General features: G+C 47.9%; 1 protein-coding gene across 1 annotated transcript; it reads left to right on the forward strand.

The window, feature by feature from the left end:
* The first annotated feature begins 24,441 nt into the window (after positions 1-24,441).
* Positions 24,442-27,006, forward strand: LOC125512577 (protein ORANGE-LIKE, chloroplastic-like). The gene is made up of 8 exons (XM_048677668.1): positions 24,442-24,785; positions 25,522-25,636; positions 25,723-25,836; positions 25,930-26,016; positions 26,132-26,208; positions 26,297-26,424; positions 26,525-26,631; positions 26,770-27,006. The coding sequence occupies exons 1-8, from the start codon at positions 24,574-24,576 to the stop codon at positions 26,845-26,847; spliced, it is 918 nt and encodes a 305-aa protein (XP_048533625.1). The 5' UTR covers positions 24,442-24,573; the 3' UTR covers positions 26,848-27,006.
* The last annotated feature ends 45,083 nt before the right edge of the window (positions 27,007-72,089 follow it).

Raw genomic sequence — 72,089 nt, forward strand, 5'->3', positions numbered from 1 at the left:
ATTTTGTGTGGTGAAGATGGAGCATAGCCAGACTATATGATTTTGTAGGGATAACTTTCTTTGGCCATGTTATTTTTGAAAAGACATGATTGCTTTATTAGTAGGCTTGAATTATTATTGTTTTTATGTCAAATAATAGACTATTGCTTTGAATCACTCGTGTCTTAATATTCATGCCATGATTAGATATGTGATCAAGATTATGCTAGGTAGCATTCCACATCAAAAATTATCTTTTTTATCATTTACCTACTCGAGGACGAGCAGGAATTAAGCTTGGGGATGCTGATACATCTCCGTCGTATCTATAATTTTTGATTGTTCCATGCCAATATTCTACAACTTTCATATACTTTTGGCAACTTTTTATACTATTTTTGGGACTAACATATTGATCCAGTTCCCAGTGCCAGTTCCTGTTTGTTGCATCTTTTTTGTTTCGGAGAATATCCATATCAACGGAGTCCAAACGGAATAAAAACTGACGGAGATTTTTTTTTGAATATATATGATTTTTGGGAAGAAAAATCCACGCGAGACGATGCTCGAGGGGCCCACGAGGTAGGGGACGCGCCCCAGGGGGGCAGGCGCGCCCCTGACCCTCGTGGCCACCCCGTAAGGCAGTTTATGCCCTTCTTTCGCCACAAGAAAGCTAATATCCGGATAGAGATCGTACTAAAATTTCAGCCCAATCGGAGTTACAGATCTCTGGGAATATAAGAAACGGTGAAAGGGAAGAATCTGGGAACGCGGAAACAGAGAGAGACAGAGAGACAGATCCAATCTCGGAGGGGCTCTCGCCCCTCCCATGCCATGGAGGCCATGGACCAGAGGGGAAACCCTTCTCCCATCTAGGGAGGAGGTCAAGGAAGAAGAAGAAGGAAGGGGGCTCTCTCCCCCTCGCTTCCGGTGGCACCGGAGTGCCACCAGGGGCCATCATCATCACCGCGATCTACACCAACACCTCTGCCATCTTCACCAACATCTCCATCACCTTCCCTCCTCTATCTACAGTGGTCCACTCTCCCGCAACCCGCTGTACCCTCTACTTGAACATGGTGCTTTATGCTTCATATTATTATCCAATGATGTGTTGCCATCCTATGATGTCTGAGTAGATTTTCGTTGTCCTATCGGTGGTTGATGAATTGCTATGATTGATTTAATTTGCTTGTGGTTATGTTGCTGTCCTTTGGTGCCCATCATATGATTGCGCGCGTGGATCACACCATAGGGTTAGTTGTATGTTGATAGGACTATGTATTGGAGGGCAAGAGTGACAGAAGCTTCAACCTAGCATAGAAATTGATGCATACGGGATTGAAGAGGGACCAATATATCTTAATGCTATGGTTGGGTTTTACCTTGATGAACATTAGTAGTTGCGAATGCTTGCTAATAGTTCCAATCATAAGTGCATAGAATTCCAAGTCAGGGATGACATGCTAGCAGTGGCCTCTCCCACATAATACTTGCTATCGGTCTAGTAAAGTAGTCAATTGCTTAGGGGCAATTTCGCAACTCCTACCACCACTTTTCCACACTCGCTATATTTACTTTATTGTTTCTTTATCTAAACAACCCCTACTTTTTATTTACGTACTCTTTATTATCTTGCAAACCTATCCAACAACACCTACAAAGTACTTCTAGTTTCATACTTGTTCTAGGTAAAGCGAACGTCAAGTGTGCATAGAGTTGTATCGGTGGTCGATAGAACTTGAGGGAATATTTGTTCTACCTTTAGCTCCTCGTTGGGTTCGACACTCTTACTTATCGAAAACTGTTGCGATCCCCTATACTTGTGGGTTATCAACAGTCACCCGGGTGGGTTTCTGTGAGACGCCATACTCGTTTAAAGAGTGCAGTGTCATCCTCCCCACATGATTCTCAAGAAACAGCAAGGCTAAATGAAGATAGTCAACGTAGCTCTCTAGTTGATCACCGCAATTCCCCCACACCACCATCGCAGGTGCTTGCTCTTACTTGGCAGTGTGATATGTAGTGTCGTCTTACATGAAAGTAGTGTTCGTCAGTATCATGCATCATTGAGTTCTGAAGAGAAAATTTTATTCCTTTTTCTTGTGGGTTTGACTTGACAAGGCAAAATCAAGAAAGAGGAAGGAAAAGAGTAAGGAAGGCGATGATGGTGGTCCTCTGCAGCAACGTAAATGGAGCATCTGTACCGATTCTCCTTGTACTGATAGTGCATTACAAGGTCCAAGTCTCCGCTCCCCTACTCCACCATCCAAGGTGCTTCCTCTAACTTGGCAGTGTGATATCTTGTTGCATGTTGCATATGGTGTCTAGCTCGTATTGCTCCTAATTAGTGTAAGCTGCATCTGCTTAGCTTACACATGATACATGTGAATATGACACGCTTTCCTGTTTTTGGTACATACTATATCTTATGATAAGGCACTTTTCTTGTGTATCCCTCATCAATGCTCCTAATTTGTTAAATTTCATCTCCTTAGCTTACACATTATACATGTGAATATGACACGCCTTCCTGTTTTTGGTACATACTACATCCACCTATCACACCATGTTCTTACATCAAACTACTGTTCTTGTGTATCCTGCGTCTATCGCTTATGATGAGACAGTCACGCGCGTGGGTTAATATGAGATGCAATACTCTTATAAATAATGCAATTTCATCCTCTCCACATGATTCTCAAGAAACAACAAGCCTAAATGAAGATATTGAACGTAGCTCTGTACCTGAAGACCGCACTTCCCCTACACCACCATCACAGGTGCTTGATCTAATTTCGCAGTGTGATATGTGGTTGCATGTTGCATACGGTGTCTAGCTTGTAATGCTTCTAATTAGGGTAAATTGCATCTACTTAGTTTACACACTATACTTGTGAATATGACATGCCTTCCTATTTTTGGTACACACTACATCTATGTGTTAACCTTGTTCTTACATGAAACTACCTCTCTTCTGTATCCTGCATCAATCACTTACGATGAGTCACCTTTATTTGTTGCATATTGCATATTATTTCTAGCCTGTTGCCATGTATTGCTTCTAATTTGGTCAAATACATTTGTTAGGGCACCCTTTTAATTTGGCAGAGTGATATTGGTTTCATCTTTCATATGGTTTCTAGGTTGCATCGATTCTAACAAGTTCAAGCACCTTGTGCTTAGTTTACACTTTATACATCATACATGTCAATATGTCACGCCGTCCTGTTTTTCATATATATTCCATCCTCCTATCATGCGGCTGCCTTACATGAAAGTAGTGTTCGTCAGTATCATGCATCAATGAGTTCTGAAGAGCAAATTTTATTCTTTTTTCTTATGGGTTTGACTTGACAAGGCAAAATCAAGAAAGAGGAAGGAAAAGAGTAAGGAAGGCGATGATGGTGGTCCTCTGCAGCAACGTAAACGGAGCATCTGTACCGATTCTCCTTGTACTGATAGTGCATTACAAGGTCCAAGTCTCCGCTCCCCTACTCCACCATCCAAGGTGCTTGCTCTAACTTGGCAGTGTGATATCTGGTTGCATGTTGCATATGGTGTCTAGCTCGTATTGCTCCTAATTAGTGTAAACTGCATCTGCTTAGCTTACACATGATACATGTGAATATGACATGCTTTCCTGTTTTTGGTACATATTATATCTGTCTATCACACCATGTTCTTACATGAAACTACTCTTCTTGTGTATCCTGCATCAGTCACTTATGATGGGACACCTTTAAGTTGGCAGTGTGATATTGCTTTGCATCTTGAATATGATTTCTAGCATGTAGTGCTTCTAGTTTGATGAACGCCACCTATGACGAGACAGTTTTGACTTGGCAGAGTGATATTGATTGCACCTTCCATATGGTGTCTTGCAGTGTTTCTAATTTGTTGAAGTGCCTTCTTCTTAGTTACCACATCATAGGTGTGAATATGTCAAGCCGTCCATTTTTTCGTACATATTCCATCCTCATATCATGACTTTGCCTTTCATCAGAGTAGTGTTCGTCAGTATCATGCATGAATGAGTTCTGAAGAGCTAATGATATTCCTTTTTCTTGTCGGTATGACCTCACAATGCAAAATCAATAAAGCTGAAGGAAATTGGCAAGGCATTGGATGATGGTGGTCCTTCCGAGCAACTGAAACGGAGGTTCTCTACAGATTCTACTCCGCCATCCTCCCAACAAGATTCGTAAGACAACGCAAGGCTAGACAGTCAACGTAGCTGTGTAGATGATGAGCACATCTCCCCTACTCCACCATCACAGGTGCTTGCTCTAACTTGGCACTATTATATGTGGTTGCATGTTGCGTATGATGTCTAGCTTGTATTGCTTCTAACTTTGTTGAATTGCATCTGCTTACTTTACACATAATGCCTGTGAATATGACATGTGTTCCTGTTTCTACATCAGACTACTATTCTTGCATATCCCGCATCAGTCACTTATGATAAGGCACCTTTAAGTCGCCAATGTGATATTGGTTGTGTCTTGCATATGATTTGTAGCATGTACTGCTTCTAATTTGTTGAAACGCCATACAGTTTGAACTTGGCAGAGTGATATTGGTTGCATCTTTCATATGGCGTCTAGCTTGCAGTGCTTCTAATTTGTTGAACTGCCTTCTACTTAGTTACCACATCATAGGTGTGAATATGTCACACCATCCTGTTTTTCATACATATTCCATCCTCGTATGATGTGTTTGCCTTTCATCCGAGTAGTGTTCGTCAGTATCATGCATGAATGAGTTATGAAGAGCGAATTTTATTCCTTTTTCTTAACAGTTTGACTTCACAATGCAAAATCATTACAACTGAAGGAAATTAGTCCGGCAGTGGATGATGGTGGTCCTTCGAAGCAACTCAAACAGGGGGTCTCTACAGATTCTACTCCGCCATCCTCCCAACAAGATTCGCAAGACAACACAAGGCTGGACAGTCAACGTAGCTGTGTAGATGATGAGCACATCTCCCCTACTCCACCATCACAGGTGCTTGCTCTAACTTGACACTATTATATGTGGTTGCATGTTGCGTATGATGTCTAGCTTGTATTGCTTCTAACTTGAATTGCATATGCTTACTTTACACATAATGCCTGTGAATATGACACGTGTTCCTGTTTCTAGAACATACGTGTACATGATGAGCACATCTCCCCTACTCCACCATCACAGGTGCTTGCTCTTACTTGGAACTGTTATACGTGGTTGCATTTTCCGTATGATGTCTAGTTTGTATTGCTTCTGATTATGTTGAATTGCATCTGCGTAGCTTACAACTTATACCTACAACGATCTTTACCCATAAGACACATTTAACTTGGGACTGTGATGTAGGTTGCATCTTGCATTGTCTTCTAGCTTGTACTGCTTCTAATTTCTTGAAATGGCTCTTACGACGAGACACTTTTTACCTGATAGAGTGATATTGGTTGCATGTTCATATGGTGCCTAGCTTTCATTTCTTCTAATTTTTTTGAAATGCCTTCTGCTTACTATTTTTTCATACATATTCCATCCTCCTATCATACATGTGAATATGAAACACTGTCTTTTTTTGTATATATTCCATCCTCCTATCCTGCGCTTGCCTTACATCAAAGTAGTGTTCGTCTGTATCATGCATCAACCAGTTATGCAGAGCTAATTTTATTCATCTTCTTGTGGTTTTGACTTCATAAGGCAATATCAGAAAATAGGAAGTAAAAGAGTAAGTTAGAGGATGTTGGTGGTCCTCCGCACCGACGCAAACAGAGACTCTATAGATTTTCCACTGCTACTGCTAATGAAGTTGAAGTCCCAAGTCTACAAGATGAGTTCATCTCCCGTACTCCACCTCGCAGGTGCTTGCTCTAAGTTGACAGTGTGATAATTGGTTTCATGTTGCATATGTTGTCTAGCCTGTATTTCTTCTATTTTGATTAAATTGCACCTGCTGAGTTTATACGTTATACATGTGCATATGACATGGCTTTCTGTGTCTAGAATACACTGCATCTATCTATCATACCATGTTCTTACATCAAAGTACTGCTGTTGTGTATCCTGCATCAGTCACTCATGATTGGACGCTTTTAACATGGCAGCTTGATAGTGGTTGCATCTTGCATTGATTTCTACGTTGTACTGCTTCTAATTTTTCGAATTGCCACTTATGACAAGACACTTTTAACTTGGCAGAGTAATATTGGTTGCATCTTTCATATGGTGTCTAGCTTGCATTACTTCTATTTTCTTGAAAATCCTTCTACTTTGTTTGCACATCGTATCTATGAATATGTCATGCCGTCCTATTTTTCTTACATATTCCATCCTCATACGGTTGTCTTACATCAAAGTATTGCTTGTCTGTATCATGCATCAATGAGTTCTGAAGAGTGATTTTATTCTTTTGTGTTGTGGGTACAACTTGACATGGCAAAGTCAAAAAAGAGTAAGGAAAATAATATAGTAGGGAGTGTTGTTACTCGTCGGGTGAAACGGAAAAGGTTTTGCCGTCGAGATTCTGCTGGTATTTATAGTGCAGTAGAAGGTCCAAGTCCACCAGCTAAATCTACAAACACAGTATCACCTGCTCCACCAGCTGCAGCATCCGCTTCAACTGTACCGGCATCTCAACCAGTTACTCGTTCGTTTGCTCCGGAACTGGCCAGTTCCCAAGCTGCCTTCACACCTAACACTACTTCCGAAGCACTACTGACACAACAGGACTTGGCAAGATCAGATGAACCTCATGGGAATCAACACCAAGACGATACCTGACCGAGTCAAGTTGCAGTTGCATGCTCCTTTATATGTACTCTCACAGTTTGATGTACACTAACACTTTCCATATTCGTTGTTGAACTAGCACCACGGTGCAAGCGGAAACAGACATCAGGGATAATGCTTGACAGATTAACAAAATCTAAAGGAGGAAGAATGGAGATCCATTTTGAGGCAGGTTTAAAAAGGCCACATGATGCTACAGAGTCAGCCAAGTTAGTATCAGAGGCAGCCGTTGCCGTTAGGTGTCATGCACGTATCCTCCCAACGTGGATCCAGTACAGGAATGAGAAAGACAATACCCAGTTTAACACCTTCCTTGACCATTTATCCGTAAGTAATGTTATTCATCGCAATTAGTAATATTGTCTTGCTCTATCCCATACTTTCTAGCTTCCTCCTAATAAGACTCACATTCTTTTTTCAACAGATGAGGTTCAAGTTGGATCCGAAAGACGATGCAACTAGACAAGCATGCACTCATGTTTTTCAGTCTACTCTGCGACAATATCGGTACCACCTTATAAAATCTCACTTTGAAGGCAAGGCTAACAATGCAATCGCCCAAACATCTCCAGTGGAATATATTACAGATGAAGACTGGACAACCCTCGTTAAACACTGGTCTGATCCAAAGTATCAGGTATGCTATATGTATTTGATCAGACCACATATTGAACTTGTATTTATGTATGTGCCTTACAAGTGTATCTTCTTCTAGGCTAACTGTTTGAAGAACAAAACCAACCGTTCTAAAGTGAAATTCCAACAGACCACAGGATCTCGTAGCTATATTGCACACTGTGAGGCTCTTGTAAATAGCTGCTACTTCCTTCTTTTTTTGTGCCATATTATCGTATCTATATTGACTTGTTCCAAATATAGAGGAAATCCCATGCGGACCAAAAAGAACCTGAACCGAATGCAGTACAAATCTTCAAGGATTGCCACACTAGCAAGATGAAGGGCATGAGCACACCAGTTCAAGCCGCTGTTGTAAGTCCTTACTCCTCCTGCCTTGAACTGATTGGTACTGTGATGTGTTCATTTAACTACTTGGTTTGCAGCCAATGTCAGTTACTCTGTTCACTTTTATTCACAGTTGTCTTAACATATCATTTCACCTTACATGGTTTAAAAGAGATGAAGGATATTCTTTTGGTCTTGATCTGTAATCTAGTTGTTATGTTCATGTGCGCACACAATGATAAAATAGTCTGTTTGTTTTATATTTGTTTGCCCATGATATGAATGATGTCATACTATGTTCATCCTACTTTAAACCATGTCTCTTTATCCTTAGATGTCAACGAATGTGAGGAAATAGACAATACAGTAGGCATGCTACATGGACATATGTTCCGAAAGTGATTTTATTATGTAGTTGGCACTACAATACATGCTAATGTATTACAGTAGTTCACCAAAATAAGTTATGTATAAACGTTTAACCTATTTTGTTTATTTTTGTCTCATTAGTAACTTATCTGGTACACTAATCTACAAGTTCAAACTTTCAGGAAGCTATGGAACAAATGATTGAACAGCCACAACCACCTGAAGGTGACGAGGCTACTACAGGCACAATGTCACCTCTTGCTGCAGTGAGTCAGTATCTCTCCACTAACAGTGCAAAAAGCACCTTCCTGCGTAATTTTGGGTTGGTTGTCAAGGTAACCTCGTCCAAATCGCCTACTGAACAAAATCTTCCTGCTAGACAGAGTGATATATCTGTGCTCCAGACACAAGTCCAATCCCTAATGGACGTTGTTTTGGAAACAAGAATAGTGGTTGAGAAATGTCGTCAAGATATGAATGGTTTTGAAACCAGACTATCAGACATTCGCTTCGTTGTTCAAGAGCAATGGCGGAAAAAAGGTGGAGATCGTGTTGTTCCATCAGATTCTACAGCCTGAAACATTAGCACTCAGGTCAAATGATATGTGCTTCTATACATCTGATGGTGCTTTTATCTGGAAGGACTGTAAACTTTATGCCAACAGGCCTTTTGTTGTATGGTTGGAATTTATTTTGTTGTGATACAACATTTATGATGCTGCCTCAGGCTGCAGTAATTACGACGCTATTTTTGTATAGTGTAGGTTTATCTTAGTAATGTATTCGGCCGAAACCTTCGTAGGAGCCCAATATGCCAACATTCGTCGGGCCCATTCCAATTGGGCTAAAAACGATTACGGGCCAAAATTGGCATGTAGCCCACTAAAAATATCTGGGCCTAAATCAGCATAAGCTTTCATATTTTTCTGGTAGGCATGTGCCCATAGTGGGCCTTTAACAGGCCTAAACATAATTTGGGCCTTCAGTAAAAATAGGCCGTTTACAGGTGTAAATATCTCGAGCCCATAAAATACATGGGCCTTTAATAGACCGAAAGTGAGATTGGGCCCTGATTGTGCCAAATAACCCACTGGACTTTAACAGGCCAAAATTTGGATAGGCCGTAAATGCGCCGACCTAATACACGGGCCTTTAACAGGCCGGAACTTTGGTCAGGCTAGATTATCGTCATTTTTATATGGGCCGTTAATGGGCTCGATATGACGTTGGGCCACATATGGCCCATGGTTTACGTCTGGCGCTAACAGGCCGAAAATGACAATAGGCCGAAAGTGGCCCAAAGCTATAGTGGGCCTCTAACAGGCCTAATCTCAGACATGGCCGAATATGACCCAAATCCTTCACGGTCATTTATGGGCTGAAAGTTTTGATGGCCTGTAAATGAGCCCAAATGAAGCCGGACCTTTAACAGGCCGGAAATACACCAGGCTGTAATTCGGCCCAATTACTTAGCGGACTGTTAACGGGCCAGAAGTGACCATGGGCCGCGTTGATGACAAGTTTAGGACAGGCCGTTGACAGGCCGATTTGATAGAGAATGTTGGGCCTTTAGCTGGGCCGGCCCATTGTGGTCCGCAAAATCTTGTGGGCCTTTAGCTGGGTCGGCCCATTATGGTCTGCAAAATCATGTGGGCCTTTAGCTGGGCCGGCCCATTATGGTCCGCTAAATTTTGTGGGCCTTTAGCTTGGATGGCCCATTATGGTCCGCTAAATCTTATGGGCCTTCGGTTGGGCCGGCCCATTTAATCTTTGTGGGCCACTTTTGGGCCGGTCCACGTGTCAACATATCATAGGCCCATCTCGACCATTGGATGAGTGACACCTGTGCCAACGCGGAGCTGACGCGTGGACCCGTCAGCCAATGAGAATTTTACACGTGGAAAATCGGCATTGGTCGTGGCTGTTAACGGGTTATCGGATCCAAAATCTGACCCGATAGCTTAACGGCGTTCCGTTACGGTGGATGCCACGTGTCGGTCACCCTTGACAAAAGCACTTCTGTGACGCGCGATTTATCGTCATGGAAGTGGACACTTCCATCATGATAATTTTGGCAATGTCATGGAACACTTCTACGACAGCACAGGTATGACTATCTTGATTCTGTCATAAATTTGTCATGGATGTACATGCATGACAGAAAACGCGACCTACTGTGACAAACACGTACCATCACGGAAGTGTATTTTTTTTGTAGTGCAGTGGTTTGACCCTATCTCTAGGCCTAAAAATTGTAGTGTCTCCTGGGGAAGCTAAGTCTGATAGCTCTGTAGTTGGAGGTCCTCTCCCACTGAATCTTGTAGAACTTCTAGCCCCTCTGGTCAGCCCAGATCAACACCCAGAAATTCAGGAAAATTTTGATCTTAACCTGCCAATACCAGAGCTAGTTGGAGTTCCAGAGGCTCATGTTCTGGAACAGACTTCTTTACAGCCCCACAATAACAACTTGTTGCAGTTCAATAGGAAGATGCCACTGCAGAAATGCTGCAAGTAGACCAGGATGTTCCTCAACTACCTATTCTTCTAGTGGATGTCAACCTTGCCACTGCTGATGATACAACTGTGGAGGTCAATCAAAATATTGATAGTGCACCACCAAAGCGCCTCAGAAGGTTTACAGTTAGACAACAGTTTCAGTATTCCACCTTTAATGTCTGAGAACAACACTATGGCACAGGGAGGCACAGCTGCTGCTGATTTTATTCCACAGAATGCACACACTGCTACTGACAGCTTTGAAGGTACCAGTCTTGGGGCCCCTCCTGATTCCCTTTCCCTATTTTCAATCTTGCAACTACTTCTACTAATGTGCAAAAACCAGAGCAGTTGGATCCTCAACTCAGAGATTTAATAGCAGGTCCCTCTATGTTAGATGCAGGGGATGATTTTATGTCTAAGGAAGGTCTAGAGTTGTGGAAAAACCACTTTAAGCCTACTGATGGAATGAACATAGTGGTTGAGGTACCTTGTGAATGGTTTAAGTTTGTCACTGTTGCCCTCTTAACACCTGCAAATTTTGACTAGGCTAAATCTCTGTTATCTTCTCAACTCTAGAATTATATCATTGAAGGATCTGTTAACAAGAAGCTCATTCCTTTTGCTTTACCTGACTCATGCATCTCTGGTCATATACCTACATGTCAACAGATAAGTCTAGAGCAGGAAGTTTCTTCAGCCCAAGAAGCTTTAACCCCTACGCACAACATTGGTGGGGAAGATCAAGGAGTACGCTCCGCAAGCACCTCTATTGTTTATGCTAGAAAGAAAAGGAAGGATGAGGCACCCATCTGTGAAACTGAGGTAAGGAGAAGCTACAGATTGCAGGAAGCTAACAAAGGTTTTAGAGGGAAAGTCTGTAAAGATAAAAATTGTCTCCCTTGCAGTATTGATCCACCTGCTTTAGCCTCAAGAGTTATTAAAAATCTCTCTATTTCCTTTTGCAAGGCCAACGCTAAGTATTGCACAGAGGAGATGCTTCAGCAGCCCAAGAAGAAGAAGGAGACAAAGGGTGCGCCTAAGGGGGTGCGGAAGAAGCCTGCCATCTTCAGGCCTTAGTGAAATATAGTTCCAGTTCTACTACCATATAATGATGCTAGACCTGATTATTAGCACTTTTGACAGTGGGATGCTTGCTTTATATTGGAACCTTGCACTATGGGCTTCATTTTGTTCAGTTATTGTAGGAACTATGTCACAAGATATGGCTGGAAGCTTGTCCTATCTCAGTCCTATTAAATCCTTGTTTTGGGGAGTTATTTGGTGCACCTGTGTTATTTGGAGCGGAATGTGTGTTGTGCATAATTGTTATTTGGTTATCTCTCATGAATTGAGAATTTCTTTGAAAGTGATGGATCAGTTAGGGATTGGTTTTTTCTATTGCTAGACTCTATGGGTTTTTGACAGTTGTCTGGACCAATGTGCTGGTTATAGTTTGTTGAATTTTACAGTTAAAAGGCATAATCACAGACTTTACAACTCTACTTCCTCATGACACAAATGAACAAAAACTGGAACATATTGAATTGGAATATTAGGGGCATTAATGATTCTAATAAATGGCTAGCTCTGAAGAATAAAATTGTTGAGTCCAATCCTGACATCATCTGCATTCAAGAAACCAAGAGAGAATTATTTGATGCTAGATATCTCAAGAATTTTTGTCCCATAAGGATTAATCAATTTGAGTTTCTCCCCTTAGTAGGTGCTTCGAGAGGACTACTAATTTCTTGGAATGGCTCTCTGTTTGCAGGGGAAAATCTTTTCCATAATGATTTTTTCTTGTCTGTTCATTTTACATATGCTCTGTCTGGAGAGTCTTTCATTCTCTCAAATATTTATGTGCCCAGTCAAGGACCAGACTCAATTTCTAGATTGGTTCAAGGATATCCAAATGCCAGTAGATACCAAATGGATTATCATGGGTGGTTTCAACTATGTCAGATTTCCAAGTGATAGAAACAGGGCAGGAGGCAACTTCACAGATATATTACAATTTAATGAGGCTATTGCCCTAGCTTTGGTTGAAATCCCACTGAAGGGAAGAAATTAAACTTGGAGTAATATGCAAGATACCCCTCTTTTAGAGAAGTTGGATTGGGTTTTTACTTCAGAATCTTGGACCAATGAATTCCTCAATACTTTGGCCTTACCTCTTGCCAAACCAATCTCTGATCACACCCCATGTTTGATCCAAATTAGTACACACATTCCTAAGTCCAAAATTTCCAGGTTTGTAAACTTTTGGATGAAAGTGCAAGGTTTTAAAGAGGTGGTGAAGCAAACCTAGGAACAGGATACCCACATCACAGATTCTGCTAGGAGAATTTCAGCTAAGGAATAGAAAGACAGAAGGGATGGCTTGCGCTGGCTCTAGTGACGCGCCCCGCCCGTGGTTTCGTCCGTGACGTCTGGCGCGCCCGGTGCCCAAACCTGCCCCGGCGTGCCCTCGGCCCCTCCGTCGCACCCATTTTCGCCGATCTCCCCTCCCCTGTCCCCGTCACGCCCCCCCTCCTCCCCGGCGCGGCTCTATTGGGATGATCTCGCCGAGGATGACAACGATTCCCCCCTTCCCATTCCCTCTGCCACTCGTATGTGCCGCTCCTCCCCGGCCCCTCGGCGAGCTGCGCCATCCTACGTGGCCGGCAGCTCAGCCTCCCCCGTGCGAGGTTCTGCCGCCGGCTCGCGGCGGCTGCTGTGCTCTGCTCCGGTGCCAGGCCGCAAGGCTCGTCCTTGGGAGGTGTTGGTTCCCGTCGCCGCCGGCCACGCTCCTGGGGAGTCGTCGGCCGCTCGGAGGTGGGTAGGCCTCGGGTGTCGTGGCGCCGGTCCCCGGCCGCCCCCTCGTCCTCGCCGGCGCCGCCCCTGCCGTTGGCTCGCCACGCCGATGATTGCGCCGCGCCCATTGCGCGCTCCTCCCCCTTCCGCCCCTTCATTGCAGCCTTCGAATCTTCTACTCTCCGTTTCTGGTCGCCTGTACACCTCAGCCGCCCGTGGCTGGCCCTCTCCTGCAACGATGCTTCGACGATGGCGGTGGCGGCGGCGGTAGCCCGTGGAGGGGAAACCCTTCGGGCAGCCACCCCGCGCCCCTCGTTGGGCCCTGCCGTTCGGGGTCGTGGCCTGCTGGGCCTAGGCCCGTCCCCCCTGCGCCTGCTGGGCCATTCCCCTGTGGCTTGGGCCGGCCCAACCCGGCTGGGCCTCCCAGGTGCCCTAGGCCCACCCATGCCGCTGCAGGAATATGGCCTCCCTCTCGCCTTGACTCCCCTCCCCGCTGCCTCCAGCTCGCTGGTCGCTGCTCCCCTCTGCGCTCCACTCGCCGCCTCGCCTCTGTCGCCTGTGCCGCCTCCCTGCTCCCCGTCACCCGCGTCCCCGCCCCTCCTCCCTCCCTTGTTCCCTCGGTGCAGCTGGCCATGCCGCGGGAATGGGATGACAGGGAGGCTCGGCACAAAAGGCACTATGACGATCGGCCCCACCCCTCCTCGGACGCAGTCCGCTGTGAGGAGGAACTCCGGCGGGAGCTCCGCGAGCTTCGTGATGGCCGTCGGGAGGACCGCCGCTCCCCGGGTCGCACCGACCGTCGCGGCCGCTCTCGCTCTCCGGCCGGTGCCGCGGCCGACTGGCGCGACCGTTGCCGCTCGCTCTCCCCGGCCCCTCGCCGCGGCTGCTCCCCCTCTCCCTTGCGGCCCCCTCGCCTCCCGTCACCCCGTCCCCAACCTCCTCAGCCGCCTGCCGCGGCCCGGAATTACACCACCCCCCCAGACGCTACCGCCGCGGCTCCTTCGGCTTCGATGGCGGTGGCGGGTGGTGCTCCGGCCCACGGCCGCCAAGGCCAGAACAAGAAGAAGAAACGGTGGGGTCTGGGCCGTGGCATCTTAGCCACCGCCGCTATGCTTGCCCCGGGCTCTTCGTATGCCCCGGAGCCGGTGTCCGGTCTCCCCGTCCTCCGTGCTTCAATTGCGGTGTGGCGGGTCACTCCCAACTCCATTTTGTCAACCCCCACTATTGCTACATATGCAAGGACCCGGGCCACCCCGCCCTTCTGTGCCCGGATCGCCCCGTTCCTACTAAGCTCATAATGTACGGCCACGACATCGAGGGGTTGGGGTTCTTCCACCTCGAGGTCCCCAACATTCTGCCACCCACCCCCTCGCTCCAGGCGATCGTCACGGTGGTGGATGGGGTGGCTTCCCCGGAGATAATCGAGGCCGAGCTCAACCACCTCTACCAGCGCCAGTGGGACTGGGTGGTCACTCTTTCCGCCGGCAACGTCTTCATCGTGATCTTCCCCGACGCCATCAGTTACGGCTATGCCACCCGCAGTGGTCAGATCACTCTCACCCTCCACCAGCTCGTCGTCAACATCACTGAGCCGGTCCTCGACCCGAAGGCGGTAGCTGTCCTGGATATGGCTTGGATCCTTGTGGGTGGCCTCCCAGACATTGCTCGGTCTGAGGTTGTCATCCGCCAGATGTCCCAGATCCTGGGCAAGGTGGTGGTGGTGGACGAGCTCTCCCTCCGCAAAGAGGAGGAGGTTCGAGTCAAGGTCAAGTGCCTCGACTCCTCCAAGCTGCGTGCCACCATCCGGGTGTTCTTCAACGACCAGGCCTTTGACCTCCGGATCGCTCCCGAGCCTCCCAACCACGTGGGCCGCCCTCGCTTCTCCAATGATGGGCCTCCCGGTGGCAATCCCGGGGCCGACGGAGACTACCACGGCCATCACCACCACCGCTCCCACTGCTTTGACGATGATGTGGCCTCCGACGACTCGCGCTCCCGCTCTCCTTTGCCCTCACCTCCTCCACCTGCTGCTGGGACACAGGGCCGCCAGGCTGCACTTGCCCCCCTCCCCGACCCTCCGCAGCCTCGGGACAACTCCCCGGCCCCGGACTGCTAGACCATGGAGGGGAGCGACGCGTCGAGTGTAGGCCTGGTGGTCTTCCCGGTGTCCTCGCCACGCTCCCTACCGGCTTCTCCGTCGCCGAGCCGGCCTTGGGAGAGGCTCCGCTCCCTCCGTTGGCTGGCTTGGGACCCTCCGCCGTCGATCGCGCCCTAGCCTTGGGGGGTGTGGACAGCGCTGTGGAGCTGGGGGCTGACTTCTCTCCCGTCGGCCTCCCCCTCCTCGGCCCCTGCTCCACTATCGAGCCAGGACCGCTGGCTCCTCCGATCTGCCTGCTCGCTTCACTGGGTCGGTCCGAGCCAGCCCCCTCCCCCCACTTGACTCCGGTGTCGTCACCCCAGCCCCCTGCACTATTCTTCTACCCCGACCCGCACCTCCGACAGCTCCTCCCTCGACTCCCTCGCTCCTCGACTACTCTACGCCAGCCCTCCGGCTCATCCCCGCGGCGGCCCCTGACGCGGACGGGGAGACCCGGGTGACCACTCCCGTGGCCTCCCAGCCTCCCCCTCCGCGGTCCGCCGCCTACTCCCGCCGTGGCAGGTCTGCCTCCTCCCCGGTGATGGCCTCCCGCCGGAGCGCTCGGCTCGACGCTGCCCGTCCCGATGGCGGCCCGGCTCTGCCCATCCCCGCTCGGGCAAAGCTCCGGGCAAAGCTCAGAACCTGGAGCCAGGTACCACTAATGCCCCCCCCGCCTCTACCTCTACTTGCTCATTTTCTGCTCTCGAGTTGGTTCCGCTGGGTCACCTTGTGAAAGTTGCGACAGATTATGCGATCATTTTTAGGGGGAGGCTGCTCCCCTCTTAATCCAGATCGAGGCCATCAAGGCCCATGAGATTCTCGGCGGTCGACTAGCGGAAGCCCGAGCGGCTCTGCTCTCTCCCCCTGCTCCCCCGCCCTCCGAGGTGGACGCCACCCCCGCGCTGCCTAGGCGGACCGGGGGCCTTCTCCCTCTCGCCGCGGCCGACCTCCGTGGTCGCACGCGGTCTCGTACCGCCGCCCTTCGCGCCCACAGCGCATCTCGCGTCCTAGGGTCAAGCATCCCCCCAATGGCCCCTTAATGTGTGCCCTCTTCTGGAACATCCGCGGCTTTGGTCATGATGGCCGTCGCCGCCAACTCATCGAGTACAGGCGTGATGAACACATTGACATTGTCACCATCCAAGAAACCATGCGCACGGAATTCTCTCTTCCGGAGCTCGATCGTCTGAGCTCTCACCTCTTTGCTTGGCATTGGCTCCCTTCTAGTGGGAGCACCGGTCAATCGGGTGGCATCCTTTTAGGCGTGAAGGATGCCACCTTCGAGGTGGGTATTATGGACCGGGGCCAGTTCTTTGTTAGCATGGAACTCTACGAACGGGCGCTTAATTTCAAATGGGAGATCATTATCGTCTATGGCCCGGCAGACCATAGTAGGTCTGCCGCCTTCCTCGAGGAGCTCCATTGGAAGATCTATGCCGCCTCTCTTCTGGTGGTGGTGGGAGGCGATTTTAACCTCCTCCGATTCACTGAATACAAGAGCAATGCGAATGTAAACTTTGCACGGATGCAAATGTTTAACGACTGCATTGCTGACCTTGGTCTCCGTGAGTTACATAGGATTGGTGCCAGGTTCACCTGGACCAATCGGCACTCGTCCCCGACCCAGTCCGTCCTGGACAGGGTCCTAGTCTCCCTGGAATGGGACCTCCGTTGCCCCCTAGCCTCCCTTCGGGGCATCACCCGGATTGGCTCCGACCACGTGCCCCTCCTCCTGTCCTCCGCTGATGAGCGACCGGCGATCCCCCCCCCCCGATTCCGGTTTGAGACATTCTGGTTGTCCTAGACCGGGTTTGTGGAGGTTGTTGGCGCTCTCTGGGTGGAGGCCCGTGCGCACCCCCATCCTCGCCCCCCCTCGGCCATCGACAAGTGGCAATTCTGTGCCAAGTATAGCCGACAATTCATGAAGGGATGGGGGGCCAACCTGGAGCGGGACCTCCGCGAGCGCAAGAAGGCTCTGTTGACCGCCATCCAGGCTCTAGATCTGCGTGCGGACGCGACCAGCCTCTTCCCCTATGAGTGGCTCTCTCGATACGACTTAGAAGACCAACTCTCCGTCATCTACACCGATGAGGAGGCCTACTGGCATCTTCATGGTGCCCAAAAATGGGTGCTGAAGGGAGACGCAAACACGGCTTACTTTCAGGCCATCGCCAATGGCCGATGTAGACGTAACACCACCCCCCTCCTCTGGGATGGCGCAACCCTCCTGTAGACCCCCCATGACATTTGGATCCATGTCGATGGGTTCTATAGGTCCTTGTTCTCGGCCGCTCCTAGGAGTGGCATTTCTCTCGCCCATGATTGTTGGACTGGCCCCAGCTGGTCTCCGCTTCGGAGAACGTGGCCCTTACAGCCCCCTTCTTCGAGGGCGAGGTATGGACAGCCATTAGCGGCATGAACCCTACCTCGGCCCCGGGTCCTGATGGTCTCCCGGTTAAATTCTTCCAGACTTTCTGGAACGTGATTAAGCCTGAGATCATGGCCATCTTCGACGAATTCTTCGTCGGAGTGATTGACCTTGGGCGCCTTAACTATGGGATCATCTCGCTCATCCCCAACGTTCTTGGGGCCTCCGACATCTGCCAATTCGGCCCCATCACTATCATCAATGTGATTTTCCGGATTCTGGCAAAAGGGTACGCCAATAGGGTGACCCTCCTTGCGGACCACATTACTCACCCTAACCAATCCTCCTTCATCCAAGGGCGGTATATTCTGGATGGGGTGCTTGTTCTTCATGAAGTTCTCCATGAGGTCCGATCTAAACACCTCAAGGCGGTTTTCCTCAAGATTGATTTTCATAAGGCGTATGACACTGTTAGTTGGCCCTTCCTTCAGGAAGTCCAGCTTCGGAAAGGCTTTGACGACCGGTGGATCACTAGAGTGATGAAGATGGTCTCCCGCGGTCATACTGCTGTGAACATCAATGGGGAGATAGACCCTTACTTCCCCACTCTCTGTGGGGTGAGACAAGGCGACCCCTTCTCCCCATTATTGTTCAACATGGTGGCTGATGCGCTTGTCGCCATCTTGGATAGGGCTAAGGTGGTTGGCCATATTCGCAGGATAACGCCCCATCTGGCCGGCGGTTCTGGGATTTCCCTTCTCCAGTACGCCGACGACACCATCATCATGGTCGAAGGCTCGGAGACGGACATCTCTAATCTCAAGTTCCTTCTCCTCTGCTTCCAACAAATGTCTGGCCTTAAGATCAACTTCGACAAGAGTGATGTGATGGTGATGGGCTACTCCCCGGCCGAGTGCCAGGACATAGCCAACCGGCTCAACTGCCGCTTGGGTTCCTTCCCCACGACTTACTTGGGAACGCCCATTAGTGACTCCCGGCTTACCATTGCAGACTTGCGTCCGACCGTGGCCAAGCTGCAAACGCGCATTGAACCTTGGCAGGGTAGGTGGTTGTCTAAGGCGGCTCGGACGATTCGCATCAACTCCTCCCTATCCAGTCTCCTCTTGTTCCTCATGTGCTTCTACAACCTTCACGAGACTCTGCACCACAAGATCGCCAAGGTCCAGTCTCGTTTCTATTGGGCTGGCGACAATAATAAGCAGAAATACCACATGGTCAGCTGGCCTGACATTTGCAAGCCCCGGGAACAAGGAGGCCTCGGTATTATGTGCTCTAAGCGCATGAATATCGCCCTCTTATCCCATTGGCTCCGGCGCATCTCGCAAGGCCATGGTGGCCTCTGGCTCGACATCATCCAGAACAAGTATCTACGTGGGCAACCCCTTGCATTTTGTCAGCGATCTAGTGATTCCCAGTTCTGGTAGTCGGTCGTCGAGCTCCTCCCCGTCCTCTGCATTGGGACCTCCATCTCGGTTGGATCTGGGGCTACGACTCTGTTTTGGTTTGATAGGTGGGCTGGAGACACCCCCTTTGCTGCGCACTTCCCCGACGTCTTCTCCATAGCTATCGACCCTTCGATCGTAGTTGAGAGGGCCCTTATTGACTTAGGGCACCTCGCATTCCGGAGGCCATTTGGGCCTCTGGAATCTGCCGCCTGGCATGAGCTACTGGCGTGCGTTGCACTTCACGAACCTATCATGGATGCCGGCCAGGACCTGGTGAGATGGCGTATGGAGTCGTCAGGCCAATTTTCCACCAAGTCCCTCGCTACCTCTTGAGCACTGCGTTGGTTTTCCCTTGAAGAGGAAAGGGTGATGCAGCAAAGTAGCGTAAGTATTTGCCTCAGTTTTGAGAACCAAGGTATCAATCCAGTAGGAGACTGCACGCAAGTCCCTCGTACCTACACAAACAAATAAGAACCTCGCAACCAACGCGATAAAGGGGTTGTCAAGCCCTTCACAGTCACTTACGAGAGTGAGATCTAATAGAGATAATAATAAGATAAATATTTTTGGTATTATTATGATATAGATTGAAAGTAAAGATTGCAAAGTAAAATAGATTGGAAACTTATATGATAAAAGATAGACCCGGGGGCCATAGGTTTCACTAGTGGCTTCTCTCAAGATAGCATAAGTATTACAGTGGGTGAACAAATTACTGTCGAGTAATTGATAGAAAAGTGCATAATTATGAGTATATAGGCATGATCATGTATATAGGCATCATGTCCGCAACAAGTAGACCGAAATGATTCTGCATCTACTACTATTACTCCACACATCGACCGCTGTCCAGCATGCATCTAGAGTATTAAGTTCATAAGAACAGAGTAACGCATTAGGCAAGATGACATGATGTAGAGGGATAAACTCAAGCAATATGATATAAACCCCATCTTTTTATCCTCAGTGGCAACAATACAATACGTGCCTTGCTACCCCTGCTGTCACTGGGAAAGGACACCGCAAGATTGAACCCAAAGCTAAGCACTTCTCCCATTGCAAGAAAGATCAATCTAGTAGGCCAAACCAAACTGATAATTCGAAGAGACTTGCAAAGATAGCTAATCATACATAAAAGATTTCATATAAGAATCAAATACTGTTCATAGATAAACTTGATCATAAACCCACAATTCATCGGATCTCGATAAACACACCGCAAAAAGAGTTACATCGAATAGATCTCCAAGAAGATTGAGGAGAACTTTGTATTGAGATCCAAAGAGAGAGAACAAGCCATCTCGCTAATAACTATGGACCCGAAGGTCTGTGGTAAACTACTCACACATCATCGGAGAGGCTATGGAGTTGATGTAGAAGCCCTCCGTGATCGATTCCCCTTCCGGCGGAGCTCCGGAAAAGGCCCCAAGATGGGATCTCTTGTGTACAGAAGGTTGCGGCGGTGGAAATAGGGTTTCGTGGTGCTCCTGGATGTTTTTGGGGTATATGGATATATATAGGAGGAAGAAGTACGTCAGGGGAGCTGCGAGGGGCCCACGAGGGTGGGGGCGCGCCAGGGGGCAGGCACGCCTCCCTGCCTCATGGCTCCCTCGTTTCTTTCTTGACGTCCACTCCAAGTCCCCTGGATCACGTTTGTACCAAAAATAACTCTCTCGAAGGTTTCATTCCGTTTGGATTCCGTTTGATATTCCTTTTCTGTGAAACACTGAAATAGGCAAAAAAACAGCAATTTGCACTAGGCCTTGGGTTAGTAGGTTAGTCCCAAAAATAATATAAAAGTGTATAATAGAGCCCATAAAAATTCAAAACAGATAATATAATAGCATGGAACAATCAAAAATTATAGATACGTCGGAGACGTATCAAGCATCCCCAAGCTTAATTCCTGCTCGTCCTCGAGTAGGTAAATGATAAAAACAGAATTTTTGATGTGGAATGCTACCTAGCATAATTCTCAATGTAATTTTCTTTCTTGTGGCAAGAATGTTCAGATCCGAAAGATTCACGACAAAAGTTTAATATTGACATAAAAATAATAATATTTCAAGCATACTAACAAACAAATTATGTCTTCTCAAAATAACATGGCCAAAGAAAGTTATCCCTACAAAATCATATAGTCTGCCTATGCTCTATCTTCCACACAAAATATTTAAATCATGCACAACCCCAATGACAAGCCAAGTAATTGTTTCATACTTTTGATGTTCTCAAACTTTTTCAATCTTCACGCAATACATGAGCGTGATCCATGGACATAGCACTATAGGTGGAATAGAATGGTGGTTGTGGAGAAGACAAAAGGAGAAGATAGTCTCACATCAACTAGGCGTATCAACGGGCTATGGAGATGCCCATCAATAGATATCAATGTGAGTGAGTAGGGATTGCCATGCAACGGATGCACTAGATCTATAAGTGTATGAAAGCTCAACAAAAGAAACTAAGTGGGTGTGCATCCAACTTGCTTGCTGACGAAGACCTAGGACATTTTGAGGAAGCCCATCATTGGAATATACAAGCCAAGTTCTATAATGTAAAATTCCCACTAGTATATGAAAGTGACAACATAGGAGACTCTCTATCATGAAGATCATGTTGCTACTTTGAAACACAAGTGTGGTAAAAGGATAGTAACATTATCCCTTCTCTCTTTTTCTCTCATTTTTTTATTTGGGCCTTTTCTCTTCTTTTTTATGGCCTCTTTTTTTCTCTCTTTTTTTATTTATTTATCTTCGTCCGGAGTCTCATCCCGACTTGTGGGGGAATCATAGTCTCCATCATCCTTTACTCACATGGGACAATGCTCTAATAATGATGATCATCACACTTTATTTAGTTACAACTCAATTCTTAGAACAAAACATGACTCTATGTGAATGCCTCCAGCGGTGTATCGGGATGTGCAATGACTCATGAGTGACATGTATGAAAGAATTATGAACGGTGGCTTTGCCACAAATACGATGTTAACTACATGATCATGCAAAGCAATATGACAATGATGAAGAGTGTCATAATAAACAGAACGGTGGAAAGTTGCATGGAAATCTATCCCGGAATGTCTATGGAAATGTGATACGTCTCCAACGTATCTATAATTTTTGATTGTTCCATGCTATTATATTATCTGTTTTGGATGTTTATGGGCTTTATTATACACGTTTATATTATTTTTGGGACTAACCTATTAACCCAGAGCCCAGTGCCAGTTTCTGTTTTTTTCCTTGTTTTAGAATATCGCAGAAAAGGAAAATCAAACAGAGTCCAATTGACGTGAAACTTCACGGAACTTATTTTTGGATCAGAAGAAGGCCAGAAGACTTGGAGTCCATGTAAGGGAAGCTTCGAGGAGGCCACGAGGTAGGGGGGCGCGCCCACCCCCCTTGGGCGCGCCCTCCACCCTCGTGGGCCCCTCGTGGCTCCCCTGACGTACTTCTTCCGCCTATATATCTCCATATACCCTAAAAACATCCGGGAGCACAATAGATCAGGAGTTCCGCCGCTAGAAGCCTCCGTAGCCACCGAAAGCCAATCTAGACCCGTTCCGGCACCCTGCTGGAGGGGGGAATCCCTCTCCGGTGGTCATCTTCATCATCCAGGTGCTCTCCGTGACGAGGAGGGAGTAGTTCTCCCTCCTGCTCCTCCAACATCGCATCAAGAATAAATTTGAAGCTCTGCTTGTTAATTGGACTGAATAGTTTCTAAATTAGTTTGCCATGTTGCCTTTTGGGTTCCATAAAACTGGAGTTGGTTGACTCCTTGTAAATTTTACTTTTGTACATACTGCACTTTACTTTAATATAATTATACCATAGAACAATTGTTCTATGCTTTCGGTTCAAAAAAAACATCAACGTGAATTTATGTGGGTCTTCTTTCCACCAGTCTTACAACTTGAAAAATACTAGTTGCCATTGATGAAATCCTATTAGCAACAAAATTTCGCATCATGAGCCATGGAGCTTGGAATGAGCCTAGACTTGTCAATTATATGTACACATTTGCATAAACTTGTAAACCACAATATTTAATTCCTCAATACAAGGAAGAATACCACAAAACCACATCATGGTGCATCACGTTATGTAGTGCAGCTCCTAATCAGCAGCCACCGTGGTTGGTACCAGATCTGCCGGAGGGATCTCATCAATAACACCATGACTCTCTCCTGGGATGTACATCACACAAGAGAACAGAGGCAAGATGTACCTGCAACTCTGCAAGCGGGTGCACGCTGGCATCAATGAAAATTCAAGGCTGCCAGATCGAGAATGGCACGGGGATCTTGGGTAAGGATTTACCATGTCGACGTGGGATGTCGCTCTTAAATCATATAGATCTTCCATCCCATCCTCTCTCCTAGAGCTGCACCTTGAGGGGAAAAGACAGGAGAGGAAGTAGGCGGCGACTGGGCGAAGACGGAGGAGTCCTTTTGCCACGAAGCATAGGGATGATAGAGGACTGCTCCGCGAAGAGATGTGAGCCAAAAGGGAACGACGGAGATGACCAGGAGGAAGCGGCGGCTCTACCCACGGGAACGGGGGTGAGGAGGAGGAGGATGATATTTGTCCCTCAGGTCAAGAGGGGATCGTGGGGCGCGGCTGTGATCCGATTAGGCGGCATACACAACTCTAATCACGAGATCATGAGCGACTGGTCGTGGCAAGGATGAAGAAACGGAAAGGGTGAATAAGGTTGTCCTTGTCATGCTTATTGTACCTTTTCCGGCTGGGTAGAAGCCCAGGCCCAATTTCATACTAGGCTTCCAAAATTGTCACCGGAGTAGCGGCCCACTACAGATTCTGCTCAGGATAGCTAACGAAGTGACGTGGCACGGGATTAAGTGGAAATCTAACGGCCAAAATCATCCCAAACTGCTGATCTAAAGGCTGAAAATGCTAATAGACTGAGATGGCTGGAAAGACGTTCAGTTATAATGGATCTAAATTTATTTCCCATGGAATAGTGATTTGACCGGTAGGGCCAAATCTTTCTTTTATGCAGAATCATCCTTCACTGTGAACGGGGGAGTGAAGAGATGCTTCGTCTCTCCACGTTTGTCATCTACTGCTCGCCTCGTCGTATCCCACCGCGAAACAACCGCCCGTCTCCCCGAGCCGCCCGGCATTTATCCAAACACCGCCTTCTTCCTACGCCCTCACCGCACTGCGTGTCGCAGACCGGCGATGTCTTGCCTCGCCGCGTCCTCGGCGACGCCGCCAGCGTCAAGGCCTACGGCCCAGCGTCTGTTTGTTGCGGTGGCCGCTCCTCCCCGTTGGCGGTCCGTTGAGCCTCATTGCGCTGTATGGAGGAGTGAAGGCCCCCGGGCTCTAACGATGCTACGGAGGTGCTCTCCCGCCGGCGACTCCAGGGCGCCCGGAGACGGCAGCCTATCCAGGTTGCCTTTTACATCAGCCTCCACATCAAATCAAAATTCCCCTTATTTGCGGTGTACAAAATTGATGGAATGACAGGGTTGTTAAGTTAGTACTGTACTTGCTGCTTTGTACGACAATTCATGGTTTGTACTTGAGATTTCACAACTTCCTGATCTAGTATATACTCCCTCCATTTCTTTTTAGTCCGCATATAAGGATTGGTCAAAGTCAAGCTTTGTAGAGTTTGACTAACTTTATATTATTAAATATAAACATTCACAATATGAAATCAATATCATCAGATGCACCATGAAACGTATTTTCATACTATACAGTTTTAGTATTGTAGATGTTCATATTTTTTTACGTAAATTTGGTCAAAATTTGTGTAGTTTGACTTTGACCAAATCTTATATGCGAAGTAAAAAGAAACGGAGGGAGTACAAGTTTTCAATGTTTATCTTTGACTCGTGAGTGGATACAGTATGATTAGTGTGCTAAAGCGCAAAATTCTGCATCAAACTGGTAGATATACTTCTTATCTCTTATGTACATCTTTTGGAATGCTTATATTCCTCCGTCCCAAAATAAGTGTCTTAACTTTATACTAACTCTAGTACAAAGTTATATTAAGGTCAAGACACTTATTTTGGGACACAGGGAGTACTAGACTAACATCTACAAACATTCTCTGTAAACTTAGTTTACAAGAAACCGCTAGATCCACGACCACTCACTCATGGTTCTCTTCTCTAGTTTTTGCATTATTGAAGGCCCAGAGACAATACAAGACTTCGTTCAGATGCAATCACAAGAGATTCAAGACAACATCAAGAGTCGGCGCAGCAAAATATTCCTTTTGATGGAAGAGGTGCCTGTTTTCCGCACTTGTAGTTTTTTTCTAGCTTGGTAATTAACAGCGTACTTAGCTTACCTCAATATGAGTAATGTTCTCAGGTCAGACGACTGCGGGTGCAGCAGCGAATCAGAGCTGCTGAAAGCAGATGTTCCAGCAGTGAAGAAAATGAGATGCCGGAGATGCCATCTACCATTCCGTTTTTGCCTTATACGGTGACCGACCCCCGACGCTGAATTATTTTATGTGCAAATGGCCTTTTGAGTTCTTCTTGGTAATATTCATTTCTTTTGTTTTGTATGAAGTAGTCACCAAAGACAATGAAGCAACTCTACTTGACATCATTCTCTTTCATATCTGGGATAATCATTTTTGGTGGCTTAATAGCCCCAATAGTAAGTGCCAGCTTCATCTCTCTGTAAATTTGTTGTTACTTGTCCTCTTAAAACCAGAGACTGTGTTGGTAATTTGAAATAATAACTCTTCTTAAAAAATGATTATTTGGTGCAGCTTGAACTGAAATTAGGGCTTGGTGGTACCTCTTATGAAGATTTTATACGGAACATGTATTTACCTCTTCAGTTAAGGTGATTTAAAGAAACTTGTCCTCTTACAGGATTATCCAGCGATGTTTATAGAATAATAATTTGATACTTCTTCTTGGCTGTCCATCAGTCAGGTAGATCCCATAGTGGCGTCCTTTTCAGGTGGTGCAGTTGGTGTAATTTCAGCCTTAATGTTGGTTGAAGTGAAAAATGTGAGGCAGCAAGAAAAGAACAGATGCACATATTGCCATGGGACAGGTATGAGTATATTCCTTTTCAACTATCTGGCACATAAGCAAAGACCCTGCTTTTTGTACTCTACTTCATTTGCCTATCTAAACTTGATTCCGTACCACAGGATACCTGCCATGTGCCCGTTGCTCTGCCAGCAAAATGTTGTTGGGCACCAAACGCTTTTCACTTTCTACAACTGAACGCTGTTCCAATTGTTCAGGAGCTGGGAAGGTATGGTGTCTAATCTATGTCTATTTTCACAATACTCGATTTGATGCTTTCTGGAAGATTCAGCAGAAAAACAACCAAATGGTCTATCATACTTGAGCACACAGTCTATCTTAATTCATGCCTGTCGGTGATTTCCAGGTGATGTGCCCAACATGCTTGTGCACGGGAATGGCAATGGCAAGTGAGCATGACCCACGTATAGATCCCTTTGACTAATGTTGGGCAATTTGTCGTGTGCCTGCTTAATGCTATTTCCTTTTTCTATCTAGCTGTTGTTTTCTATGGCTGTGGTAGGGCTTGAATCAGTCTTCGATGTATGCTACGAGTTATAGCGAGATGAAGTTCGCAGTAATGATGATCAGATCAAATACTGAAGTTGCTTTGTTGTTCTTTGCTGTATACTAAGAGTTATAGCGAGATGAACCTCGCAGTAGTGACGATCAGATCAAATACCGAAAAATTGCTCTCTTTTTTCTTTGATAAAGGACATCTTTATTCGATCGATATGTCGAGTTGAACCCGGCCCGCATAACACAGACAAACATCCGACACGTCCAACACAACAAAAAATAAAGCATGGTTTTATAGCAAAATAGAAAGAAAAAAACGTCCAACTTAAGATGAGTAGATCCTATCAAAGATTAATATCTTTCGATGAGATGGTAACTATCAATTTTGGAGTAGACTTTGACTATCTGACTACAACGTGTCTTAGCAATCATTAAGCCAACTCTAAGAAGTTATTGATCGTGTCGGAGTATGATCAACTTGACGAAGAACAAACAATAACTATCACTAACTTTTACTACCTCCGTCCTGGTTCGTTGGTCCCCTTTGTAATTTGTATTAAATTTTGATAAAATATTAAACTAACAATATGTTAATACATGCCAACAAAAATTATATCGTTGGATTTATATTTAAACATAGTTTTCAATAATATAATTTTATATGACATGCATGAATATTTTGTAAGTTAAACTTATGGTCAAAATTTGGCATAGAATACAATGGGGACCAATAAACCAAGACAAAGGTAGTAACTAACAAAACCCAAAGAAAATGCTACGAGATTGATCTACTTCTATAAGACTGAGAGGTGGCGACCAATGGGGTGGACGCACGTCCCAAGGCAGCGAAACTCAACCCTAGGTCGTATAGGTGACACTTAACTTATTAACCAAGATTTTTTTACTCGGATTCTGCAATAGCACCGAACCATTTTGGTAGTAGCGGTTTGCTTAAGACGAATATGAAGATGAATCTAATTGGGTTGAAAGGTTCACGAGATTCATTTGATCTGAACAAATATCCAAATTGGGTGAAAGTTATAAATGTTTGAGGTCAGATATGTCTGTGTAGTTAGAATCTGAGTCCATGTCTAGACGGACTTGGTCTCTAAGTTCTGTTGGGCCAAAGGTCATGTGGAGACCTTGCACATCACATAATCATGTCCCTTTGTTTTTCTATCATTTCTTAACCAAATGTACAGTAAGTAATGTAGTCATGGATGTATCCATGGTAGTGATGTCCTCATCATCCGAGAAGGACAAGGCAGTAGTTTGGATGGAGAAGGACAGCAAGGCAATAACACCCTTGAGTACTTCCCAGAGAAGAATATTATTAACACGATTTTGGTTGCACCAACCACGGTAGTATCCACAGAAATCAAGGCAGAGGAGATTGCAACATTGAGTGGGTTGAATGTGCAACTCAAGAAGGCACGGGATGACACTTGTATGGAAGTTGACAAAGGTCAATGTTGGACTTTATTTCAAACTCAGTTTCATACAAAGGGCAGAACATGCAAGTTGATGATTGATGGTGGTAGGTGTGCTAATTTTTTTTCGAAAAGAGGCACTGTATTACTTAAAAGGTTTAAGCGTTGCACCCGACCTCTGCATAACTAAGATGTACACAGTCAAACAAGGTCCTTTTATAGAAACGAAAAATAAGAAAGGCGAAATAAAAAGAGACATGTAGAGTCCGTATAACGCCTAAAGCAGGGGGGGGGCAATCCGAAGATCATACTGCCACCCATGTTGGGTAAAAGTATCCCTCGCCATATCCTCCAATCGTGTACGCACCTCCGTAAATAGGTCTCGATTCTCCACACATTGTAGAGAGGACCATAAACAAAGAGTCCCGGTACATCTTGTCGGCGTCCTGGGAATGGGGGCCCCAGACTTGCCTGCCTGCGGTCCGCGGCGTGGCTAAGCCAGCAGGCCGTACGGCCCATCCTCGCCAGCAAAGCATCCAAGACCCTCGCGAGGGTACAAGCCTCGCGAGGGGGACGACACAAGACCTCCTCGGGAGTAGCCTAGCTAGGCAGGCTCACGAGGAGCGGAGATATCAAGGCGGGGCAAACCTCACGAGACCCTCGTGATGTGAGCCATGACGCACGACACCAGGCGGGCGCTAGCGCGCGCAGCGTCCTTGTTTCCTCTTTGGTGCTAAGGAGGCCAGCGCAGGTGAAGAGTACCGAGGCATCAGGCAAAGGTTGCTATATTGGTGCAACGAGACCAAGACGAGGAGGACGGCAAGACGGAGGTCATCGTGGAGCCCAAGACGGCGTCACCACCAGAGCCTTTGGCAGACGAAGACCACTTTTGTTAGGATAGCTTGTACTAATTGTCCCCCTTTGAATTAGCCCTCCATTGTTGGCCCCCTTCCCGCTTGATATTTGGGAAGAGGACTAGGGCCTATATAAGTAGAGCTAGCCACCATCGTAGAGGCATCTCATCTTAGCTTGATCCAACCCGATCGAGAGCCTACTCAAAAGAACACCTCAACCTCAGGAGGCTGTTCTTCCCTTGTACTGTTCATCATCAGCCCTAGAGGCAATCCACCACCACCACACTGCAGTAGGGTATTACACCACAACGGTGGCCCGAACCAGTCTAAATCTTGTGTCTTTCTGTGTTGCGAGTTCGTTGAGTTCATCCGCGAGATCTTAGTGAGTTAGGGCGTCGATTGGTGGGAAGGAAAGACTTCGCGCGCACCCCGGTGTTCGAACCTTAAGGGTTTGCCGGAACCCCACATCCGACATTTGGCGCGCCAGGTAGGGGTGCGCCGGGGCTTCTCTCCACCAACCAGCTCCCCGTACTGCCGCACTACGCTCCCATGGCAGGTGCCCCGCCACCAACCTCTACGGCCGACACCAGGGAGTCTGGGTACCGAGCCCTGGCCCCCGCTCTACCGTGAGTGCAGTGGCCGGCCAAGTTCAGGCTGGAGATGCCGCCGCGTTACGATGGCGTGGCAGACTCGGCGCCGTTCCTGCTAGCATACGAGGATGCCGTCCTCGAAGCCGGAGGCGACGACAAGATCATGGCAAACTTGTTCCCCCTGGCCCTCGCCGGCGAGCCGCGCGCTTGGCTGCTCAACCTCCCGGGATCCATGGTGACATCCTAGGGGGAACTCCGCGACCTCTTCGCTGCGCGCTATGCGGCGCCGGCACACCACGCAGTCGCGGCACTGCTAGGTGGCTCCCAAGCGCCTCCTTCAGATCGCCGCATCAAGCCTTTCTTCCGCTAGATTGGGGCAGCTTGCAAGCGCCCGGGGGCTCCGCCAGGTTGGGCTGCGCCGGAGGCCGACCTCACCTTCGACTCAGAAGACCACCCCGGCTCCACCGTCGGCTCCGGGATGCTCCCGATGCTTTGCACGCCCACCATCTGCAACGGCGGCCGTCACCAAGACCCTCATCGACGGCGGCGCCGGCCTCAACTTGCTCTCCGTGGAAGCCTTCAGCCTTCTTCATGTGCCGCCCGAACGGCTCGGCCTCAGCAAGCCCTTCACATGAGTGGGTGGTGGAGCTGCTCACCCTCTAGGGCAGATCCACCTCCCTGTCACCTTTGGCACGCGAGACAACTATCGCACCGAGCTAGTGGACTTTGACATCGCCTGCATCGGTCTCCCGTACAATGCCATCCTCGGGTACCCGGCTCTCGCTCAGTTCATGGTGGCGACTCACCCGACCTACAACCTCATGAAGATGTCAGGGAGCAAGGGCATCCTCACCATCAAGGGGGGCGCTAAGGAGGCCGTGGCGGCGCTCAGGCTCGCCTTCAAGACCGCGACAGTAGCAGAGCCAGCCGACGTTGGTACACCCGAGGCCAAGGAAACCGCGCCCACCAAGAAGAAGCAGCTTTCACTCAAGACAAGGCGGAGACCAAGAAGGTGCCGGTCGACAAGGACGGGTCTTCAAGAGCCACCTTCACCATAGGAACCAGCCTTGACCCGGGATAAGAAGAAGCTTTGGTGAGGTTTTTGCGCGCGAACAAGGAGATATTCGCGTGGGAGCCCAATCAGCTGGTAGGGGTCCCGAGCGAGGTAATCCAGCATCATCTGAGGGTGTGCCCCAACGTACGCCCCATGAAGCAGCGAGCAAGGCGACAGTCCACAGAGAAGCAGGCCTTCATCGTCCAAGAGACACGCAAGCTGGAGGCGGCAGGTACCATCCGAGAAGTTCGATACCCCGAATGGCTGGCGAACCCCGTCGTGGTACCGAAGAAAGGCAGGAAGGAACAGATGTGCGTCGGCTTCACCAACCTTAACAAAGCGTGCCCCCAGGATCCGTTCCCGCTTCCACGCATCGACCAAATCGTCGACTCCACCGCCAAGTGCGACTTGCTATGTTTCCTGGATGCATTCTCAGGATACCACCAAATCAAGATGGCGGTGGAGGATGTGGAGAAGACAGCCTTCCTGACACCATGCGGGGTGTACTGCTACATGATACGTCTCCAACATATCTATAATTTTTGATTGTTCCATGCTATTATATTATCAACTTTGGATGTTTATGGGCTTTATTATACACTTTTATATTATTTTGGGACTAACCTATTAACCCAGAGCCCAGTGCCAGTTTATGTTTTTTCCTTGTTTTAGAGTATCGCAGAAAAGGAAAATCAAACGGAGTCCAATTGACCTGAAACTTCACGGAACTTATTTTTGGAAGGAAAGCAACTCGGGAGACTTGGAGTCCACGTCAAGGAAGCTTCCAGGAAGCCATGAGGTAGGGGGCGCGCCCACCCCCCTGGGCGCGCCCTCCACCCTCGTGGGCCCCTCGTGGCTCCCCTGACGCACTTCTTCCTCCTATATATCTCCATATACCCTAAAACGATCGGGGAGCACAATAGATCGGGAGTTCTGCCGCCAGAAGCCTCCGTAGCCATCAAAAGCCAATCTAGACCAGTTCCGGCACCCTGCCGGAGGGGGCAATCCCTCACCGGTGGCCATCTTCATCATCCCGGTGCTCTCCATGACGAGGAGGGAGTAGTTCTCCCTCGGGGTGTGACGCCCCAAGACCGGAGCTTCAGATGCCTTCCAGGATTTCCGGGTTTCGTCGTGTGAATTGTTTGGTTCTTTGCATCATGTGCATTGCATCATGTCATTATGCCATCATGTCATTATGCCATCATGTCATTTCTTTTCTTAACTCAACTAAATAAATGGCATGGATCTTTGATCCATTTAAATCGAGGGAATTCACAGGGTGAGCTCTCTTTATAACATATCCTCCCGATATTAGGGAGCTATATTAAATATTCCATTTTCGGAATCACCCATGAACACACTTGCAAAAATATTTCCTCATGCCTTCGTCCCATGCATCATCTCCTTCTCCTTTCCTTCTATTTCCCATCTTTTGATAGTCCCATTTTACCCTTCTCTATTAATGTCCATTCTTTTCCTATAAATTCTAGACCGTGCCAGGAACACCTCCTCCAATTTTCACATCCTTTGGACTTGTTTTGGTTGGATTCAAAAATGGCTCAAGTTTGAATATAATTCAAACTTGAATTATTTTTGTTTCTCTAAAATATTGCCAAACCATTTTATTCTATTTGTGCCAAGTTCCGGCGCTGCAAGAATATTTTATTTTCTGAAATATTCTTTCCCTAACCCTCTCTTTTTTTTCTCTTCTCTCTATTTGTTTTTTTGTTAAAGCAAATTAGAGAGGAGTGAGAGAGAGCAGCAGGCCCATTCTCCTTCTAAGGCCCAGCCGACGCCCTCCACACTGGGACTCTCGCGCCAGCCCACCTAGGCCACCCGCAGCGAGGCCAGTAGACCTCCCGCGTCGGCCCATAGGCCCAGCCGACCCCCACCAATTCTAACCTAGCCCGATCCCCCTCGGTCCTCTTTTTCCCTTCGTTCACCTCCTCGCGCCGCCAGGAGTCCCCGCAGCCCGATCCCCATCTCTCTCTCTCTCCCTCTCCCATCGATCCGTCCTGCGCCGTCTCTGCACACGCCCGATCCCGCGCGCCCCTCCTCGTTGCCATGGCCTTCCTCCTGCTTATCCTCCGCGCGCCATGGACGCCTCCCGCTTCCTCTACCGAGCCCTACCTCGTTCCTGTGCCCGCATCCTTCGTCCTCCACGGCCAGCAGGATCCCCCGCACTGCTTGTCCCAACAGTTTTGGCCAGAGCTCGCCGGAGCCCCAGCAACGGTCGTCGCCGGATGTCCTCCTCGGCTCCACCCTGCCGGCTCACGGCGCCGCCGGCCTCGCTTCAGCTGCGCACCGTCCTCCACCGCCTCCCCGCCAGGGTCCCTCGCAGGCTCCTCCTCATCGCCTTGCCTTGCCGCTGGACCCTGCTCGGGCGCCGCGCCGCTGCAGCTAGGAGCTCCAGCCTAACCTCCGCCTGTGACAGCTGCTGCTCCCGCGACTCGAGCTGTTGCTCCGTGCTTCATCATCTATCGTCGCCTCTTTGACATGGCCATTGCCGAGTCCTCCCAGGACCCGTGGAGTCTTATACAGGAAAACCAAGTTCAAAGACTGCCGTGGCCGTGATCTCACTCAGTACCACTACGGATTCATCAAGACCGCAAGTACCCTTTTGATCGCTAGGACCGAGACCCTAGTTCGACTACATGTTGCTGCCCCGCGCGAGACCGTCAAGTACCATGACGGACCGCGAGCACCACGGATCCACCAAGTACCTCGACGTCCAATGCCGAAAAACACCAAGTAATAGGTCAACGAGGACCGCCAAGTTCGTCTTCCGCCGTCTCCGGAATCGCCAAGTTCCACGACGAAATGAGAACAACTATCGCCGTTGAAGGCCGTCAAGTGAACATCTACCGACGACGTGTACGACCTACTCCGTGAACGTGTACCACTATGCCCGGAGGCATCGGATCCGGCAAGTCCAACAACGACTATGCTCAACTACCCACGACCCCGAATGTCTTCAGAACATGTACCGTCAACCCTCGAAGACCCGTGGACGGCAAGTTCCTTGTTGACCCCAAACACCTACGGAGTGTGAACATCTACGAAGCGGGAGCGACTACTTCCACTACCATCGTCGCGAGGACACCTACTTCCTCTACGCCGACTTGATTCGTTCCGGAATTGCACGCTTCGAAGGTATAACCTCGAGAAGACGTCCGTGAACAAATGCTTGCGATGGTTGAGATGCTCGTGTTTGCACCATGTCCAAATTATCACTCGTTTCCTTGTCGCCAACTCGTGGGACACCCGGAATCCGGGAGCTCCCCACCATCTTTTGACACGCCCCCGACACTTTTCCTTTTGCACCGGCATCTCAATCGAGTTACCGGAAACCGGGACATTGCCGTGGCACCCCTTTCCCTTTCCACCACGGTGACAAATGCTTCATATTGATCTTGTCAACTTTTAATAAAAATTGCATAAACTTCCACATGTCATCCGCATCATGATAACAACTTTAAGATTGGTTAAAATTGTCGTTGCACCAAATTGATAATTGCATATGGGGATTTACCGGTTTTGTTGTTTATTATATCCGGCCCCATTTAAATTGTTTAGATGGTATAGTTTGTTATGCTACACCTCTTGCCATGTTAACCAACATTTAATATTGTTGAGTACCTAGCCGAGAGAGAACTAAATAATTGATATGGTGTTCCGTCAATATGCAACTCGTTGCATATTGAGCTCCACTTAACTTGTAGTTTTGTTTGTGCCCCTTGCCATGCCATGCATATTTAAACCGGACATGCATCATACTTGGTTGTGCATCATGCCATGATTATGTGTTTGTTGTTTATTATATCCGGCCCCATTTAAATTGTTTAGATGGTATAGTTTGTTATGCTACACCTCTTGCCATGTTAACCAACATTTAATATTGTTGAGTACCTAGCCGAGAGAGAACTAAATAATTGATATGGTGTTCCGTCAATATGCAACTCGTTGCATATTGAGCTCCACTTAACTTGTAGTTTTGTTTGTGCCCCTTGCCATGCCATGCATATTTAAACCGGACATGCATCATACTTGGTTGTGCATCATGCCATGATTATGTGTTGGTTGTTTATTATGTTGTTTGCTTCTTTCCGGGTTGCTTCTCGCGTTAGCTTCGGTTTCGTTCCAGAGTTGTGAGGATCCGTTCGACTACGTCCGTTTATCTTCTTCATGGACTCGTTCTTCTTCCTTGCGGGATTTCAGGCAAGATGACCATACCCTCGAAATCACTTCTATGTTTGCTTGCTAGTTGCTTGCTCTTTTGCTATGCCTATGCTGCGATACCTACCACTTGCTTATCATGCCTCCCATATTGTTGAACGAAGCCTCTAACCCACCTTGTCCTAGCAAACCGTTGTTTGGCCATGTTACCGCTTTGCTCAGCCCCTCTTATAGCGTTATTAGTTGCAGGTGAAGATGAAGTTTGTTCCTTGTTGGAACATGGAGATGTTGTTCCTTGTTGGAACATGTTTACTTGTTGGGATATCACAATAACTCTTATTTAACTAATGCATCTATATACTTGGTAAAGGGTGGAAGGCTCAGCCTTATGCCTGGTGTTTTGTTCCACTCTTGCCGCCCTAGTTTCCGTCATATCGGTGTTATGTTCCCGGATTTTGCGGTCCTTACGCGGTTGGGTAATAATGGGAACCCCTTGACAGTTCGCCTTGAATAAAACTCCTCCAGCAATGCCCAACCTTGGTTTTACCATTTGCCACCTAGCCTTTTCTTTCCCTTGGGTTCTGCAGACTCAAGGGTCATCATTATTTTAACCCCCCCTGGGCTAGTGCTCCTCTGAGTGTTGGTCCAAACTGTCAGCCGCCGGTGGCCACCAGGGGCAACTCTGGGCTGGCCTACCGGAAGTTTGGACAATCTGAGTGTGCCCTGAGAACGAGATATGTGCAGCTCCTATCGGGATTTGTCGGCACATTCGGGCGGTGTTGCTGGACTTGTTTTACCATTGTCGAAATGTCTTGTAACCGGGATTCCGAGTCTAATCGGGTCTTCCCGCTAGAAGGAATATCCTTCGTTGACCGTGAGAGCTTGTGATGGGCTAAGTTGGGACTCCCCTGTAGGGATTTGAACTTTCGAAAGCCGTGCCTGCTGTTATGGGCAGATGGGAATTTGTTAATGTCCGGTTGTAGAAAACCTGAAGTTGACCTTAATTAAAATACATCAACCGCGTGTGTTACCGTGATGGTCTCTTTCCGGCGGTGTCCGGGAAGTGAACACGGTGTTGGAGTTATGTTTGACGTAGGTTGTTCTAGGATCACTTCTTGATCATAGTTCTTCGTTCGTGCTTTGCCTTCTCTTCTCGCTCTCTTTTGCGAATATGTTAGCCACCATATATGCTAGTCGCTTGCTGCAGCTCCACCTCATACCTTTTACCCTTCCTATAAGCTTAAATAGTCTTGATCGCGAGGGTGCGAGATTGCTGAGTCCCCGTGACTCACAGATACTTCCAAAACCAGTTTGCAGGTGCCGATGTTACCGAGCAGGTGACGCAACCAAGCTCAAGGAGGGGCTCGATGAAGATCGTGTTCTTTATGTTGTTCCGTTTTCCAGTTGATCAGTAGTGGAGCCCAGTTGGGGTCGATCAAGGAACTGTATAGCATTTGGGGTAGTCTTCTTTTATTTTGGCTCCGTGGTCGGGCCCTGATTGTATTTGGATGATGCAATGCTTTATTCATGTATTGTGTGAAGTGGCGAGTGTAAGCCAACTATGTATCTCTTTCCCTTATGTATTACATGGGCCGTGTGAAGATTACCTCACTTGCGACATTGCTTTCAATGCGGTTATGCCTCTAAGTCGTGCTTCGACATGTGGGAGATATTGCCGCATCGAGGGCGTTACAAGTTGGTAATCAGAGCCTTCCCCGACCTTAGGAGCCCCCACTGCTTGATCGAATTAGCAGTCGTTGTTGAGTCTAGAAAAACGTTTTGAGTCATTTAGGATTATATATATCGGAGAGTTTAGGAATTCTTTTTACTCCCCAGTCCCTTCATCGCTCTAGTGAGGCACCCTGACGTAGAGTTTTGACTCTTCTCTTCTCAAATTTCACTATTTTTTTTAGGATCACGTGGGTATCTTGGAATCGTTCCAATGGTTTTGTGACGAGAACATTGTTCTTGGTGCCTCCTGTCATTTAGGGGTTGTGGCAGTGTCCCGGGGAGTTGAGCTCCGAGGTGTTGTCATCACAATCTTATCGTTGCAGTTCTGGAATACCTGAGTTTAGTTCGCCGACATCGAAAATCTCTTTTATACAGTTGTTGGTGAGATAACCTCGACGCCACCCAGTACTGAGGCGGGAGTTCGGGAGTATTGCCATAACTCGTATAACGGATGCTTTTCGAAGGTTTCTTGGTTATGTGTTGAAGGATGGATACAGCTGGATGTAGGATTTGCTAGTTTGGGTGAGATATTATGCTTCCCCTGTATCCCCAACACCTGATTGCATAACTGGGAAAATTTCGGGAGTTTATAAGTGGGAATTCAAGTAGCTCTTAGGATATCTTTCCGACAGATGTATGATATGAAATTGGGGTTCAACGTCTAGTGGTCCGCCTATTCACGGTCGGTTTTACAGTGGTCTCGTTGTGTCTTAAAGAGTCCTTGGCTATGCCGACTCGGGGATGCTTCGTATGTCATGTGCACTGCCTTGCACATGATGGTGCTGTACGATCGAGCCCGTGTAGGCCCCACCACGAAAACTTCAGACGAAATCTCTATCATATGTTTGTTCCGGCTTATTCTGCAAGCCAATCCTTTGTTTTGTTTTGAGTTGTGGTATTCGAGTTGCTTCAATGTCAAGTGTTGATTCCATACCTTCCCCAAATGGTGTTCTCATACTCCGATGTGAATACCAATCCTTCATGATAATCGAGATTGTCATGTCAATCTTGTTCAACCGGCTTGTTTCTCTTCAAGTGGATCCGATCATTTCAACATCAGCAAGATCAATTATCTTTTCTTCTCAACGGTGTTTTCCCACCCTCCCACCCTTGTTTTCTTCAAGGACTCAGATGTCTTAATCAAGTATCCTTTTATTCATGTGAAGTCTCTCCATTCTTTTCCGTTAATATTCTTACCCGGTGGTTCTTGTGAAGATGCTCTACACATTCATCATTCTTAATTCTTTTTCTTCTCCGGTGGAGCCAATTAAAGCTTTGTTGATCATATCCTTTCCTCGTTTCAAATACCTTCTCATGCCGGTGCACCTCATATTCATTCACTTCTCGCTGTTCAATTGTTCTGGAGTGTTCAAGATATCCCGAAGATTCTTGCTTACACTCTGCTTTCGTTCAAGCTCTTTCGAGGATGTTATCTCATTCAAGACATTCAATTCAAACGGTGCAATCTCTCTCTTTAAATCATTTCAACGATGTTTCTCTTGAGTGGGCCCTAACCCACAGGTCTTTTCCCAGGATCTTACCCGACTCTTCTTTTCACGGCGTTACTATCAAATTTCATTTCAAAGTTTGATGTAAGTATGAGTATCATCAATCGAATGCCTTCTCCTAGATCTTTCACAATTCTTTTCATCATTGGCTCAACTTCTTTGTTTTGATTCTTCCGGAGTGTCTAAACAATTCATGGTGGTATTTCTCGTCGTAATTCAAAAATTTGGAGACCAAAGAAGATTTTCTCTCAATCCTGCTCCATTCTCTTCAAGATTCGTGATTCTAGCCTGTTGCCATCCCCTCATAATTGTTTTGAATATGAGAATTCTTTTCACCCATCCGGAATAATTCAGGAGTCTTTTCAGTTTGTTTATCTGAAGGCCATCAATTCAGGATTATTCATTCCAGCTTTCAGCTCTCATTCTCCAAATCTAACCGGTGCATCATTCAAATTTCTCTAATCAGCTCGGGGTCTCTTCGTTCACGTGTATCTAAATTCTCTCAAACATCTTCGTTCATTTGTTAATTCTTCACGGTGTTTCTTTATCTTCTCTTCGTTCATTTTCAATTCTTACGGTGGTTTGCTCAAGATTCTATTCCATGGTTATCATATCAACTCATTCCTTGTTTTCCAAATCCTACCGATGGTTCGTCGAAGACCTTTCCAAGTTTATGTTATATCTCTCTTAATCTTTTCTACGAGAATAAGTAATATGTCAAATCCGTTGATTGTCATCAATTTAATTAGTGAAGGATAAGCATAATGTAATTCTTATTCTTGTTTCATCCAAGTGATTAATTCCTTATTCCGGAGCCTCATCAAAATTCTTGGTCTCAATTGTTTCTTCTTTTCTTTTCCGGAGTTCCAAGCTCTCTCAATTTAGTTCATCGCGAAGATCCATCTAATCATTGCAAGGCTTCAACCTTACTCTTCTCATCTTTCTTTCCATTTGATCATTCTTTTGTTACCGGAGTTCTTCTTGAAGGTTCTACATGATGGTCCATCAAGGATCTAATTCCTTCTCGAAGCGTTCATCAACATTCTTTTCAAAGGAGCTCAAGCTTTCTTCATATTGTAATCCGGAGTGCATTTCTGTCTAATGTATCATTGGAGGTGGTAATATGTCATTCTTGATAATTTGAGTTCATGTTCCATGATTCACATGTTGTTAAGAATGAGGTATTTTAAATCCATCAACCTATTCATTGGAATTATCTTGGGTTACATTTCACCTAAAGCCTTCCCTGAGGATTGTTGCTGTCCATGGTGCTCATAAATGACCCAAGTTCTTCATCTATCCTCCCGGTGAATAGGTTTCTCGTCTCCTTGTTGATATCAATCCAATCTTTGATTTTGTTAGTGGCAGGTTGTCACCTCATAATTTGAGATGTATTCCATAAGACCATATCAAGTTTATCCTTTTTCGTTGTTGGTGTTCCAACAACTCCATTCGACCCTTCTCCTAAGGATGCCTTCTCAAACTCTTTTGTGGCAGAAGTTGGCATTTGCTTCTCCATTCTTTTATTTCAATTATCTATATTCTATTCTTTCGTTCCGGAGGCATTGTGATGTTGCTCTTTTCAACACATCATCTCGTTTGTCAAAATCATGTTCTTTTCGTGCTTATCCATTTAATCGGAGTGTTGTGTCCTCCGCTCAAGTTCTTTTCGCCTTATCAAGTCTTGCATCCCTTATCAACCGGAGTGCTACCCGAATCGGTTCCTTTTTTCCTCTTTCTTAACGGAGTGTTTCGAACTTTGTTCTTCTCCGTTGTTTCATTTCTTTCAATTTGTTCAAACTCTCAAGGTTCGTGGTTTCACTCTTTGGTCAAAGAAGCAACTTAGCTTTACCTCTTCTCTTTCTCTTCCGTTTTCCCTCCGGTGCCATTCTAGATCTCGGGACGAGATCCTCTCGTAGTGGTGGAGTGTTGTGACGCCCCAAGACCGGAGCTTCAGATGCCTTCCAGGATTTCCGGGTTTCATCGTGTGAATTGTTTGGTTCTTTGCATCATGTGCATTGCATCATGTCATTATGCCATCATGTCATTTCTTTTCTTAACTCAACTAAATAAATGGCATGGATCTTTGATCCATTTAAATCGAGGGAATTCACAGGGTGAGCTCTCTTTATAACATATCCTCCCGATATTAGGGAGCTATATTAAATATTCCATTTTCGGAATCACCCATGAACACACTTGCAAAAATATTTCCTCATGCCTTCGTCCCATGCATCATCTCCTTCTCCTTTCCTTCTATTTCCCATCGTTTGATAGTCCCATTTTACCCTTCTCTATTAATGTCCATTCTTTTCCTATAAATTCTAGACCGTGCCAGGAACACCTCCTCCAATTTTCAGATCCTTTGGACTTGTTTTGGTTGGATTAAAAAATGGCTCAAGTTTGAATCTAATTCAAACTTGAATTATTTTTCTTTCTCTAAAATATTGCCAAACCATTTTATTCTATTTGTGCCAAGTTCCGGCGCTCCAAGAATATTTTATTTTCTGAAATATTCTTTCCCTAACCCTCTCTTTTTTTCTCTTCTCTCTATTTGTTTTTTTGTTAAAGCAAATTAGAGAGGAGTGAGAGAGAGCAGCAGGCCCATTCTCCTTCTATGGCCCAGCCGACGCCCTCCACACTAGGACTCTCGCGCCAGCCCACCTAGGCCAGTAGACCTCCCGCGCCGGCCCATAGGCCCAGCCGACCCCCACCAATTCTAACCTAGCCCGATCCCCCTCGGTCCTCTTTTCCCTTCGTTCACCTCCTCGCGCCGCCAGGAGTCCCCGCAGCCCGATCCCCATCTCTCGCTCTCTCCCTCTCCCATCGATCCGTCTTGCGCCGTCTCCGCACACGCCCGATCCCGCGCGCCCCTCCTCGTTGCCATGGCCTTCCTCCTTCTTATCCTCCGCGCGCCATGGCCGCCTCCCGCTTCCTCTACCGAGCCCTACCTCGTTCCCGTGCCCGCATCCTTCGTCCTCCACGGCCAGCAGGATCCCCCGCACTGCTCGTCCCAACAGTTTTGGCCAGAGCTCGCCGGAGCCCCAGCAACGGTCATCGCCGGATGTCCTCCTCGGCTCCACCCTGCCGGCTCACGGCGCCGCCGGCCTCGCTTCAGCTGCGCACCGTCCTCCACCGCCTCCCCGCCAGGGTCCCTCGCAGGCTCCTCCTCATCGCCTTGCCTTGCCGCCGGACCCTGCTCGGGCGCCGCGCCGCTGCAGCTAGGAGCTCCAGCCTAACCTCCGCCTGTGACAGCTGCTGCTCCCGCGACTCGAGCTATTGCTCCGTGCTTCATCATCTATCGTCGCCTCTTTGACATGGCCATTGCCGAGTCCTCCCAGGACCCGTGGAGTCTTATACAGGAAAACCAAGTTCAAAGACTGCCGTGGCCGTGATCTCACTCAGTACCACTACGGATTCATCAAGACCGCAAGTACCCTTTTGATCGCTAGGACCGAGACCCTAGTTCGACTACATGTTGCTGCCCCGCGCGAGACCGTCAAGTACCATGACCGGACCGCGAGCACCACGGATCCACCAAGTACCTCGACGTCCAATGCCGAAAAACACCAAGTAATAGGTCAACGAGGACCGCCAAGTTCGTCTTCCGCCGTCTCCGGAATCGCCAAGTTCCACGACGAAATGAGAACAACTATCGCCGTTGAAGGCCGTCAAGTGAACATCTACCGGACGACGTGTAACGACCTACTCCGTGAACGTGTTACCACTATGCCGGAGGCATTCGATCCGGCCAAGTAACAACGACTATGCTCAACTACCCACGACCCCGAATGTCTTCAGACCATGTACCGTCAACCCTCGAAGACCCGTGGACGGCAAGTTCCTTGTTGACCCCAAACACCTACGGAGTGTGAACATCTACGAAGCGGGAGCGACTACTTCCACTACCATCGTCGCGAGGACACCTACTTCCTCTACGCCGACTTGATTCGTTCCGGAATTGCACGCTTCGAAGGTATAACCTCGAGAAGACGTCCGTGAACAAATGCTTGCGATGGTTGAGATGCTCGTGTTTGCACCATGTCCAAATTATCACTCGTTTCCTTGTCGCCAACTCGTGGGACACCCGGAATCCGGGAGCTCCCCACCATCTTTTGACACGCCCCCGACACTTTTCCTTTTGCACCGGCATCTCAATCGAGTTACCGGAAACCGGGACATTGCCGTGGCACCCCTTTCCCTTTCCACCACGGTGACAAATGCTTCATATTGATCTTGTCAACTTTTAATAAAAATTGCATAAACTTCCACATGTCATCCGCATCATGATAACAACTTTAAGATTGGTTAAATGTTGTTGCACCAAATTGATAATTGCATATGGGGATTTACCGTTTTGTTGTTTATTATATCCGGCCCCATTTAAATTGTTTAGATGGTATAGTTTGTTATGCTACACCTCTTGCCATGTTAACCAACATTTAATATTGTGAGTACCTAACCGAGAGAGAACTAAATAATTGATGTGGTGTTCCGTCAATATGCAACTCGTTGCATATTGAGCTCCACTTAACTTGTAGTTTTGTTTGTGCCCCTTGCCATGCCATGCATATTTAAACCGGACATGCATCATACTTGGTTGTGCATCATGCCATGTTATGTGTTGGTTGTTTACTATGTTGTTTGCTTCTTTCCGGGTTGCTTCTCGCGTTAGCTTCGGTTTCGTTCCGGAGTTGTGAGGATCCGTTCGACTTCGTCCGTTTGTCTTCTTCATGCACTCGTTCTTCTTCCTTGCGGGATCTCAGGCAAGATGACCATACCCTCGAAATCACTTCTATCTTTGCTTGCTAGTTGCTCGCTCTTTTGCTATGCCTATGCTCTGATACCTACCACTTGCTTATCATGCCTCCCATTTTGTTAAGCCAAGCCTCTAACCCACCTTGTCCTAAGCAAACCGTTGTTTGGCTATGTTACCGCTTTGCTCATCCCCTCTTATAGCGTTTTAGTTGCAGGTAAGATGAAGTTTGTTCCTTGTTGGAACATGGAGATGTTGTTCCTTGTTGGAACATGTTTACTTGTTGGGATATCACAATATCTCTTATTTAATTAATGCATCTATATACTTGGTAAAGGGTGGAAGGCTCGGCCTTATGCCTGGTGTTTTGTTCCACTCTTGCCGCCCTAGTTTCCGTCATATCGGTGTTATGTTACCGGATTTTGCGTTCCTTACACGGTTGGGTTATAATGGGAACCCCTTGACAGTTCGCCTTGAATAAAACTCCTCCAGCAATGCCCAACCTTGGTTTTACCATTTGCCACCTAGCCTTTTCTTTCCCTTGGGTTCTGCAGACTCAAGGGTCATCATTTATTTAACCCCCGGGCCAGTGCTCCTCTGAGTGTTGGTCCAAACTGTCAGCCGCCGGTGGCCACCAGGGGCAACTCTGGGCTGGCCTACCGGAAGTTTGGACAATCTGAGTGTGCCCTGAGAACGAGATATGTGCAGCTCCTATCGGGATTTGTCGGCACATTCGGGCGGTGTTGCTGGACTTGTTTTACCATTGTCGAATGTCTTGTAACCGGGATTCCGAGTCTATCGGGTCTTCCCGCTAGAAGGAATATCCTTCGTTGACCGTGAGAGCTTGTGATGGGCTAAGTTGGGACACCCCTGCAGGGATTTGAACTTTCGAAAGCCGTGCCCGCGGTTATGGGCAGATGGGAATTTGTTAATGTCCGGTTGTAGAAAACCTGAAGTTGACCTTAATTAAAATACATCAACCGCGTGTGGTTACCGTGATGGTCTCTTTCCGGCGGTGTCCGGGAAGTGAACACGGTGTTGGAGTTATGCTTGACGTAGGTTGTTCTAGGATCACTTCTTGATCATAGTTTCTCACCGTGCTTTGCCTTCTCTTCTCGCTCTCTTTTGCGTATGTTAGCCACCATATATGCTAGTCGCTTGCTGCAGTTCCACCTCATACCTTTACCTTACCCATAAGCTTAAATAGTCTTGATCGCGAGGGTGTGAGATTGCTGAGTCCCCGTGACTCACAGATACTTCCAAAACCAGTTTGCAGGTGCCGATGTTACCGAGCAGGTGACGCAACCAAGCTCAAGGAGGAGCTCGATGAAGACCTTGTCCTTTGTTTTGTTTCGTTCTAGTTGATCAGTAGTGGAGCCCAGTTGGGGTCGATCGGGGATCTGTGTAGCATTTGGGGTAGTCTTCTTTTATTTTGGCTCGTAGTCGGGCCCTGATTGTATTTGGATGATGTAATGCTTTATTCATGTATTGTGTGAAGTGGCGATTGTAAGCCAACTATGTATCTTTTCCTTATTGTTTACATGGGTTGTTTGCTGAAGATTACCTCACTTGCGACATTGCTTTCAATGCGGTTATGCCTCTAAGTTGTGCTTCGACACGTGGGAGATATAGCCGCATCGAGGGCGTTACACGGGGCTGAGGGTATGTACTAGTAGCTATGTGTTTGATCTCTCTCTATCTCTCTCTCGTGTTCTTGGGGTGATACGATCTTGATGCATCGCGAGCTTTTCTATTATAGTTGGATCTTATGATGTTTTCTCACCCCTCTACTCTCTTGTAATGGATTGAGTTTTCCCTTTGAAGTTATCTTATCAGATTGAGTCTTTAAAGATTTGAGAACACTTGATGTATGTCTTGTCGTGCGTATCTGTAGTGACAATGGGATACCACGTGATTCACTTGATGTATGTTTTGGTGATCAACTTGCGGGTTCCGCCCATGAACCTATGCATAGGGGTTGGCACAAGTTTTCATCGTGATTCTTCGGTAGAAACTTTGGGGAGCTCTTTGAGGTTCTATGCGTTGGTTGCATAGATGAATCTGAGATTGTGTGATGCATATCGTATAATCATACCCACGGATACTTGAGGTGACATTGGAGTATCTAGGTGACATTAGGGTTTTGGTTGATTTGTGTCTTAAGGTGTTATTCTAGTACGAACTCTAGGGCTATTTGTGACATTTATAGGAATAGCCCAACAGATTGATTGGAAAGAATAACTTTGACGTGGTTTCGTACCTTACCATAATCTCTTTGTTTGTTCTCCACTATTAGTGACTTTGGAGTGACTCTTTGTTGCATGTTGAGGGATAGTTATGTGATCCAATTATGTTATTATTTTTGAGGGAACTTGCACTAGCGAAAGTATGAACCCTAGGCCTTGTTTCAACGCATTGCAATACTGTTTACGCTCACTTTTATCATTAGTTACCTTGCTGTTTTTATATTTTCAGATTACAAAAACCTTTATCTACTATCCATATACCACTTGTATCACCATCTCTTTGCCGAACTAGTGCACCTATACAATTTACCATTGTATTGGGTGTGTTGGGGACACAATAGACTCTTTGTTATTTGGTTGCAGGGTTGCTTGAGAGAGACCATCTTCATCCTACGCCTCCTACGGATTGATAAACCTTAGGTCATCCACTTGAGGGAAATTTGCTACTGTCCTACAAACCTCTGCACTTGGAGGCCCAACAACGTCTACAAGAAGAAGGTTGTGTAGTAGACATCAAGCTCTTTTCTGGCGCCGTTGCCGGGGAGGTGAGTGCTTGAAGGTATATCTTTAGATCTTGCAATCAAATCTTTTTGTTTCTTGTTTTAGCACTAGTTTAGTTTATAAAAGAAAATTACAAAACAAAAAATGGAATTAAGTTTGCCTCATACGCTTCATATTTTTAATATCTTTCGTGAGTATGATGGGAAGGAAAATTGTGTCAAAGTGTTAGAAGAAGAATGCATTAAAATGTTTGGCACTAAATATTTGAATGATGAGCATGATTGCAATGTTGTTAGTATGAATTCCTTGAATATCCATGATGCTAATGATATGCAAAGCCACAAGCTCGGGGAAGCTATGTTTGATGAAGATGATATTTTTTGTCCCCCAAGTTTTGATGAGCAAATTTATTATGATGAAATCATGCCTCCTATTTATGATGATTATATTGATGAAAATGGATTTGGAGAGGTCATGACTTTATTTTGTGATGAATCCACTATTCCGGAAGAGGTTCCAATCGACTATGAGAACAAAGTTGCTATCTATGATGATTATTGTGATGACTTGTATGCTATAAAGAATAATGATAACCATGAAAATTGTCATCACAATTTAATTTTCAATTGGATTATGCCTCACATGATAATTATTTCGTTGAGTTTGCTCCCACTACTATTGATGAGAAGAAATTTGCTTATGTGGAGAGTAATAAAAATTATATGCTTGTAGATCATGAAAAGAATGCTTTAGGTGCTGGTTATATTGTTGAATTCATTCATGATGCTACTGAAAATTATTATGAGGGAGGAACATATGCTTGTAGGAATTGCAATAATATCAAGTTTCCTCTCTATGTGCTTAAAATTTTGAAGTTATGCTTGTTTTACCTTCATATGCAAGTTGATTTTTGTTCCCACAAGTTGTTTGCTCACAAAATCCCTATGCATAGGAAGAGGGTTAGACTTAAATGTGCTATTTATATTCTTCATGATGCTCTCTTTATGTTACAATTCTTATCTTTTATGTGAGCATCATTGAAATCATCGTGCCTAGCTAGGGGCGTTAAACGATAGCGCTTGTTGGGAGGCAACCCAACTTTTTTTTTGTTCCTTGCTTTCTGTTACTGTTTAGTAATAAATAATTCATCTAGCCTCTGTTTAGATGTGGTTTTATGATTTTAATTAGTGTTTGTGCCAAGTAGAACCTTTGGGAAGACTTGGGGAAAGTCTTTTTGATCTTGCTGTAAAAAATAGAAACTTTAGCGCTTACGAGAATTGCTGCCATTTTTTATTGGAGAGTGATATTTAGTTAATTCTTTTTTAAGATGATTAATAGATAAATTCCTCAAGTCCAGAAATTTATTTTATATTTTTTGAGGTTCCAGAAGTTTGCGTTAGTTACAGATTACTACAGACTGTTCTGTTTTTGACAGATTCTGTTTTTCATGTGTTGTTTACTTATTTTGATGAATCTATGGCTAGTAAAATAGTTTATTATCCATATAGAAGTTGTAATACAGTAGGTTTAACACCAATATAAATAAAGAATGAGTTCATTATAGTACCTTGAAGTGGTGTTTTGTTTTCCTTCGCTAACGGAGCTTACGAGTTTTCTGTTAAGTTTTGTGTTGTGAAGTTTTCAAGTTTTGGGTAAAGATTCGATGGATTATGGAATAAGGAGTGGCAAGAGCCTAAGCTTGGGGATGACCAAGGCACCCCAAGGTAATATTCAAGGACAACCAAGAGCCTAAGCTTGGGGATGCCCCGGAAGGCATCCCCTCTTTCGTCTTCGTTCATCGGTAACTTTACTTGGAGCTATATTTTTATTCGCCACATGATATGTGTTTTGCTTGGAGCGTCAATTTATTTTGTTAGGATTGGCTTGATGTTTGAATAAAATACCAAGATCTGAAATTATTAAATGTTAGAGAGTCTTCACATAGTTGCATAATTATTCGACTACTCATTGATCTTCACTTATATCTTTCGGAGTAGTTTGTCATTTGCTCTAGTGCTTCACTTATATCTTTCTAGAGCACGGCGGTGGTTTTATTTTATAGAAAAGATGAACTCTCATGATTCACTTATATTATTTTGAGAGTCTTTAGAACAGCATGGTAGTTCGCTTTGGTTATGAAACTAGTCCTAATATGATGGGCATCCAAGAGGGATATAATAAAAACTTTCATATAGAGTACATTGAATATTAAGAGAAGTTTGATACTTGATGATTGTTTTGAGATATGAAGATGGTGATATTAGAGTCATGCTAGTTGAGTAGTTGTGAATTTGATAAATACTTGTGTTGAAGTTTGTGATTCCCGTAGCATGCACGTATGGTGAACCGTTATGTGATGAAGTCGGAGCATGATTTATTTATTGATTGTCTTCCTTATGAGTGGCGGTCGGGGACGAGCGATGGTCTTTTCCTACCAATCTATCCCCCTAGGAGCATGCGCATAGTACTTTGTTTCGATAACTAATATATTTTTGCAATAAGTATGTGAGTTCTTTATGATTAATGTTGAGTCCATGGATTATACGCACTCTCACCCTTCCACCATTGCTAGCCTCTCTAATACCGCGGACTTTTCGCCAGTATCATACAACCATCATATACCTTCCTCAAAACAGCCACCATACCTACCCATCATGGCATTTCCATAGCCATTCCGAGATATATTGCCATGCAACTTTCCACCGTTCTGTTTATTATGACACACTCCATCATTGTCATATTTCTTGGATGATCATGTAGTTGACATCGTATTTGTGGCAAAGCCACCATTCATAATTCTTCCATACATGTCACTCTTGAGTCATTGCACATCCCGGTACACCGCCAGAGGCATTCATATAGAGTCATATCTTGTTCTAAGTATCGAGTTGTAATTCTTGAGTTGTAAGAAAATAAAAGTGTGATGATCGTCATTACTAGAGCATTGTCCCAGTGAGGAAAGGATGATGGAGACTATGATTCCCCCACAAGTTGGGACGAGACTCCGGACAAAAAAAAGAAGAAAAAAAAGAGGCCATAAAAAAAGAGAAAAGGGCCAAATAAAAAAAATAAAAAAATGAGAGAAAAAAGAGAGAAGGGGCAATGCTACTATCCTTTTACCACACTTGTGCTTCAAAGTAGCACCATGATCTTCATGATAGAGAGTCTCCTATGTTGTCACTTTCATATACTAGTGGGAATCTTTCATTATAGAACTTGGCTTGTATATTCCAATGATGGGCTTCCTCAAAATGCCCTAGGTCTTTGTGAGCAAGCGAGTTGGGATGCACACCCACTAGTTTCTTTTGTTGAGCTTTCATACATTTATAGCTCTAGTGCATTCGTTGCATGGCAATCCTTACTCACTCACATTGATATCTATTGATGGGCATCTCCATAGCCCGTTGATACGCCTAGTTGATGTGAGACTATCTTCTTCTTTTTGTCTTCCCCACAACCACCATCCTATTCCACCTATAGTGCTATATCCATGGCTCACGCTCATATATTGCGTGAAGATTGAAAAAGTTTGAGAACATCAAAAATATGAAACAATTGCTTGGCTTGCCATCGGGGTTGTGCATGATTTGAATACGTTGTGTGGTGAAGATGGAGCATAGCCAGACTATATGATTTTGTAGGGATAACTTTCTTTGGCCATGTTATTTTGAAGAGACACAATTGCTATGTTAGTATGCTTGAAGTATTATTATTTTTATATCAATATTAAACTTTTGTCTTGAATCTTTCGGATCTGAATATTCTTGCTACAATAAAGAAAATTTCATTGAGAAATATGTTAGGTAGCATTCCACATCAAAAATTCTGTTTTTATCATTTACCTACTCGAGGACGAGCAGGGATTAAGCTTGGGGATGCTGATACGTCTCCAACGTATCTATAATTTTTGATTGTTCCATGCTATTATATTATCAACTTTGGATGTTTATAGGCTTTATTATACACTTTTATATTATTTTTGGGACTAACCTATTAACCCAGAGCCCAGTGCCAGTTTCTGTTTTTTCCTTGTTTTAGAGTATCGCAGAAAGGAAAATCAAACGGAGTCCAATTGACCTGAAACTTCACGGAACTTATTTTTGGAAGGAAAGCAACCCGGGAGACTTGGAGTCCACGTTAAGGAAGCTTCAAGGAAGCCACGCGGTAGGGGGGTGCGCCCACCCCCCTGGGCGCGCCCTCCACTCTCGTGGGCCCCTCATGTCTCCACTGACGCACTTCTTCCTCCTATATATCTCCATATACCCTAATACGATCGGGGAGCACAATAGATCGGGAGTTCCACTGCCAGAAGCCTCTGTAGCCACTAAAAGCCAATCTAGACTCGTTCCGGCACCCTGCCGGAGGGGGCAATCCCTCACCGGTGGCCATCTTCATCATCCCGGTGCTCTCCATGACGAGGAGGGAGTAGTTCTCCCTCGGGGCTGAGGGTATGTACCAGTAGCTATGTGTTTGATCTCTCTCTCTCTCTCTCATGTTCTTGAGGTGATACGATCTTGATGTATCACAAGCTTTGCTATTATAGTTGGATCTTATGATGTTTTCTCCCCCCCTCTACTCTCTTGTAATGAATTGAGTTTTCCCTTTGAAGTTATATTATCGGATTGAGTCTTTAAAGATTTGAGAACACTTGATGTATGTCTTGCCGTGCGTATCTGTGGTGACAATGGGTGTAACGCCCGGATAATTAGGCTACAGTAAAACTCTCTTAATGATGCCAAGTCATCTTTGATTACTGTTGCTAAACTTCCGTTAGTTAACCGATTCAAAAATCAATTCTAAAAAAATGGCACACAACAAAAGTTTTTAAAAGTTGAAACAAAAATGTTCGGACAGTGCCAAAAATGGCATAGGTAATTATGGTGTAGAAGTCACAATTGTATAAATTACCTAAATGCCCTAAATTAAATAAAACAGAAAGGGAAAAAGAAATAAATAAAAGAAAATACAAAACATAAAAAAATAAAGAAAGAAAGCCCCCCTGGACTAGGCGGCCCAGCTCACAGGCCAGACCGGCCCACGTGGCCCAGCTGGCCACAAACGGCCCGGCTCCCCTGCCTCGTCCCCTTCCCCTGTTCCCCCGACCCGGGTCGGAACAGGGGCGCGCCCCGCCTAACCGCCTCGCCGGCACCGACGCCGGGAGGAGATAAGGCTGCCACGCCCCGCCTCCTCGAACCCGCCCCCACTTCCCCCCCGCTCCCTCTCTCGGTGCCTGCGCTCCCCCCCTCAGATCCACCGCGCTGCTTCCCCTTCCCCATCGCCGCCGAACGCCACCGCCGCCATGGCTCCGGCCTAGCCACGGCCACCGCGCCCGCCTTGCCGCCCCACTGTGTCCCCAAGGTCCTCCGCCGTCCGCTACTTCGACTGGTGCATCCCGTTGGAGCTCGGAGCCACCGCAACGCCGCCGTCTTCCTCCTCTGCTTCGACGAGCCTTGTCGCCGCTCTTCACCAACTCCGGCAACGCCCCTGCTGCTACTAAACCACCACGGGCCATCTTGCGTGCCGCACGGTGAGCTCCTCCGCCTCCTGTTCCTCCTCGTTAAGCCCCTCACGCATCGTAGCTACGTCGTCGTCGTTGCCGTGAGCCCGTCGCCGCGGATCGCCTCGCCGCCGTGGCCATGCTCTCCGTCGTGCTCGCCTGAGCACGACATCGTGTTCCTGGTGCTTCCAGGACCGCAACGCGCCCGCTCACGCGCTTATTCGTGGCCGCTAGCCCCTAGCTCGACGAGCGCCCGAGCGTGCCGCCGCGGAGCTCGTCGCCGACGAGTCTCCGGTGACCAAATGGTCACGGGCTCGTGCCGTTGTGCTCGCGCGCGCGTAGGCTTCGCCCCGCTCTTCTGTTTGCCCAGTAGCGCGCCGCATCGCCGTTGTCATTGCTCGCCCGAAACCCCTCACCGGCGATGAGCTCGATGCGCCCTTCTCCGGCCACCGCATCTCGCCAGACCACCTCCAACCGACGCGTCGTCGTCTTGCCGTTCCAACGCGCCCGTCCGCGCTCGATTTGGTGCCCCGTAGGTGAATCCCGACCCACGCCGGCGTTCGGTCGCTGCGTGCGAGCTCGCCGGAGCTACTCCGGCGGCTCCGCTGAGCTGGCACACCGGGCCCACCCCTGGGTCACTGCCTGTGGGCCTGGGGGCCCCAACTGGCCATGTTGACCGAGGTCAACTGCGCTGATGTGGCAGCTACTGCCACTAACATGCGGGCCCACGTCATTTAAAACATTTTGTAAATAAATAAAATGCTAATTATTTCATTAATTAATTTAATTAACTAAATAGTCACTGACTACTAGGTCCCACCCAATAATTAACCCAATTAGTTAGACTAAACCCCCTGTTAGTGACCCACAGAATGACATGTGTGTCCCACTGGACCCACCTGTCTGGTTTGACTGGTCAACCGACCAGTTGACCTGCTGACATCACTCTGATGTCATGCTTGCATCATCAAACACTGTTCTGGATAATGTTGGATTTAAATAAATAATTAAAATCAGAAAATGATTTAAATCTTTAGAAAATCATATCTTTTAATCCGTAACTCGGATGAAAATACATTCTACATGAAAGTTGCTCAGAACCACGAGACGAATCCGGATACGCAGTCCGTTCGTCCGTCACACATCCCTAGCATAGCAAACATGCAACTTTCCCCCTTCGGTTCATCTGTCCGAATACGTGAAACACCGGGAATACTTCCCCGGATGTTTTCCCCCTTCACCGGTACCGCCTCGTACCGCGTTAGGGCACCCCTAGCACCGATACTTGTCATGTCATGCATCACTATGCATCTGTTTGCTTAATATTTATTGTTTCTTCCCCCTCTTCTCTCGCTAGACACCGAGACCGACGCCGCTGCTACCCAGTACGACTACGGTGTTGACGACCCCTCTCTCTTGCCAGAGCAATCAGGCAAGCCCCCCCTTGATCACCAGATATCGCCTACTCTACTCTCTATACTGCTTGCATTAGAGTAGTGTAGCATGTTACTGCTTTCCGTTAATCCTATCCTGATGCATAGCCTGTCCTTGCTACTACTGTTGTTACCTTTACCTGCAATCCTAATGCTTAGTATAGGATGCTAGTTTATCATCAGTGGCCATACATTCTTGTCCGTCTGCCAGGCTATACTATCGGGCCATGATCACTCGGGAGTTGATCACGGGTATATACATATACATAATATATGATACTTGTGGTGACTAAAGACGGGTCGGCTTGTAGGAGTACCCGCGAGTGATTCACGGATTGGGTCCGAAAGGACTTTTGTCCCGACGGCTCTCTGAGTGGATCTTTGTGGCGAAGCGACAGGGCAGGTTGAGACCACCTAGGAGAGAGGTGGGCCTGGCCTTGGTCGGCGTTCGCGGTTATTTCAAAATAACATGTTTAACGAGATCTTGGTATTTGATCTGAGTCTGGCTACTGGCCTATATGCACTAACCATCTACGCGGGGATAGTTATGGGCACTCGACGTCGTGGTATCAGCCAAAGCCTTCGTGACGTCAGCGACTGAGCGGTGCGTGCCGGGTTGGACTGGAACGCCTACTCTTGTATAAGGGAGGCTAGGTGTCGGTGTCAAAACCGGCGGATCTCGGGTAGGGGGTCCCGAACTGTGCGTCTAGGCCGGGTGGTAACAGGAGACAAGGGACACGAAGTTTTACCCAGGTTCGGGCCCTCTCGATGGAGGTAAAACCCTACGTCCTGCTTGATTAATATTGATGATATGGGTAGTACAAGAGTAGATCTACCACGAGAGCGAGGATGCTAAACCCTAGAAGCTAGCCTATGGTATGATTGTTGATGTGTATGTTTTCCTACGGACTAAAACCCTCCGGTTTATATAGACACCGGATAGGGTTAGGGTTACATAGAGTCGGTTACAATGGTAGGAGATCTTCATATCCGTATCGCCAAGCTTGCCTTCCACGCCAAGGAAAGTCCCCTCCAGACACGGGACGGAGTCTTTAATCTTGTATCTTCATAGTCCAGGAGTCCGGCTGAAGGTATACTCCGGCTATCCGAACACCCCCTAAAACAAGACTCCCTCAGTAGCCCCCAAACCAGGCTTCTATGACGATGAGTCCGGCGCGCAGATTGTCTTCGGCGTTGCAAGGCGGGTTCTCCTCCAAATTCCGTGTACCTGTTTGAATAAAGTCCGGTTTCTTGCAGATGTTGCGCTCCTTGGCTTCTACGCCCAATAATGGCCGCTTCCCACATGTCAAACGAATATGAAAAGTCTGAGTGTTTTTACATTCACACCCCTTGCCGCGTAAATGAGATGCCCTATTTAAGGGGACGAGGATTTAGATCCAATCCACACCTTCTCCCCTCCGCGAGTGTTCATCAGAGCGCATCCGACAAAGGTCCATTCCACCATGGCCAGCCGTCGCAACTCCTCCCCTCGCCCTTCCAGCCCTAAGCCTGGATATTGGGAGAGATGTTCCATCCCGCATAGCGAGCTAGTGACGCTCCAGACCAAGGGATTTCTCCCCCGGCCTACATGGTCCTGGCTCGAGCCGGTCTTGCCGTCTACAACGGCGGAGAGCAAGCAGAGAGTGCCCCTAATCCCTCCAAAGGAGAGCGGGTGTGACTTGTCCCTTACTTAATAAGGGGGCTCAGATTTCTAATCCACCCATTTCTCCGGGGGCTGCTGGAGTTCTACGGCCTCCAGCTACATCATCTCATGCATGCCTCAGTATTGCATATCGCGGGCTTTGTAGCCCTCTGCGAGCTTTTCTTGGGTGTTGAAGCTCATTTCAGACTGTGGAAGGAGTTATTTTGCCTCATGCCCCATTCCAAGAAGGGGTCAATGTATCAAGTGGGCGGAGCCGAAGTGTGGCGCATCGCCGGGACCGGATATCTGTCCGGAACCCCAAAGAAGGCGTCCGAAGACTGGCCCTCGGAATGGTTCTATATAGAAGACGTCCCGCTGCCGGATCCTGTCCGGATTGGCCTCCCTAAATTCAACAGTGCTTCCTTAAAGAAGCGCCTAAGCTGGCGCCCACGGAGCCCTCAGAGGGAAAGTGACAGGGACATCATTTACCTGATGGGCCGAATAAGATTGTTAGCCCATTCCGGACTAACCATGATCGGGGTTATGGCCGAATGCATTATGCGGGGGGTGCAGCCGCTTCAGTATAGAAGCCACCCCATGTGGGACTTCAACAGGGAGGACGACGCCACCCGCTACGGTCGTAAGGGGCCGGATTCAGCTGCCGCTCTACTAAAGATCTTGTCCACTTTGTATAAGGGAGAAGAGGAGGAATTTCTCCACGTCAACCCTCAGGGTGGATTCTCCATGCACAATCCCCCGAGCTGGGTAAGCGGCCGTATTTACTTGTCCATCCGTTTTGTATTCCCATTGTTAAATATTTAGTCTTACGACTTTAACGCAGGAACTGCGCCGGGCTGTTAAGGAAATAAGCAGCCCTCCTCCACAACCCGAGGACCCAGGACGATCCCTCGACCCAGCCTCTCAAGAGGATCCGGACATGTATGTGGAGCTGATTGATGGAGTGTTCCATCGATTGAGCGAGGACAACGCCTTGGTGGCCATTACGGCCGATTACCCAGGGCTAATCCTGACGCCCCAGGTACCTGAGATCGAAGTCCCAGTACCTCGAATAGGTGTCCGCCCACTCGTGTTCAGTTTCCTGATTGCAACCGAACTTTGCAGGGGAGGTTTTTAAGGCGGAAGGCCCAACCTGCGGCGACAAGCCAACGAGGGGCCGTAGGGCCCCGTGGGCCAAAAGAAGTGCAGTCCGGACCAAGGCGTCAGCGCAAAGGTATGGCGCGCCCCCTTATCCCAGGTGTTATACCTTCGAGGCACATTTACACTCGTGCTCTCTTCAGGACAAAGAGACCTCACCGGACTATACCCGGAGAGGCTGCCAATCGCGCCTCCACCAGCCAGGCTCCAAAGCCTGGTCCGGAGGCGGAGGCGAACGCAAGGCGCGCGCCAGACACTCCTCCGACGGAGGATGTGGACGGGTTGTCTGCCACCAACTCTGAGGTGGAGAGTGCCATGAACCACATGCGTCGCCGGACAATTCTTCGCGACGCTTGTTTCTCCCAAGGGGCGTTAGATGCCTTCAACTTGGGAGATGCGCACCTCTGTGCCGCTCAAAATGGTCTAGCTAGAGCCACGGAGCAATATGTAAAAGACATACGGGTAAGGAAATTTTCGTAATTATATATAGCAGTAGCCCCCGAGACTTGAAACAGTTAGAATAACTGATTTAAGGATCATTTGATATGCAGGTTCTTACAGAAAAGAATTCCCTACTGTCCAAGGAGCTGGAAGAGTGCAAAGCCCAACTGGAGGCCGCACTAGCCGTGGCAGGGGAGCCTAAGGAGACCCCCTCTGGTAATATACACTTCGAAAGATAAGTATTTTGTGAAGCACGACTTTGGTGCGAATCTGACAAATGAAATTGCAGATGGCGCCGGATTGAATCCGGAAAGGCAACACCTCCTACGCCAGCTAAAGGCTGGTGAGAGGGTGCTGATAAAGGTGATGGGGAAGAAGAACAATCTCCAAGATGCCAACACCAAGCCGGGCGTCGAGCTGAAAGATGTTCGTGCCCAGCTGTCAGACTCCGTGAAGGAGAATCAGCGGCTTCGGTGCGGCATATTTAGTAAGTGCTTGAATGAACCTTTTGAAAGAAAGTTCGGCGGGGAAGTCGACTAACAGAGCAATGTCTGTAGGTGTGCTAAAAGGTCGTCCTGCAGAGGAGATGCCCGGTTCTATGGGTGACCTTCTTCCCGAGCTCTCGTAACTGCTTGATCGAGTTCGGCAGGTGATGCAAGGCGTCGCCCAGGCCCTGTGGCCATCTGTCTCCATGCCCGAAGGTCTTGGAGAGCTTGCGGAGAAGCTAAAGGGAGCACGGCGGCGCTTCCGATTGTGGAAGATATCAGCCTACCGTCAAGGCGCTAGGGAGGCCTGGGCCATGGTGAAGACGTGGTACGCAAAGGCTGACCCCAACCACATGGCCGAGGTCGGTCCTGTAGGGCCCGATGGGAAGGAGATCCCTGTAAGCTTAGTATACGGCCAAGTAGATTTGGCCGCAAAGTATTCCCAGCAGGACTGTAAATTAGACAGCCTGTTAGATGGTATTGAAGAGGAATACAACCAGTCAAAATGACTATGTAATTTAATTGACATTTATAATGCCTTCTAGCCGGATTGTAGATCATTTGTCATGGCCGACCTTTTCGCTTCAGCCTCGGGACCTGATGGTCCAGAGTGTGTTTGAATTCCCATGCGGTTATATAGGAACCGGGGAATGCATGGAGACTAGGCGTAGGGGTCATTGGGGCGTGAACAGACAAGTGCCCGACTAGGTATGTTATATTACATGGTTAGTAAGAAACATCTTCCAGGGAGAATAGTTCTGTTAGGGGTTCCTTTCCCTGGGAGGCATGCCCTAAGGTGCATGTCCATGCTACGAAAAGAAACGCAGGAAAAACATCTGGGGGCGTATAGATAAAAATAAAAAAAGATTATCTTTAGTTCACCGACCGAATATTCCCTTAAGAACGCTAGCTTTCGGCTTCACCCAGTTTGAGGTACACGTCCGGCTGACCTGGCGGTAACAATCGCAGAGGTGCTCCCTTTACCACCTAGCCGAACAATCGGGAACGTAGGGGTAAGCACATGAGCCAGGCAACCCAGCTTGGCCAAAACTTAAGTCATATCGATGCATATAATGGTGAATAAAAGGTACATGCGGAAGTGTGACACATGTGTTGGGCATGAAGCCTGTATGAATAAGCTTCTGTTTAAAGAAGCCCCCAGGTTTAATGAGCGTGGATAGCGCGTCACTTTATGAGCCTTTAAAGGCTATAAGAGAGAGAGAGAAGAAGAAGAAGAGAAATGTAAGACAGAATATATATAAAAATGGACAGAGGAAGGAGACAAACATAGAGTCCGGCGCTAGGCATAGAATCTTCAGAGACGGGCTGCGTTCCATGGGTTTGGCTCGAGTCGGTTATCTGATGCATCCCGCAGGCGGTACGCTCCACCAGTCAGGACTTGGTCAATTATGAAGGGACCTTCCTACTTGGGCTTGAGTTTGTCCTTTTTCTTGTCCGGTAGTCGTAGAACTAATTCACCAACATTGTAATTTTTGGCCCATACTTCTCTGCTTTGGTATCTTCGAGCCTGCTGTTGATAGAATGCAGAACGGGCTTTTGCCACATCACGCTCCTCCTCCAATGCGTCCAAGCTATCCTGCCGATCGAGCTCGGCTTCTCTTTCTTCAAACATGAGCACTTGAGGTGAGTCATGAATTATGTCGCAAGGCAAAACCGCCTCTGCGCCATACACCATAAAGAATGGTGTGTATGTGGTGGTGCGATTCGGCGTGGTCCACAGCCCCCAGAGTATGGAGTCGAGCTCCTCTACCCAGTGCATGTTAGATTCCTTGAGGGACCGCACTAATCTGGGTTTGATGCCGCTCATGATAAGACCATTTGCACGTTCGACCTGGCCGTTAGTTTGTGGGTGATAGACGGAAGCATAATCAAGCTTGATGCCCATGTTTTTGCACCAGAGTTTTACCTCGCCGTCCGTAAAGTTCGTGCCGTTATCAGTGATGATGCTGTGGGGGACGCTGTAACGGTGTACAACCCCGGATACAAAGTCTATCACCAGTCCGGATTCGGCCGTCTTAACAGGCTTGGCTTCTATCCATTTGGTGAACTTATCCACCATGACTAGTAAGTATTTTTGCTTGTGGGTTCTGCCTTTAAGGGGTCCAACCATGTCAAGCCCCCAGACCGCGAAGGGCCAAGTAATGGTGATAGTTTGGAGGGCGGTGGGTGGCATATGGCTTTGGTTTGCAAAGAGCTGGCAACCGGTGCATCGTTGGACTAAGTCCTGAGCGTCTGCCCGGGCCGTCGGCCAATAAAAGCCTGTACGGAAGGCCTTGCTTACAAGGGACCGGGCTGCAGCGTGATGACCGCCGAGTCCGGCATGAATTTCAGCCAGGAGATTCCACCCCTCCTCTTCAGAGATGCACCTTTGAAGGACTCCGGTAGTGCTTTTCTTATAAAGCTCTCCCTCGTGGACTCTGTAGGCTTTGGATCACCGCACTATGCAGCGTGCCTCATTTTGGTCCTCGGGGAGTTCCTGCCTAGTAAGGTAGGCGAGGAATGGTTCTGTCCACGGGGCGATGACGGCCATTATTACATGGGCTGAAGGTGTTATTTCATTGGCAGAGCCTCCGATTGTCTCAGAATGTTCGGTGTCGGGCAGTGCGGTTGGGTCCGGGCTGTTATTGTTCGGCTCCCCTTCCCATGCTACGGATGGCTTGAACAACCTTTCCAAGAAGATGTTGGGGGGGGGGACTACATCGCGTTTTGCACCGATGCGTGCCAGGACATCTGCCGCCTGATTATTTTCCTGCGCTATATGGTGAAATTCAAGCCCCTCGAACCGAGCTGACATTTTTAGGATGGCGTTGCGGTAAGCTGCCATTTTTGGATCCTTGGCATCGAAGTCCCCATTTATTTGGGATATTGCGAGGTTTGAGTCCCCGCGCACCTCTAGGCGTTGGATGCCCATGGATACTGCCATCCGGAGACCATGTAAAAGGGCCTCATATTCGGCTGCATTGTTGGAGTCCATGTACATAATCTGTAGTACGTATTGAACTGTGTCTCCTGTGGGGGACGTCAAAACGACGCCAGCCCCCAGTCCGGCCAACATCTTGGAGCCGTCTAAATGCATGATCCAATTTGAATATGTGCCGTATTCTTTAGGGAGTTCGACCTCCGTCCATTCTGCGACGAAGTTGGCCAAGACTTGTGACTTGATGGCCCGTCGTGGCTTATAAGTTATGTCGAACGGGAGGAGCTCGATGGCCCATTTCGCAATCCGACCCGTTGCGTCACGGTTGTTTATAATATCGTTAAGTGGTACTTCCGAGGCTACTGTTATTGAACACTCTTGAAAGTAGTGTCGTAACTTCCGAGATGCCATGAATACCGCGTACGCAATCTTTTGATAATGCGGGTACCGCGATTTGCAGGGAGTGAGGACAGTGGACACATAATAGACCGGCTTTTGAAGGGGGAATTTGTGTCCGTCCGCTTCTCGTTCGACGACGAGCACTGCGCCTACAACCTGATGTGTTGCTGCAATGTATAATAGCATTGGTTCGCCAATGTTTGGCGCGGCCAGGACTGGGTTTGTTGCTAGTATGGCTTTTATTCCGTCGAGTCCGGCCATGGCTACGTCCGTCCATTTGAAGTGTTTGGTGCATCAAAGGAGGCGGTAAAGGGGTAGGGCCTTTTCTCCCAAGCGGGAGATAAAGCGGCTTAGAGCCGCCACACATCCTCTTAACTTTTGTATTTGTTTGAGGTCCTTTGGGATATCCAGTTGCGACAGAGCTCGGATCTTGGCAGGATTTGCTTCAATTCCTCTACCGGATACAATGAAGCCCAAGAGCTTTCCGGCTGGAACCCCGAAAACGCATTTTTCCGGGTTGAGCTTGATGTCGTATGTTCGGAGGTTATCAAATGTGAGCCTCAAGTCATCTACTAGAGATTCAACATGTCTTGTTTTGACGACCACATCATCTACATATGCCTCCACTGTTTTGCCGATCTGGCTTGCCAGACATGTCTGAATCATGCGCTGATATGTTGCGCCAACGTTTTTGAGCCCGAAGGGCATCGTGTTGAAGCAGAATGGCCCGTATGGTGTGATAAATGCCGTTGCGGCTTGGTCTAGTTCTGCCATCTTGATTTGATGGTAGCCAGAATATGCGTCAAGGAAACACAACGAATCGTGTCTTGCGGTAGCGTCGATAATTTGATCGATGCGGGGGAGGGGGAAGGGATCCTTTGGGCAAGCCTTGTTAAGGTCTTTAAAATCAACACACAGGTGCCAGGATTTGTCCTTCTTTGGTACCATCACCAGGTTTGCTAGCCAGTCCAGATGTTTTATATCTCTGATGAATCCGGCCTCCAATAGCTTCGCTAGCTCCTCTCCCATGGCCTGTCTCTTAGGTTCGGAAAAGCACCGAAGAGCCTGTTTGACAGATTTGAATCCTGTTTGGATATTTAAGCTGTGCTCGGCCAGCCTACGTGGGATTCCTGGCATGTCTGAAGGGTGCCAGGCGAAAATGTCCCAGTTCTCTCGTAGGAACTCTCGCAATGCGGCGTCGACATCAGGGTTTAACTGTGCCCCGATGGAAGCTGTTTTATTGGGGTCCGTTGGATGGACTTGGAATTTGACTATTTCGTCCGCCGGTTTAAAGGAGGTGGACTTGGATCTTTTGTCGAGTACCACATCGTCCCTATTCACTATAGAGCGCAGCGCAGTCAGCTCCTCAACCGCTAGGGCTTCAGATAGTGCCTCGAGGGCCAGTGCGGCTGTCTTGTTTTCGACGCGGAGTGCTATGTACGGATCACTAGCGAGAGTGATGATCCCGTTAGGCCCGGGCATCTTGAGCTTCATGTACCCGTAATGGGGTATTGCTTGGAATGTTATAAACGCTTCCCGCCCTAGCAGAGCGTGATAACTGCTACTGAATGGAGCCACCTGGAACGTGACCTCTTCAGACCTGTAATTATCCGGCGTGCCGAACACCACATCTAGCGTGATTTTTCCTGTACAGCGCGCTTCCCGACTGGGGATTATTCCTCTAAAGGTTGTGCTTCTTCGCTTAATGCGGTTCCAGTCTATTTCCGTTTTTTGAAGGGTCTCCTCATAAATGAGGTTCAATCCGCTGCCGCCGTCCATGAGTACCTTGGTAAGACGAAAGCCGTCCACTATTGGATTGAGGACCAATGCGGCTGGTGCTCGGGTTGTTCGGAATTTAGGTTCATCACTGGCGTTAAAGGTAATAGCCGTGTCACTCCATGGGTTTATTGTTGCTATTTGGTAGACTTCGGCAAGGCTGTGGAGTGTCCTTTTTCGCATATTATTTGATGCGAAAGTCTCGAAGACTGTTAATACCGTATTGGTCTCTCTGGGGTGGCTTTCTGTGGCCTCTGGAATTAGGAGATTTTCGCCAATTTTGGCCACCTGCCGGAGTATCCAACATGCTCTGAGGCTGTGAGTTGGTGTGGCGTCCTCTGTACTGTGAATTTTACAGGGTCCATTAAGCCATCCTTCCAGTACGGTTCCATGCCCTGTAGAGGGTTTTTGCTTTGTAGTGCTTGACTCGGGTGACTGGTGATGATGCACCCTTTTATTTCGGACTGGGTTTGTATTCAGGGCCGGATTGTCCCAAAATTTTATTTCAGTTTTCCAGGCGCTTTCCATCGCACAGTACTTTCGTACAATGGACGCCAAGTCAGCGAAGCGTGTAATATCACGGCGACTTATGGCGTTGAGTATTCCCTTGTTCGTGCAATTATTGCAGAAGATTGAGATTGTGTCTTCCTCGCGGCAGTCCCTTAGCTTGTTCTTAACTACGAGGAATCTGGCCCAGTAATGATGTATTGTTTCATCGGGTTCTTGCCTGATTTTGGATAGATCGCTTATGTTGGGGTGGGTGGGTGGAATTAAATCCGAAGCCTCACCCCATCTAAGGCTCAGAGGCCGAGGAATTTCTGAACTCGAAAATTTGGATTCCTGGATGTTGTCTAATGAATCCAGCCCGTCGCCTGACTCTAAGATCAGGTTTTGAGTGATATCCTCCCCTCCGTGGGTATCCGGCTTGGAGGGATCGGGAATCCGGACGTAGCGAGTCCTTAAGATGGATGAAGGGTCGCCGCACTGTCCCTCTACCACGGCAACGTGATGGGTGACTTGGGGAGAGTTAATCTCTCTCAGATCGGTTTTAGCCCAATCTGGTCGTAATCCGTAGCGACTCCCAAGGCGGCGAAGCGATCCAAGAGCTCATTTATGGAGGAAAGCTCCATTGGATCTAACTGCTCGGCGAGTTCCAAGATGACATGAAGATTGTTTTCGATGGCTTGAGAGGTCATCGTCGGCGCAGAAGCCGAACAGGCGGTCATAAGAAAACCACCTAGCCGGAGGGTTTGGCCGACAGCCAAAGCTCCCTTAGCAACGGTACCGTCTTTAAAGACGGGGTGAGGCATCCTTCCTGATGGCGACGACACAGAGGAACTCTCAATGAAAGCACCAATGTCGGTGTCAAAACCGGCGGATCTCGGGTAGGGGGTCCCGAACTGTGCGTCTAGGCCGGATGGTAACAGGAGACAAGGGACACGAAATTTTACCCAGGTTCGGGCCCTCTCGATGGAGGTAAAACCTTACGTCCTGCTTGATTAATATTGATGATATGGGTAGTACAAGAGTAGATCTACCACAAGATTGAGGAGGCTAAACCCTAGAAGCTAGCCTATGGTATGATTGTTGATGTGTATGTTGTTCTACGGACTAAAACCCTCCGGTTTATATAGACACTAGATAGGGTTAGGGTTACATAGAGTCGGTTACAATGGTAGGAGATCTTCATATCCGTATCGCCAAGCTTGCCTTCCACGCCAAGGAAAGTCCCCTCCAGACACGAGACGAAGTCTTCAATCTTGTATCTTCATAGTCCAGGAGTCCGGCTGAAGGTATAGTCCGGCTATCCGAACACCCCCTAATCCAGGACTCCCTCACTAGGTCTGCTCACCGGCCGCGTACGCAACGTGCAGGTGTGCAATGGGCGATGGGCCCAGACCCCTGCGCCATAGGATTTAGACCGGCGTGCTGACCTCTCTGTTGTGCCTAGGTAGGGCTGCGACGTGTTGATCTTCCGAGGCCGGGCATGACCCAGGAAAGTGTGTCCGGCCAAATGGGATCGAGCGTGTTGGGTTATGTGGTGCACCCCTGTAGGGAAGTTAATCTATTCGAATAGCCGTGTCCCTCGGTAAAAGGACGACCCGGAGTTGTACCTTGACCTTATGACAACTAGAACCGGATACTTAATAAACACACCCTTCCAAGTGCCAGATACAACCGGTGATCGCTCTCCCACAGGGCGACGAGGGGAGGATCATTGGTTAGGATTATGCTACACGAGGCTACTTGGTGAACTTACCATCTACTCTCTTCTCCTGCTGCAAGATGGAGGTTACCAGAAGCGTAGTCTTCGATAGGACTAGCTATCCCCCTCTTATTCCAGTGTCCTGCAGTTCAGTCCACATATGATACCCTTATTCCTTTTGATACCAATGCATACATATGTAGTGTAGCTCCTTGCTTGCGAGTACTTTGGATGAGTACTCACGGTTGCTTTGCTCCCCCTTTTCCCCCTTTCTATACTCGATTGTTGCGACCAGACATTGGAGGCCAAGAGCCAGACGCCACCGTCGACTACTACTACTACTACTACTACTACTACTACTACTACTACTACTACTACTACTACTACTACTACTACTACTACTACTACTACTACTCAGGAGGTGCCTACTACTACGTGCAGCCCGCTGACAACGACCAGGAGTAGTTTAGGAGGATCCCAGGCAGGAGGCCTGCGCCTATTTCGATCTGTATCCCAGTTTGTGCTAGCCTTCTTAAGGCAAACTTGTTTAACTTATGTCTGTACTCAGATATTGTTGTTTCCGCTGACTCGTCTATGATCGAGCTCTTGTATTCGAGCCCTCGAGGCCCCTGGCTTGTAATATGATGCTTGTATGACTTATTTTATTTGTAGAGTTGTGTTGTGATATCTTCCCATGAGTCCCTGATCTTGATCGTACACATTTGCGTGTATGATTAGTGTATGATTGAATCGGGGGCATCACAAGTTGGTATCAGAGCCGACTGCCTGTAGGAATCCCCCTTCCACACTCCTTGGCCGAAGTCGAGTCTAGACATTGCAAACACTTTTACTAACATGGCTGTGTGCCTTACGGGCTCACGTCGCCATCTGGGTGGTATTAGGATCTTTTACTCCTCGATCCTTACTCTGGGAGTCTGAACTCTCTCCTATTCGGGTTAAACGATTTTACTAACTCTAACATTAGGATCCCGTGACCACGTTCACCCCAAAATTGGATAAGCCCTAGCTATTCATTAGAGTAGTATATTGAACATTATCCACACTGTCAGTTGACTCCTTTGAAACATCTTTGTTTTCAGATGGAATCCATGAGACAGGTCGTGCACCACACGACGGCCATTGGTGCTTCAGGATCACCTCCTGCGTTGGTTGAGATGATGACCTATCTGGGTTATCGCTGGCACCCTGAGTACACCGTCTATGAGGAGTATCAGGACTTCAACCAGGAGCAGTACCGTGCCATCGTCCACCTCTACTCTCAGGAGTATGACTCCACTACCGTGCTGCACACTGCTCATGGTGTTGGAGTGACTATCGATATGGCGGTCCACGATGCTGCTTATGCTGCCCTGACACGTCTTCGTGGAGAGTATCAGGAGTTGGACACCTTCCCCTTCAGGCACATCGCTATCGCACCCGATGTTGGTGCGGAGGGATACTACACTGCGGCCTACTCCACTGTCACCCGAGAGCCCTTCTACCATCAGAACCTGGTTCTGCATGTTGATGGGCTGGATAGAGCTAACCGAGCTCTTCACCATGAGTTGTACACCACCCGTCAGCGCCTGTATCGTGCTCTGACGTTGTTGCACCCCTCTGTCCGATCTGGTGATCTGTCGCGTTCTGCGATCTACCCTGCCAGGACCATGATGCCCCAGGGCGTCGGCTGGCCAGATGTGGGAGGCTACTCTCCCGCACTTGGTCCTCTCCTGCCACCTACGCATCGGGTTCCGCACCAGAGTATCTGCGGACCCCAGGCTACTCGCGTGGAGGTCTTCCCTTCGCGTCACTACCAGCTGTCGGGCTACACCAACCTCCGCAGTACCGCATGGGACTGATGTAGACTTGCTTGTTAGTGTTAGATGCATTCGCCGCGAGCCTGCGTGCCTCCTATGATGTCTTAGTCTAGGTACTGAACTCTGTGTACCGAACTCTATGCATGATCTCTCTTGTAAGATATGTCGACTACTATGTAGTATCTATCGTGCTGCTTTCGTTGTGCATGTTTCATCATGAATGATTCTTGTCTTTGCAAATTTCTCAATGCTGAGATACCCCTATTATATATTAGCAGGATGGTTAGACCAGGTGGTCGTGGTCGTGGTGGCAACGCCCCACCACCGCCTGAGTACATGGCTGGGATGATGCAACAGTTTGAGCTGAATCGTTAGTTCATGGAGAATATTATGGCTCAGTTTCCTCGCCCCAATATGAACCAGCAGCCAACCCAAGTGACTCTGCAGGATTTCATGTGCCTCAACCCAACCGTGTATCGCAGCTCAACTCAGCCTCTGGATGCTGATGACTGGATCCGTGAAATCACCTATGAGATGGAGTCTGCTGATGTAGCCCCTGCCAACTACGTCACCTTTGCTTCTTTCTTCCTGAAAGGACCTGCAACTCAATGGTGGGACAGCCATAGGCGTACTCTGCCAGTTGGAACAATCATCACCTGGCCAGACTTCCAAGCTGCCTTCCGTGCTCGCTTCATTCCTCAGGGAGTCATGGACTGGAAGAAGCGTGAGTTCTGCAACCTCACCCAAGGCAACAAAACTGTGGAAGCTTATCAGCAGGAGTTTCTGGACTTGTCCCGCTATGCTGACGAGGACATTGCAACTGATGCACGCAGACAGGAGAAGTTCCGTGATGGCCTTCAAGCTGACATCAAGCTCGCACTTCTAGTGCATGACTTTGCTGATTTCGCCACCCTGGCGAACAAGGCCATCAATGTCGAAACTGGTCTGTAGGAATACCAGAGCTCTCACAGGCGCAACCGTGACACGAGCTCATCTTCGGGCCCGTCCTCGCAGAAGCGTAAGATATGGATTCCCAACAGCATGTACCAGCCAACTGCACCTGCCCCAAGGCAGTCCTATGCTGCACCTCGTCTGCCTGCTCCACCAACTAGGCAGCGAAGACTTCCAGCTCCACCACCACAAGCTCCTGTTCCCACTCCCAACAATGGTCTGTGCTTCAGGTGTGGTCAACCAGGACACCGTGCTAGGGAATGCAACCAGAACCAGAATCAACTGGCCCTCCCTGCAGCTGGCCGTGGAAACAACCAACCTCGCAACAACAATGCCAGGTCTTATGGTCGTGTTCATGCCAACCACGTTGATCTTAATGAAGCTCAAGATCAGCCTGCTACTGTGATGGGTACACTCCTCGTAAATTCAGTACCTGCATCTGTTTTATTCAATTCAGGAGCATCACATTCATTCATGTCAGAAGATTTTTCATACAAGCATGACGTTAAATGTGAGGAGATGAACACTTCGGTATTGATAAAAACCCTCGTGGGACAATGTCAAACCTCACTGGTTGGCATCGACGTCCCCGTGGAAATCAAAGGGCTGGAATTCTATGCCTCTCCCATTATCCTGAAGTCGTCTAACATCGACCTCATTCTGGGAATGGATTGGTTGAAAGCGCATACTGCTTCTCTAGTTTGCGCCACTAAGGTCGTCCATCTGCTACACCCTTCTGATGAAATAATAGCTTACCAAGCTCATCTAGTTCAGAACACCGAGGCACGGCTTTATGCCTTGAATGCGTTGAACGCTGCACCACTCGAGGGCATTGAAAACATTCCCGTCGTTCGTGAATTCCAAGACGTCTTCCCAGAAGAACTTCGGATTCCCCCTGCTAGAGCTGTCGAATTCATCATCGACTTGAAACCCGGCACCACCCCTATAGCTAAACGACCCTACAAGATGCCGCCGCATGAACTCATTGAGCTTAAGGAGGAAATCGACAAATATCTTGTCAAAGGTTTCAGTCGCCCAAGTTGCTCTCCTTGGGGAGCACCTTCTCTCTTTGTTAAGAAGAAGGATGGGACAAACCGATTAGTCCAAGACTACCGTCCTATAAACCAAGCTACCATTCAGAATAAATATCCTCTTCCTCGGATCAATGATCTTTATGATCAACTGGCTGGCTCATCAGTGTTCTCCAAACTTGATTTGAGGTTGGGTTACCACCAGATCCGTGTTCGTGAAGAGGATATCCCAAAGACCGCCTTCGTGACTCGATATGGGTCTTACGAGTACACAGTCATGTCATTCGGCTTAACGAATGCTCCAGCCACCTTCTCTCGTCTGATGAACTATATATTCATGGATTACCTCGACAAGTCTGTCGTGGTTTATTTGGACGATATCCTTGTATTTTCCAAGAACAAGGAAGAACATGCTGAACATCTTCGTCTTGTGCTGGAAAAGCTTCGAGAGCATCAACTGTATGCTAAGTATTCCAAGTGTGAATTCTGGCTCCCAGAAGTAACCTATCTTGGGCATGTCATTTCCAAGGATGGTATTGCCGTCAACCCTGAACGAGTTCAGGCTATTCTCGATCAGACTCCTCCGAAGAATGTCAAGCAAGTCCGAAGTTTTCTCAGTCTCGCCAGCTATTGCCGTCGATTCATTGAGAACTTCTCCAAGATTGCCAGGCCTTTGACTAATCTGTTGCATAAGGGTGTCAAGTTCGAATGGACACACAAGTGTCAGGAAAGTTTCCAGGCGCTCAAAGACAAGTTGACTTCTGCAACAGTGCTTGCTCCACCTGATCATAAGAAGGACTTCGTCATTTACTTCGACGCTTCCTGTCAAGGATTAGGCTGTGTCCTAATGCAAGAGCGCAGAGTGATTGCTTATGCCTCTCGTCAACTGCGCCCTCACGAAGAAAACTACCCAGTTCACGACCTCAAGCTTGCTGCTGTCATTCATGCACTGAAGCTGTGGCGACATTACCTTCTCGGTAATCGTTGCGAAATCTTCACCGACCACCAAAGTCTAAAGTATCTGTTTACTCAGCCAGATCTGAACCTCCGTCAGCAGAGATGGATGGAGACTATTGCAGACTTTGACGTGGGTATATCCTATACCCCCGGCAAGGCTAATGTAATGGCTGATGCCTTGAGCCGCAAGTCTTACTGCAATCACCTCCAGGTTCACAAAGTTCAGCCCTCGCTTGTCGAAGAGTTTAGAAAGCTGAACCTTCATATTGTTCCTCCTGGTGCACTCGCTCCCCCTCCCCCAGAGTTTCAGAAGATGAATCTTCGTGTTGTTACTAAGGGTTCTCTAAATAGCCTGGCAGTCGTACCAGATCTCGTAGCTGGTATAAAGATTATTCAAGGTTATGACTCTGAAGTCCATAAGATTAAACGTCATCTAGCAGAAGGAAAGCCCTCCTTCTTCTCTATCACCGATGATGGTGCCTTGTACTTCAAAGGCCGCCTAGTGGTACCACGTTCGAGGAAAAACCTGGATCATACTAAAGAGGTTATGAAAGAAGCTCATGATACGCCTTTGTCTATTCATCCTGGTAGTACAAAGATGTACCAAGACATCCGTCAAAGATTCTGGTGGTCTAATATGAAGCAGGATATTGCTCACTATGTTGTTGAGTGTGACGTTTGTCGCTGTATGAAAGCAGAGCATCAAAGGCCTGCTGGAACTCTGCAACCTATCTCTATTCCTGAATGGAAATGGGACCATGTTGAAATGGACTTCGTCACTGGATTTCCCAAATCGCAGAAAGGTAATGATGCTATTCTTGTCGTCATTGACCGGCTTTCTAAAGTTGCACATTTTCTGGCGGTCAAAGAGACAATCACTGCTAGTCAGCTTGATACTCTCTACATGGCCAGAATTGTTTCACTTCACGATATTCCACTGGTTATCAGTTCAGACCGTGGCAGTTTATTCACTTCAAGATTTTGGGCAAGTTTCCAAGAAGCTATGGGAACTCATCTGTCATTCAGTACGGCGTTTCATCCTCAGTCGCAAGGACAGGTTGAACGTGTCAACCAAGTTCTCGAAGACATGCTTCGAACTTGTGTAATTTCATTCGACAAGAAATGGGAGGAATCTCTTCCATATGCCGAGTTCTCTTATAATATTAGCTATCAAGCTAGTCTGAAGATGTCCCCCTTCGAAGTGCTATATGGACGAAAGTGTCGAACCCCTCTGAACTGGTCAGAAACTGGGGAACGTCCACTCTTCGGTCCGGATATTATCCAACAGGCCAAAGAACAAGTTCGCATTATTCGCGAGAATCTCAAGACTGCTCAGTCACGTCAGAAGAGTCAGTATGACCGTCATCACAAAGACATGGTCTATCAACCTGGCGAAAAGGCTTATCTTCGAGTTACACCAATGAAGGGTGCTCACCGCTTCGGGATCAAGGGCAAGCTAGCTCCTCGCTATATTGGTCCCTTCACTATTCTTGAAAGGCGTGGAAAAGTGGCATATCAGCTGGAGCTTCCGCCAAACCTTTCCCAGGTTCACGATGTGTTCCACGTGTCACAACTCCGCCGTTGCTTCAAGGATCCAATCTGAGCAGTGGACCATGAAGTGCTCGAATTGCAACAGGACCTCTCCTATAAAGAGCACCCGGTCCGCATTCTCGATCAAGCTGAACGCCGCACACGTCAGAAGGCGATCAAGTTCCTCAAAGTCCAGTGGTCGAATCACTCTGAAGACGAAGCTACCTGGGAACGCGAGGATCATCTTCGCGATGAATATCCCGCACTATTTCCATCTACCTCCTAAATCTCGGGACAAGATTTCTTGTAGTGGAGGAGATTTGTAACGCCTGGATAATTAGGCTACAGTAAAACTCTCTTAATGATGCCAAGTCATCTTTGATTACTGTTGCTAAACTTCCTTAGTTAACCGATTCAAAAATCAATTCTAAAAAAATGGCAAACAACAAAAGTTTTTAAAAGTTGAAACAAAAAAGTTCGGACAGTGCCAAAAATGGCATAGGTAATTATGGTGTAGAAGTAACAATTGTATAAATTACCTAAATGCCCTAAATTAAATAAAACAGAAAGGGAAAACGAAATAAATAAAAGAAAATACAAAACAGAAAAAGAAAGAAAGAAAGAAAGCCCCCCATGGACTAGGCTGCCTAGCTCACAGGCCAGACCGGCCCACCTGGCCCAGCTGGCCACAAACGGCGCGGCTCCCCTGCCTCGTCCCCTTCCCCTGTTCCCCCGACCCAGGTCGGAACAGGGGCGTGCCCCGCCTAACCGCCTCGCCGGCACCGACGCCGGGAGGAGACAAGGCGGCCACGCCCCGCCTCCTCGAACCCGCCTCCCACTTCCCCCCCGCTCCCTCTCTTGGTGCGTGCGCTCCCTCCTCTCAGATCCACTGCGCTGCTTCCCCTTCCCCATCGCCGCCGAACGCCACCGCCGCCATGGCTCCGGCCTAGCCACGACCACCGCGCCCGCCTTGCCGCCCCACTGTGTCCCCAAGGTCCGCGCCGTCCGCTGCTTCGGCTGGTGCATCCCGTTGGAGCTCGGAGCCACCGCAACGCCCGCGACGCCGCCGTCTTCCTCCTCGGCTCCGACGAGCCTTGTCACCGCTCTTCACCAACTTCGGCGACGCCCCTGCCGCTACTAAACCACCACAGGCCATCTTGCGTGCCGGACGGTGAGCTCCCCCACCTCCTGTTCCTCCTCGTTAAGCCCCTCGCGCACCGTAGCTACGTCGTCGCCGTTGCCGTGAGCCCGTCGCCGCGGATCGCCTCGCCACCGTGGCCATGCTCTCCGTCGTGCTCGCCCGAGCACGGCATCGTGTTCCTGGTGCTTCCAGGAACGCAACGCGCCCGCTCACACGCTTATCCGTGGCCGCTAGCCCCTAGCTCGATGAGCGCCCGAGCGTGCCGCCGCGGAGCTCGTCACCGACGAGTCTCCCGTGACAAATTGATCAGGGGCGCGTGCCATTGTGCTCGCGCGCGCGCGCGTAGGCTTCGCCCCGCTCTTCTGTTTGCCCAGTAGCGCGCCACATCGCCGTTGCCGTTGCTCACCCGAAACCCCTCGCCGGCGATGAGCTCGATGCGCCCTTCTCCGGCCACCACAGCTCGCCAGACAACCTCCAACTGATGCGTCATCGTCTTACCGTTCCAACGCGCCCGGCCGCGCTCGTTTTGGTGCCCCGTGGGCGAATCCCGACGCACGCCGGCGTTCGGTCGCTGCGTGCGAGCTCGCCGGAGCTACTCCGGCGGCTCCGCTGAACTGGCACACCGGGGCCCACCCCTGGGTCACTGCCTGTGGGCCTGGGGGCCCCAACTGGCCATGTTGACCGAGGTCAACTGCGCTGATGTGGCAGCTACTGCCACTGACATGCGGGCCCGCGTCATTTAAAACATTTTGTAAATAAATAAAATGCTAATTGTTTCATTAATTAATTTAATTAACTAAATAGTCACTGACTACTGGGTCCCACCCACTAATTAACCCAATTAGTTAGACTAAACCCCCTGTTAGTGACCCAGACAATGACATGTGGGTCCCACTGGACCCACCTGTCTGGTTTGACTGGTC

Source organism: Triticum urartu, chromosome 6 (genome assembly GCF_003073215.2).
Source record: "Triticum urartu cultivar G1812 chromosome 6, Tu2.1, whole genome shotgun sequence".
Lineage (NCBI taxonomy): Eukaryota > Viridiplantae > Streptophyta > Magnoliopsida > Poales > Poaceae > Triticum > Triticum urartu.

Coding starts and splice junctions, on each gene's coding strand:
- LOC125512577 (XM_048677668.1), top strand. CDS start 24,574: ATGTCTTGCCTCGCCGCGTCCTCGGCGACGCCGCCAGCGTCAAGGCCT. Junction 25,837..25,929: donor TTCCGTTTTTGCCTTATACG/GTGACCGACCCC, acceptor TGTATGAAGTAG/TCACCAAAGACAATGAAGCA. Junction 26,209..26,296: donor TATTTACCTCTTCAGTTAAG/GTGATTTAAAGA, acceptor GCTGTCCATCAG/TCAGGTAGATCCCATAGTGG.